This window comes from Canis aureus, chromosome 19 (genome assembly GCF_053574225.1).
Source record: "Canis aureus isolate CA01 chromosome 19, VMU_Caureus_v.1.0, whole genome shotgun sequence".
Classification (NCBI taxonomy): domain Eukaryota; kingdom Metazoa; phylum Chordata; class Mammalia; order Carnivora; family Canidae; genus Canis; species Canis aureus.
In genome coordinates, this window is record NC_135629.1 from 5440570 (window position 1) to 5504446 (window position 63877).

General features: G+C 48.8%; 3 long non-coding RNA genes across 5 annotated transcripts; 2 read left to right on the plus strand and 1 right to left on the minus strand.

The window, feature by feature from the left end:
- Positions 1-7787: 7787 nt before the first annotated feature.
- On the plus strand, positions 7788-14949 carry LOC144291159 (uncharacterized). The gene is made up of 2 exons (XR_013358497.1): positions 7788-7989; positions 13300-14949. It is a non-coding gene; the product is annotated as an uncharacterized LOC144291159 (long non-coding RNA).
- A 10390-nt stretch (positions 14950-25339) lies between these two features.
- LOC144289503 (uncharacterized) lies at positions 25340-34814 on the plus strand. Of its 3 annotated transcripts, XR_013357369.1 has the most exons (4): positions 25340-25564; positions 27254-32728; positions 33520-33644; positions 34506-34814. It is a non-coding gene; the product is annotated as an uncharacterized LOC144289503 (long non-coding RNA). The 3 variants fall into 3 exon arrangements; XR_013357368.1 differs by lacking the exon at positions 34506-34814 and having other exon boundaries at positions 25341-25564; positions 33520-34465; XR_013357370.1 differs by lacking the exon at positions 34506-34814 and having other exon boundaries at positions 25366-25564; positions 27254-30752; positions 33520-34465.
- On the minus strand, positions 33300-58819 carry LOC144289504 (uncharacterized). Its single transcript, XR_013357371.1, has 4 exons — positions 58360-58819; positions 58123-58265; positions 47732-47838; positions 33300-34008 (listed from the first exon to the last, which is right to left on the minus strand). It is a non-coding gene; the product is annotated as an uncharacterized LOC144289504 (long non-coding RNA).
- Between the last annotated feature and the right edge of the window lie 5058 nt (positions 58820-63877).

Genomic DNA, 63877 nt, shown 5'->3' on the forward strand with positions numbered 1-63877 from the left:
CTTTCTAATTGAATTATTTGTTTTCTTACTATTGTGCTTAGAGTATTTATATTTTCTAGATACAAATAAGTCTTTCTTGGAATAGAAGGTTGGCAAATACTTTCTCCTCCTCTGCAGTTTATCTTTCAATCTTCTTCATAGAGTCTTTGCAGAGCAAACACTTTTGATGAGGTCCAATTTATCTATTTTTCTTTTTATTGATCATGCCTTTGGCATCAGGTCTAGCCACCTTGCCTTTCACTTTAATGTGGCTTGTAGATAGTTCCCCATCAGCATGTAAAGAGCTTCCTCATTATGTTTTTGTGGCCACAGGTATGCCAACATACAAATAAAGCATAGCTTATTTCACCAGTGCCCTGTCAGGGGACCTAACTGTTCAAACTTGTGTTACTATAAACAGTGCTGCAGTATTTTAAATAACACTGAGCATATGCTATTCTCACGCTGTGGCTTCCATGTGCCTGTGGGATAAATTCCCAGAAGTGGAGTTGCTGGTCAGAGGACTCAGGCATTTGTAATATCGATAGTATCTTTTCCTGGCTTTCCCACTACAAAGTCTGAATGGTTAACTATTCCCCCCACCTCTTACCAACATGGGATTTTATCAGCTTGTTTGGTCTTTACCAATTGAAGATGTGAAGAATCATTTCTCCAGATGGTTCTAGTTTAGCTCTCTCTTTATGAGCTCTTGTTTTTCCTTCCTGTGAATGTCCAGTTCTTCTGGATGTGAATGTGTACTTTCCCTCTAGGCTCCTAGCTTGATTGATTAGAAGTTCACCCCTCACTTTCTGAATGGGGTGGGCTATCGGACACAAACTCTCTTCCAGACCAATCCTCACTTGCTGGTGGGGCTGAGAGCCGGGGTCATGCTTTGTTCCTTACCACTGCTGTGAATTTCCTCCTATCCCGAAGATGGGGATAAGAATAGCAACTACACATAGGACTGTTAACAAGATTTCTTGAGTAAATACGCACAAAAGCACTTAGAACAGTGCCTGGCACATAGTGAGTGCTATAGAAATATTTGCTCTGTAGTTAACTACAATTAATAATACTGGATTATGTATTTGAAAGTTGCTAAGAGTTGTCATCACAAAAAAACAAATTATAGCTATATGTGGTGATGGATATTGACAAGCCTTATCATGATGATCGCTTCCCAACATACTGAACCATGTTGTACACCTGGAACTAATACAATGTTCTATGTCAATTATATCTCAGGTTTTTTTTTTAAAAAGAGACATGTTAGCTCTTTTATCATCTGTAAGGAACATGACTTCAAACAGGCATCTTCCTACAGCTCCTGTCAAAGTGGTCATCCAGCCCTCTCTGGACTCTCCCAGTGTCTGGGGGATCCCGGCCTCCAAGACAGTTTTGCTCCAACCCAGAGGTTTGCAGACAGCCACCAGACGGCTCCACATTGCCGTGGGAGCCCCCGTGAAGGCGGCTTCCTAATACTGGCTGCAACCTGTTGCCCTTGACTCTCTGTCCCCGTGGGAGATCATGCTGCCATCTCCCTACTGCATGCCTGGTGCTGTGTCAGGGACAAGCCTTTCCAAAGCTTGACAAAGAACAGGGTAGGACAGGAAATTTTCTAGTCAAAATTAGGGAGGGAACTTCTTGGATATGGTTACTCAAGACCCAAGGAAGTCCCCAGGTATGAGGGTATTGGGCTGGGTGGCATCTCAGCAAGATCAGACCTTACTACTGTCCCTGAACTTCTTTTTTTTTCTTTCATGACTTTCTGGATCCCTCACCCTCATAGAGGTGAGGCAAGGGAGGCCCAGAGATGTCCAGTTAGGGAAGCAGGTCAGCATCTCCACCAAGAGCTTGGGCTTAGGCATCTTGATTTGAATCCTAGCTTTTGGCTGGGAGAATTGCTTAATCTCTTGAACCTGTTTCCCCATCTGTAAAATGGGGCTGACAAAAGTGTTTGCATCTAGAGTGGATATGAGTTAGGTGGGATGGCGGCTGTGAAATTCTAAGCCTGTGCCTGGCACAGCAAGCACTCACTTAGGGGTGGTGCTGGTAGTTGTTCCTATTGTTATTGATGACAGGGGTCTCAGGTCCTTTGTAGCTACCGTGCCCTCTACCTGAAGCACCCTCCTTACCCCTTCCACCCATCTAATCCCATTCATACTTCAGGCCTCGGCCTAACCAAGCACCCACCATGTGCTGGGTCCTAGGAACATGGTGGGGAGCAGCACCTTCCCTCCCTCCCAGCTGCTCCTTACAGGGGCCAGCCTGAGATAGAATCAGATGACTTGGGTTCTTGTTCTATCAACTTCCTGGGTGCCTCACGCAAGTCATTTCTCCCAGGCCTCAGATTACCCAACAAGGGGTCTAAGAAGAGCCCCACAACCTTTGCTCCCCACAGTCAGCATGCAGACTATGATGTGCACACAACCTGGAGATAGAACAAGTCTTCCTGGCATCTCCTCTCTGCTATACTCTCCCAAGGGAGTCATCAGGAACAACCCAGCTTCATTAACTCATGGGGGCATCTGCATCATTTCACTTGTGGGAAATTCCTCACTACCTCTTCACCAAGTAATGGATTTCATGGGAAGCTATGACGGTGGCCACATGTTTATCAAGGTGTGTTTTAGTTCCCAAGAGTCATGGGAAGGTCTCAAGTGTCTGAGAAGTCCTGCCTTGGGGGCTTTCTACCAGACAGTGAGAGGTTCAGGTTTATGTCTCTGCTTCACTATTACATGAGTTGATTCTCTTGTAGTTTGTTGTTTGTGACAGAAGACCTGGCTCAAAGGATGGGAGGAGGGCATGTATTGATTCCTATAACTGGTGAGTTCTGGGCTTTCAGGCATGACCTGAGCCAGGTACTCAAATGATGTCCCCAGGGGTGCCTGGGTGGCTCAGTTGGTTGAGCATCTGCCTTCAGCTCAAGTCATGATCTCAGGGTCCCGAGATCAAGCCTCACTTTGGGTTCCCTGCTGGGTGGGGAGCCTGCTTCTCCCTCTTTCTCTGCCACTCCTGCTTGTGCATTTCCTGCTCCCCTGCCAAAAAATTTTTTTAAAAAATTCAAATGATGCCTCCAGTTGACAAATGAAGAAGTTGAGGCCTACAGTTTGTTCGAATGCATTGCAAGGAAGTCCCCCCCTTTTTTTTTTTAAGGTTTTATTTATTTATTCATGAGAGATACAGAGAGAGGCAGAGACACAGGCAGAGGGAGAAGCAGGCTCCATGCAGGGAGCCCAATGCAGGACTAGGTCCTAGGACCCTGGATCATGCCTTGAGCCAAAGGCAGATGCTCAACCACTGAGCCACCCAGGCATCCCAAGGAAGTCCCTTCTCTTACCTCTGGTTTCCTGTGTGTTGCTTCATTCTCAGGCAGGCTTATTCTTGTTGATGGGAAAGTAATTGCCCGCAGCTTGACGAGCAGAGAGAGAGTGCCTATTTCCCCCAAGTGTTTCAGGAAAAGTGCCCCAGATGGCTGTCACTGACCATGCTTGGGACACCTGGCCATCCCTGAGCAATGGGCCAGAAGATCTGGGTTGGGAATGGTCACACATGTGGCATCTGCTCACCTCTAATGCAAAGCCCTCTAATGAGGGCTACCTTACTTGAGCCGCCCAGAGAGCTATGGTAGGGTCTAGACACACAGAAGATTGGCTTCAGAAGTCATAGTGGGGGGTGTCCCTGGAAGCTGGAATCCTTGGCCCAGCTGTCCTAGACAGAGAAGCCTAGGGATAGGGCAAGGAGAACTCTGCTGGCCCCATGGCTGAGTTGGGTAGAGGCAGGTGGAAGCGGGTGGTCTTCTTCATCTTCTCAGACACACCAACCTTGCACTATCCTCTCACATAAGTATACATAACCACACCAAGTGGAGTGCAGCCCCTGGCACAGAGCAGGCATTTTTAACCATCATTTACTAGACACCTACTATGTGCCAGGCACCAAATCAGCATTATTTGGAATCCTTGCAACAGCCCTGAGAGGGAGCTGGTGGGTATCCATTTGACAGATGGGGAAGTTGAGGCTCATAGAGCTGGTTTGCTGGAGGTACAGATTTGGTAGTGAGGAGTAGAGCCAGACATAAATAGATACATTGTATTATATTTGTTACATTTATTACAAATTGTAACTCAGTTTGGGCCAGGAAAAGAATTGAAGCAGCTTTATTTTTTTTTTTTAAAGATTTTATTTATTTATTCATGATAGTCACAGAGAGAGAGAGAGAGAGGCAGAGACACAGGCAGAGGGAGAAGCAGGCTCCATGCACCGGGAGCCCGATGTGGGACTCGATCCTGGGTCTCCAGGATCGCGCCCTGGGCCAAAGGCAGGCACCAAACCGCTGCGCCACCCAGGGATCCCTGAAGCAGCTTTAAAATGTAGAGAGGATTTGTAGAGGAGGGGGTGTGCCTGGTCAAGCTGGGCTCTGTGGGTAGGGGACTCCCGTGAAGTTTTAAGAAGGGCACAGTGCTTTAGCACAATCTGGAAGGATTTCCACTAGAAAAACTGTAGTGAGGAAATTGAAGAGTGTGCTAAGCTGAGGACACAGTGTGGACAAAGGCCCAGAGATGGGAAACTGTATGAATATGTAGGGAACTAGAAGCTGCTGGCTATTCTGGGGTAGAACATGAACAGTGGAAGGGAGAAGCTGATGCTTAGTAGAGGGAGGTACCAGGTCAGAGAGTCCCTGAGATTTAGATCCCCATGGAGGTGGCCTATGGTAGCAGAACCTGCCAACCAACAGGCCTGTGGCAGGAGCAGTGGGGCAGAGATCATTGCTAGGATAGGAAAGCTGAGGGACTGAGAGGCCCGGGACTCCAGAGCTTGCATGTGTGGGACTTCTGGGTCACCTTCCTGATCTGGATGGGACAGGGAGGTTCAGCGTTTCCCAGTGAGTGGCCCTTGGAGAATGCCACCGCCACTAACTGAGCATCCACTCTGTGCCTCAGTGCCCTCACTCAGTCCCCTGGCACTTTGAATACTCAGCAGAGACCCATAAAGGGACAGGTAAGTATCCACATTGTTTAGAGGGGAAGCTGAGGGTCAGAGAGGGAAAGCAACTTGCCCTAGGGTATGCAGCCGGAACAAGGCAGAGTAGGACTTGAACCCAGGACTTCCTGACTCTCCTCTGGGCCATCCATCACCTCTGAGCAAGCTTTAGACCATTGCACCTCTGGAAATATCTTGAGAGACTTTCATGGAAAATGTTTGCTCTATTGGCTTTAATTATTATTATTATTATTTTAAATTATTATTATTATTATCATCATCATCATCACATTGTTATTGTTGTTATTGTTGTTGTTATTGAACCAATAAATGCTCAGGGTAAAACATTAAAACAGTACAGAAGAACCCAAAATGGAAAGTAAAAATTTCTTACCTCTCTGGCCCCCATAGTAGACATTCTTGGTGCCCGGTTCAAATTCCCTCAGGGGCTCTGGGTCCCCTTCCCTGACTTCTGTGTGCCTTGCTTCTAGGCACTTTGCCTACACCCATGAATTTCTCCAAAGGACCATTCTTGAGTTTCTAGAGACACTTTGCCCATGTGTGCAGAGAGGCAGGAGTGCCTGGGAGCTCATGACCCCGACCCAACCCCATGAGGCCTTTAGCCAATGACTAGCTGACATAAGGTCAGAACAAACTGAGGTGATATCCAGTTGTGTAAATACATAATGGGATATCATATACAGCATGGGGAATATAATCAATAATATTATATTAACTTTGTAGAGTGACAGATGATAACCAGACTTGTGATGACCATTTGTAAGGTATATAAATATAAAATCGCTGTGTATGTTGAAAACAGTATAATATTGTGGGTCAATTACACCTCAATAAATTTTAAAAACAAAAAAGAATATTGACCAATTTCTAAAAAAACAAAAAACTCTGAGGAGTAACTTACACCAAAGCCCTCCTGCAGTATCATCCTGAGGCAGCCACTTTGCCTGGCTGCACCTGGCCTGGCTTCTTCTTCCCTGTCCTGTTTCTCCTCCTCCCACCAATTGCCCCCCAGGAGCACTGCCATACTGAGTTGCTCATACATAAATCCTGGTCCTGAGTAGGCTTTTGTAGAAGACAACTACATCAAGTTGCAAAAACTGCCCCAATTCTTCCCCTCTCCCTGTATCCATACCCTTGGCTCATCATTTGGCAGCCTTTGTCCATTTAGATGCTGGGCTTGGCCATGTGACTTGCTTTGGCCAAAGGAACATTAGCAATCAAAATGCAAGCAGAGGCTTGAAAGCATTTTTGCACAGTCAAGCTTGCCTACTCTTGTGCATCTGCTATTGCCATGACATGTCCACGCTAGTGGGCTGGAGGATGAGGCATGTGGCACCAAACTGAGCCACTCCAGTCATCCGAGCCAAGGCCACCCTACATCAGCCGGTAGCCAGCAGACCCCAAACATCTGAGGAAGCTCAGCCATGATCAGCAGAGTGGCCTCGACCTACATGCACCTAAAGTAGCTACCTCCAGGCTAGTGAGCAATTGTTGCTTATTGCTGTGTGCCACAGCTGGTTTGGGAGCTATTCGTCACATGGCATCATTGTGGCAATAGTTAACTAATACAACAACTTCACTTTCCACTCTCTTGGGCACCTTTTTGGTTGTTGGGTTACACACATGTGAAAGCACTATCACACTATCCTGGCTGCAGACCACTCTTCCACTTGATGCCATCTTAGCCAACCTCCTCTTGGCACACATGAGTCCCTCTGATTCCTTTTAAGGTCTGCATAGTCACCATTTATGTGTATGTTGCAGCTCAAACCCAGTCCTTTATTTATGGGCATTTAGGTCTTTACTGTATTTACAGTGAATAAATGCCTCTGCATTGAAATCCTTATTCATTCTCTTTGAGCACTTACATAAAGACTTCTGGAAGATAATTTCTCACTGTGAACTTGAAAATCAATGGATCTCTGTATTTCAAGGTTTGGTAGATACCACTTAATTTGAAAGGCCAGACTTTCAAAACCCTCAGCTACCCTCCAATATGGAATCCATCAAGGGAAAGGGACACAAAATGCTTTGGGGTTTAGGGGGTCAGGTGGAAGTACGATGCAAAAGATGAAGGTTCCAAGTGCTTATAGCCTCTTTCCATTGATCCACTCATTTCTTCATCCAATAAATATTTATTGAGTACCTACTATGTGCCCAGTATGGCTCTGGGCACTGGGAGAGAGCAATGAATAAAACAGATGAAGTCTCTGCCTTGATCAAGCTTACCTGCTACTAGAGATTATTCATACACAAAACAAACAAGTAAATTATTTTTCTTTTTTACAAACAACTAAATAAGTAAAACTTTGAGCATATGATGCTACAGAGAAAAAATAGACAGGGAAAAGGAATAGAGACCATTGAAGGGCAGATAAAAAGAAGAGTTGTAATCTTTAGAAATATGGCAAGGAGAATATATTTATTTGCTAGGCTCCTGTTACAAAGGACCATAGACTGGGTGGTTTCAACAACAGAAACTCATTTTCTCACAGTTCTGGAGACCATAAGTCTGAGATCAAGGTGTTGGTAGGGTTGGTTTCTTCTGAGGCTCCTCTCCTTGGCTGACAGATGGCCTTCTCTTTGTCTCCTCACATCTGTCCTCCCTCTGCACATGTCTGTGTCCTAGTCTCCTCTTCTTATGAAGGCACCAATCCTATTGGACTAGGGCGCAATGAAGTCAATGACCTCATTCTATCTTAACTACCTTTATAAAGACCATCTCTCCAATTGTGGTCACATTGTGAGGTACTGGGTGGTTATGACTCCAACATGAATTTTTGAGTGGTTGGGGGAGACACAATTCAGCCCATAACAGGGGGGGCTTCACTGAGCTGGGGGTAAGGAGTGATGATGGGACTGAGGGAATGAGACCTTCTTTTTGGATGAACATTCCAGACAGAAGAGCAGAAGCAAAAAGTATGAAGGAAGAACATGCCTGGTTGGTTTGAGAAAGAGAAAGGAGACCAGAACAGAAAGAAATGAGTGAGGGCAAGGGGGAAGGAGGTAAGCCCCAAGAGGTCCCAGACCTCGTAGATCATGCTAGGGACTCTGAAATTTACCCAAGGGAGGCTGGAGCCACAGGGGATTCAGAGCAGAGGAAGGGAAGTGACCAGCCTTGTGCTTTAACAGAATCCTTCTGGCTGCTGTGTGGAGGAGGAGCTGGGGGTGGTGGTGGTTGTCATTAACACTATTCAATGTTTTCAGTTCTTCTTATCACAATATTGTTCTCCCCTGACCCTTTAGAGTCAGGCATGGCATATGCCTTTGTGGTCAATGGAGCATGAACAGAGTGGTGTCATCACTTCTGGTGGAATAGTTGAGTACACTTAAGCCATGCTCTCTTTTTCCCCTTCTGTGGTGACTGGCAGTATTCTAAAGAGTCGGGTTCTAGACTGCCTACTCCACCAACCTGAATTCCAAATGGTAGATAAGGACATGAAAGAGAGCTTCTAATCAGAGGGACGTGCAGCAGGAGCAAGAAATAAACCTTTGTGTTTATACCACTGAGATAAGGGGATTGTTTGTTATCACTGCATAACATAGCCTGTCCTGCCTAATAGAGGAACAAGACAGAAATGAACACATAGTGAAGTGATTGAGTTGTCCATGTGAGAAATGATGAGGCTTCAGGCATAGTGGTATCAATGGGGATGGACTCTGGACATATTTTGAAGATGGAGCCAGTAGGATTTGCTGACAGATTGGATATGGATCATGAGAGAGAGAAGTCAAGGATGATTCCGAAGTTTATGCCCTGAGCAGTAGAAGAAAGTGGAGGAACCATTAACTAAAGTCACACAGACCATGGGAAGATGGATCCATGTGGACTTGAAGAGTTCTATGTAACTCAACCCTAGGGGAGTTGGGGGGAGGGGGCTATGTGTTGAAATGTGAGGTTGTCTGTGGGGACCTAGGATCCCTACTCCAACCTCTGAATACCAGGCTTCTGAGGAGCTGGAGTTGGTGCAAACCACTGGAAATGAGACCAACACACAGGAGTGGCTGGTATTATGATAAATTAATCATTGATGAGCAATTAGCCTGGCCCGAAAGGATGAGTGCTGCCTCAGTTGACCATGAGAAAGATGGCCACCATCTACAGCCCCATAATGCTTGACAGCATCAGGAACTGCCCACAAGTTTCGCACAGCCACAGGAGGTTATTATCAGCATTCCTAGAGGAGGAAAACACCGCAGCCCAAGTAGGAAATGACTTGACCACCTGGGAATGCAGCCTCAGGCTCCTGCCTCCACACCAGCTGTTCTCCCAGTACATCCTGTGGCCTGAGGGTCTCACGCTTGGTTTCCACAAAGCCCAACCCAGAGAAGCACTGGATATATCTCAGTTGTTGGTAGACTGGTGTGTGTGTGTGTGTGTGTGTGTGTGTGTGTGTGTGTGTGTGTGTGTCTTTTAATGCAGGGGTGCGTTTGCTTTAAACTAAAGCAGAATTGCTCTGGGTGGGACTGAGATGTGGCCTGCCTCACCTCCACCCCCACTCTGCTTTCTGCTGTGGCTGCTCCCAAGGGACCTAGGGGACAAGTTGAAGATTGTGGGCACACTGGAGAGTCCAAGGTAGAAGAATGTGAACTGGTATATCCCAAGGAAACCAAACCACCATGTCAGAGATATCTGCACCCCCATTTTCATTGCAGCATTATTTACAATGGGCAAGACAAGGAAAACAGCTTAAATGTCCATCAACAGATAGATGGTTAAAGAAAATATCACACACACACACACACACACTAATACCATTCAATAATAAAAAAAGAATGAAATCCTACCATTTGTGACAGCATGGATGCACCCTTAAGGGCATTATGCTAAAACAAATAGGTCAGACAAAAGGAGAAAAACAAATAGTGTGTGATCCCACTTATATGCAGAACCTAAAACAAAACAAAACAAAACAAAACAACAACAAAACAACCTCCCAAACCAAATTCATTGAAAAAGAGCTCATACTTGTGGTTGTGGTTACCAGAGGCAGGGACTGGGGAAGGAGGAATTGGATGAAGATGGTCTAAAGGTCCCAACTTCCAGTTATAAGATAAATAAGCACTAGGGGTGTAACAAACAGTGTAGTGATTATAGTTAACACTGCCATATGGTATACTTGAAAGTTGCTAAGAGAATAAATCCTAAAATTTCTCATCACAAGGAAAAAAAATGTTTTTTTCTTTTTGTAACTATATGAGGTGATAGATGTTAATTAAACTTATAGTGATCACTTTATAATACATGCAAGTCAAGCCATTATGCTGTACACCTTAAACATACAGTGCTCTGTGTTAACTATATCTAAAACGGGGCAGGAGGGAATGTAGATATTTTGGTCTGTCATAACCTTGCTAGGTGAGCTTGACAAATTCCTACCCCTGTCAGTTTGGGATTAGTTTTTTGTTTTGTTTTGTTTTGTTTTTCTGTGTAATGAAATGCTGGACCAGAATGGTCTCTGCCCACATGTATCTCCTTGTGTTTAAGTGAGAGAAAATGAACTCAAATTGGTTCCAATTGTTGAAAAGGAATTTATTGACCCTTCTGATTGAACAAAAAACCATCCAAGGATAGTTTGGATTTTAGGTCCAGCTGGTTCCAGGCAGTTAAAAAAAAAAAAAAATGTCACCAGAAGTCTCTCTCTCTTCCTTTATCAGCTCTTCTTTCTTAGGTAAAGGCTTTGTTCTTAAGCTCTCCCCTTAAGATGGCAAATTTAGCCCCAGCAGCTCCAGGCTAATATCCTACCTACCCTTATGCAGTCCTCAGGGTAAGTGACAGCTTTTTTCCTGAAGACTCAGCTAAATCCTCTTCCAGCCTACATAGCAGCTAGGTGAAAACCAGGAAAAAATAAAGAGGCACAGTCCTACACCAGGCAAAGGGCTTAACAAGCAGAACATAACAACAAATTTTGCCTTCTATTCACCTCAGCTAAGTGCACTTGCCCAGTGCACAACCTGGACCACTCTCCACAGCAGCCCTGGCACAAGCAAATGGTCTTGGAAGGCTCTCATTAGCTGGGCTTGGGTCACATGTCCATCCCTGAGCCAATCACTGTGGCTTGGAGGATGTGATATTCTGACTGGCTAGACCTAGGACTCAAGGCCCCTTTGAAGCTGGGAGTGAGAAAGATGGTTTGAAGCATGGCCTGAGAAAGAATCTGATTCCTGGGAGGAAAATAGGGGTGAGCAGAGGAGACTGTAGCCAGAAGAGGGTTTTGGGGAGGCAGAACTATCTGAGGTCCTCCAGTCTTTGAGAAGATGAGGCTGGAGCACTGGAAGGCATGTTGTAGTAAGGATTCTGTGGCCAGCCCCAAGAAGGGGCCTGGTGAAGGAGCAGGAACAGCTCAGTGAATGTTTGTTGACTGAAGCAGCAAGAGCAGAACTTACAGGAGCTGCCTGGGACCTGGCCATGCTGTCTCCCTCATCCTTGAATGTGAGCAACCTGGTTCCCCACTTTGATCCTCACTCAGCCCAGCTCTTCCCACCACAGACCCTAGTGGTTTCCCGTATAATTGCTTTTGTTTCTCTGGGTTCAGTGAAGCCTGGCCCTGCAGATGCTCCTTGCAGCTTCCCAGGCCCCCACCTCTCACATGCCTCCAACTCCCATCCACCTGGCCACCACCACACCCAAGTGGCTGAGCTAGGAGTTGGAGCCTGGGCTAAGTCCTGAGAGCTGTACTGGGGCAGGGGCACCATGAGTAGGCCCATGGAGTGGGAAGGCCATGGGGGCAGCTCCAGGGGAGAGGCTGTCAGGGCTGTTCAGAGAAGGGCTGCTGCCTGGGAGGGAGTTACCCCCCACCCACTATCACCAAGAAGTGTGGAAGTCAGGGAGTAGTGTGCTGCAGGTGTGATTTTGGAGAAGTCTGAGCTTGATCAGTGCATCACCTGGGGCACTGGTTTAAATGCAGATCCCTGGGCCCTGCCCCCAGAGATGCTGACTCATTGTGCCTGTGAGGAGCCTGGGGATCTGCATTTTAACCAGCAGCTTGGGGAATTCCCATGGGAACCACTGGCCCAGGAACATCTGGGAGTTTTTCCCAACTCTGAGGTTCTGGGAAACCATCTGTGCCTGGAGGTCAGGATTAGCCAAAGTTACCCAAGAGCTATTTGTCCTTCCCCTGAAGGTGGGGCTCCCCGGGAAATCATGAGGATGGCACACTGTGGGAAGGAAGGCTGTCTGAGCCTGGGGTGGAGTGAGGGTAGGTTCCCTTAATCCAAAGTTAGCAACTGGGGAGGGGTGGGGCCTGTTGGTGTGTGCGGGGGCACAGAGATTATCAGGCTACTCATGCCTCCTTCTTCGGACACACATTCTAAGTTCTAGGTGTGCGCAATGTAAAGGAAGATAGAGGTACAAGGTAGGAGGGAAGTCTTGAAATGGAGTTTGCAGGCTGAGCACCTGCATGGTTGAGAGCAGGGAGGGGTGGGCAGGCACTCAGGGTGGGGGATGGAAGTAGCACCCAGTGCATGTGACAGGGGCGGGAAGGGCAGGTGTGTTTTGAACAGGGAATGGCATGATACAAGATGCGGTTTGGAAGTGGCACAGATATGGAAGGGGGCAGGATGCAGAGCGTCCATGAGGGGCTGACTGTGTCTGAAGGCTGAAAGGCAGGCAGGAATGCCAGAAATGGCTGGCAGGTAACATTCTGGGCGCTTTCTGTATTGGTTAAGACTCAGCTGGAACAGAGGCCTGAGACTCTCGCTCTTAGATGCAGACCCTTATATTAACTGCAGGTCAACAAATATTTACTAAGCATCTGCCATGTTGAGACTGTCCATGCCTTTACCCAATATGGCTAGGGATGGACTTTCAGGCAGCCTGACAAGCCATGTAGGAAATATTTTTGTCCAGAGGACTTATTCTTGCCTTCTGACTCCACCTGGACCCTGAGAGCTTATGAGCTATCCTTAGGGACCTCAGACCACTCCGCCCTTGGAACTAGGAGACAATCCAGATGTGCGAATGAATTGCTTCATAGGGAAATGTCAGGAGAGCTGAATACATCCAGCTTAGCCATTGAGGCATGCTATCACAGGCAGGCCTTGCTTTAGAGAGGGCATTACCCACAGAGTGGCAGTCTGCAGGGGCCTTGCCAGCAGAGCACTTTAGAGAGATCATCGATCTTGCCCCTTATTTAGCAGAGAAAAGGGGGACCAGGGAGGCCAGGAGACTGTCTGAGATCACACATCAGTAGCTGGCAAACCCTGAACTGGAACCAGGGCCTTTGTACTCTGAACCAGTGACTGCAATGGGCAGCAGATGCACAACATGGAACAGGATTTTCTAATTGGTCCCACTGTCTTCAACCTTTATAACAGGTGCCCAGCGAGCCTTCATCGGGTGTTCACTGCTGCCTCCAGAGATGGGAACCATGTGCCACTCCTGCTTGACACCAAAAGCACTGCTTCCAAATGTCTACCCAGGGGTGGAGCCATGGAAATTCTGGATTTTAAGAAATCTTTCGCTGCTCACTTTCACCTCAACCTTTTTCCCCTCACCCCAAATCTATATAAAAGTTTAGGTATCCTATATCCTTGTGGAAGAGATACACATCTTGCTCCAGCCCAGGTCACCCTCAGGACACGAGAGGCAGTGGGTTAGCCCTGACCAGGTGGGGCCACCACAGGCCAGGAAGCAGGAAGGAAGGCAAGGGGAGACAATGGAGGTCTGCTCTGGTAGTGACAATCAGGGCCAGGCACTTTCCCTCACATTCCCTTGGATAGTAATGATAATAGTTACTCCCCAAGCCCCTTGGAATTGGATGCAAAATCGGATGGGCTTGTGTGCAGGGTTTAGGGGTGGTGGCTCTAAGATTTTATTTTATGTTTTTAAAGATTTATTTACTTATTAGAGAGAGAGAGAGAGAGGCAGAAACACAGGAGGAGGGAGAAGCAGGCTCCATGCTGGGAGCCCGATGCAGGACTCGATCCCGGGACTCCAGGATCGTGCCCTGGGTCAAAGGCAGGCGCTAAACCGCTGAGCCACCCAGGGATCCCCCAGGGGTCTAAGATTTTAGTTTTTAACTTCAGATTCTTAAAATACTCTGTGATTCTCAAAGGAAGAGAGTCACCGATTTGCTTGTTCGTGTGTGCTATAGGCTGAGCACTTTTCATGCTCTGTACGGTGCTGTGGGCTAGAGCACCTCTTAGGGCCAGCCTACTGAGCCAATATGAGTTGGCCAAGTCTTCACTGTGTAACCTTGGGCATGTGGTGTTGCCCCGAAAATGCTCCAAAAGGGCTAGCCATTAGTATCATCTCATTCCTGCATGAGAGCCTGATGCCCAAGGTGCTATGGGCTGTAAGAAACAGAGCATCCGTCTAGGAGTTGCTTAAATGAGAAGTTCAGCGGTCACTTCAGAGTGACCTCTGCATTTCAAGGATGTATGTCCTCAAGGACCTGGTTTCCTTCCATCTTTGTGCTCTGCCTTCTTATTAGCAAGCTGGCAGACATATTGAGGGAGGGCCCAACAGGTACCACGGGCACCAGGTGATCCATGCAAGATTCCTGTGCTCATGGTCAGAGAGCAGAGGTGCCAGGAGCATTTGAGAAAGTAGAATAGAATGAATCATTGCTCCCACTCCTTCAGCACCTATGCATGGGTCTCATCTACAATAGAGTACACTTTCCTGCCCCTGACTTTGGACTTGACCATGTGACTTACTCTCTCACCTATAGAACGGAACAGAAATAATAATGTGCCAGTTCTGGGTATGGACCATAAGGGACCTTGTGTGCTTTCTTTCACCTGCCTGCTTATGCCTTTGCTACCACCATGAGAACAATTCCAGCTAGCCCACTAGTCCAGGGAGAATGAGAGGCACAAGAGGCAGAGCTGTCCCAGCTGCCCCATATAACCACAGTGTTAGCAGAGCCACCCTAGCCACTGTGGCAGGTCACCCTGCAGAACCCAGCCTAGTCTGAACCACTAGACCCACCTATCCGTGAGAATAAATGGCTATTGTTTCAAGCCACTGAGTTTTCAGATGGTTTGTTACATGGCATTATTCTGGCATCACTGACTTATAGATCCTCCCTAGATAGATTACTGTTCAGAGATCCTAGCAATCCCATTAACTGTCTGCTTAGCTCCTCTTTACCTAAACCCCCTTACTATTGTGAACCCTTCTCCTGCCCAGTGGAGTCTTGGGGGAAGAAAGAGCCCACCACCCACCTTAAAAGCCAAAAAAGCAGGACACTCCTTTTCTTTCCTTCCTGGCAGCCAGATCACAGGCCCATGGGACTATGAGTAATTTGTGACAGGTGCAAAAGTTTAGGGGTAGTGGAGTAATTATTCATGGAGGTGGTGGTGGCCACCATGGTCCAGCAGTGGCAAAGATCCAGTTGTCACCAGTGTTCCCAGCTCATGCCCTCAGAGGTGTCCCTTCCACCTTCACTCTCCTGGCTCTTACCTGTGTTTCTGAGCCTCATCCTCCTGCCTTCCTGAAGATTCCACGAGCCATCTGACCCCCTGCCGATGAATTCTTTTTCCTCCTAGAATGACCAGGCTTGGCCTCATTGCATGCATGCCTAAGCCCTACGGGTGTACACGGAAAATGGGTTACTCAACCTCTCCATGCCTTGGTTTCCTCACATGAGATGCAGGAATGATAATAATAGTACCTCCTTCAGAGGACTGAACCCAAACACTGTGCAGAGAACTTAGGACGTAGCAGGGACTTATATGCTAGCTGTCATTATCACACATACTCTAGCTTCCAGAGAGCTCAAGGGAAAAGTAAAATAAGGATTCTTGAAGCCACATATGTCTTTGTGTCCTCTAAAGTTATCTCAGGGGCACCTGGCGGGCTCAGTCCTTGAAGCATGTGACTCTTGATCCCAGGGTCATGAGTTCGAGCCCCACCTTGAGTGTAGAGATTACTAAAAAAACAAAAACAAAAACAAAAACAGAACACTAAAGGGCCACACCCACCTGTCAAGGGGTCCTGGAAGCAATGGTGATGACGATGATCGTGATGCTAGCTAACACCTGTATAGTGTGTTTTTACTGCCAGGCCCTGTTCTAAGTGCTTTATAAATTTTATCTCATCTAATTCTCCTAACCACACCATGAAGAAGAAACTGTCATTTCCCCATGTTATAGATGAGAAAACTAAGTAGGGCACAGAGAGGTGATGTGACCCACCCAAGGTCACATGAATCATAAGCTATGGCACAGCAGTCTGTCTCTAGAGTTTATGGTGGCAAAATAAAGCTGTGGAGACCAGAGTAGGCACTCAGTGGTGGTTGTTTGTGTGCAGAGCAGCTGAGACAGAGGGCCCCTTCCCTTGTGCTGGTCTGCCTCATGCCCACTAGGAGCAGAAGGCCTGGCAACTCTGGCTGAGTCATTGGCCTTGGGGACTGGGAGATTTGGACTCGTGGTCAGAGCTAGCCAAGAGAGCCAGTCCTTGGCACAAGGATGTAGTTTCTGCAGAGACTGTTCCTACACTACATGGTTGCTGCAGGTGTAGGGGCCTGGCCTCACTCCAGAGGCAGAAATACAGCCTCTCCACCCTCAGCCTACAAGGGAAGGCACCTATCTGCCCCTGAGCCCCTGGGCCTGGTTATGCTGACATCTGCCATCTAAACACGGGGCTTTGTGCCAGCTAGCAGCTGGCAGCCAGATATGACCACTGGGGCTGAGGTCGCTTGCCTGGGGCCTCACAGCTCCTCAATGGGTATAGGCAGGATTTGAACCCATCTCTGCCAAGTCCAAAGCTTCTGTGACTGTAACCAAAAGGAGCATGTGGCATCTGTTAGGCTCATGTCCGGCCAACAGTGGCTTGTTTTTCTGTCTTTTTATAACAAACAATAAAAACAAAACAAAACAAAACATCAATCACTGACATTTATGGAGTGTTAGTTACTAGAGCCAAGCTCTCACATGGATGACATCATATCATCCCCTCAGTTGCCCTCAAAAGGCCAGACCACTTTCAACCCTGTTTTCAGAGGACAAAACTGAGGCACAGGGAGGTGACGAGACATAGTAGCCATTTGTTTTCCTTGCCTGCCTAGCATTCGCTGTCTCTCTTCCTGGAAGGAGCATCCCAATTTCCCTTTGGGGAACTTTCCTACTCTCGGTTTTGACAGTCAGGCCAAGACTGTAAATCAGGGTGCCCTGCGCTCCTCAGACTAAGGGTGTGCACATGACGCCGGTCTAGCCAGTGGGGTACTCTCCCCTGGGACTTGACTCTTGAATCCTGGGACATGTCTTTGCCTTGAACACTGTATCTCCTGGTTCTTGTTCTTCTTCTCCCCTCATCTGAGCCCTGCTGATGTGGAGACTTTGATCCCAAGAGTGACCTCTTATCTTCCCAGTAAGGGCCCCCATATCTTTGGCAAAAGTCAGCTGAGCTCTTTTCTATTGCTTCGAAGCCAGAGTCCTCGCCAATACGAGGGAGCTCCTGAAGTTCACCACAGGCCACGAAGGGTTCAAACCATTCTTGGGCACTGCCTGGCGTTGGACCTCTCAGGTGAAAGAGGAACACACCATTCTGGGGCCCAGGGACCCTGCCAAAAGTGGCTGTGAAATTTCCATTCTCTGCCACAGCAAAGCCACACTATTTTTTTTTTTTTTTTTTTTACCGCACTATTTTTGTAAAAGGGTAACATCTTAAACTATACAGAAGTTGATTTTCACTGTCCTTAATCTTCCGGTTTCACAAACTCCACAAGACAGATCCTGGTACCCCAAAAGGTATATGCGCCCCAGTTTGAGACACTCACCTGAAGGACATTTGGCTCCTTTGTTGCACCCCAGGCATTTGCTCAGAACCCCTTCCCCCTGTTCCAGAGTCATTTGGCAGAGTCTGGGCCCCCAGGACCCCTCCGGGCTTCAGGGAGGGTGAGGTCCAGACTGATAGCACTTCTCAGAATCTGGGAGATCTACTTGCCCAGTCTTCCCTGGCTCTGGGCGTTCTCACCCTGACTCCACAGTTTTGTCATGTCCATGTCCCCTCTTCTTCTATCATTTTCTTAATATTTTGTATTAAATTGACACATATTCATTCTTTATGAGACCATTAAAAAGTATAGAAGACTTCATTCATATCCCTGCTGGAAAGGACAGTGGTATTGCTGTGCATACACAGAGTACAACAATGCCTAGAAAACAAAGTGCATGACAGTTCAACCCACACTGGTGGCTGCCCCAAGGGCCAGGTCAGCCAGAGCTTTGCCAGGGAGCCCCTCAGGGGGTAGCCAGGTGTTAAAGATGCCCTGCTGGGACATCTCCCACTGCATCCTCCCACTGCCCATCCTGCCTTCCTCCCTGGTCATGATCTGAAAGAGGAGTCCAAACGGAATCAGAAAATAATCACTTTCTCCATTTGTGAGCTAATGTTACTTAAGGCCAGGTCGTGTGTCCCATCCTTCATATTTCAGAAAACCCTGGTCCTCATGCTACACGTGAGAACAGAGAGGCAGAGTCTTGTCCAAGGCCATACATGTATCAGAAGAAGAGACTAGAAGGGGACAATCCCACCTACATCCTAGTTTTCTCTTCTTTCTTTCTTTCTTTCTTTCTTTCTTTCTTTCTTTCTTTCTTTCTTTCTTTTTTTCTTTCTTCTTTCTTTCTATCTTTCTTTCAGATTTTATTCATTTATTCATGAGAGAGACAGAGAGAGGCAGAGACACAGGAAGAGGGAGAAGCAGGCTCCATGCAGGGAGCCTTATGCGGCACTCGATCTTGGAACTCCAGGATTACACCCCGAGCTGAAGGCAGATGCTCAACCGCTGAGCCACCCAGGTGTCTCCATCCTAGTTCTTTCTGTGGCACCTTGCTCTTTCCCTTTAAAGCACTGCAGATGCTCCTGGCAACTCCAGTAGGCACTCCCCTTCCATCTGTTGGTTTGGGGCCCTCCTCCTCACCCCCACACCTCCACTGCACCCACAGCACCAGTTGGTGTGGGTTCTACAAAGGCAAGCTCATTTAAATGTCAGCTGGAGCAACATGGAGCTAGAAAGGCAAACAGGTGACAAAAATAGAAGTGACAATCACAGTATCCTAGACTGTCAGCCGACGTTTCCAGGCCCTCTTAACCCTTCCAGGGGCAAGTAAGCCCTTGAAGAATCGAGATAACTATAGACTCCCGTCCAGGGAACATTCATGCACACACATAATTTTGCACACAGTTTTGGAGGGGGTCATGGGCCAATCCCATCTTGACATGATTCCAAGAAAGAATTTGTTTGCAAAAAAGTGACCTGATGCCAAGAATTTGGAAACAACTGGTCTCAGTGATTTTTCAGACAGCTCCCAGTTAATGAGCCGTGAAGAAAGGCTCAAGTCCACTCCAGAAACGGGTTCAGGGTCCAGCTTTTGTAACCAGAAACCTCACCCCCTAACTTATCTCTTTGGGAGGGAGAGCCTTGGGTTTTATCTTAAAGGTGGGGGCACTTCTGTAGCGTTAGTAAAACTCTGCCACTTTGAAAGGGATCCAAGGTGAAATGTCGGCAGGGGAGGGGACGCTGGTCTCCGTTCCCAGCCTCCACAGCCAGGCCCCTGCCCCTGCCTGCAGTCCCAGGACACCATCTGCAAGGAACACAAAAGCAGCCACGCCCTCTGGCTTACGCAACTCTGAGGTCCTGGCCGAGGTCCTGAGTGGCCTTAATGCATGTGCCTTGCCTTTGTTGCCTCAGTTCCCCATCTTCACAAAAGGAGAGAGTGGATGGTTGGGACCAGGACCATCCCCACACTATAGGGTCTTGGCACGGCTCCACTTGAAATCCCCGTTCTCATGGTGGCTTTGCTTCTTCACAAGAATATAGGTAAACAATGTCCCCCCTGAGAAGAAGTAGTAGGGACAGAAGCTCAACATAGGGGCTAGAGAGAGAGATTCCTGGGACAGGAAGGATGGATGATTAACGAGAAGGGAAGGAGGAATTGTTGAGAAATGTGTGCAGGGAGAGGAGTAGAGTACGGATGGGGTCTAGCCCCGCACTAGCAGTCTGAAGACTGGAGGGATGGGTGCCTAGGGGGGTGTCACATGATCGGGAAGAGGCAATCTCCACCTATATAACTGGGGGCTACCATGAAATCCAATCAGATGGCATGGCCTCGGGCAGCTGGCACAGGGCAGGTGAGGCTGAGAAGCCAGCTCCTGTGGCAAGGTGGACCAAAAGGCATGTTGCGCCTGGCTAGGTCCTCGCCATGGCCCCTTTGCCCCCTTGGGTTTCCTGCACCATATTTGCTGTAGAATACACTCTCTGGCTAGGATATTTGGGCTCCAACATGCCACCAAGCACAGGATTCAAGGAGGACAGATGGCGCATGCTTGGCTGCCTCGATTTTCACACCATGATGTGGGGCTACTCATCTCCAGTAAAGCTGGCAGTCAGAGAGGGATGATGGGTATGGAGTGTCCATCCGCAGTCAAGGAGTAGCCATGTGCTTTTCCTCAGGGCAGCCGGCAGACCCAGTAGATGACCTCCTTGAACCACCACTCAGAGTTTGCAATTCAAATGCTGTGGCATCTGAAAAAGAGGGAACACTACTGGCTGGTGGTTGCATATTCAGCCCCAGGACCATTCCTCCCATTGTCGAGGGGCAGAACAGCAGAGTGACCCTGAGCATGGACTTGGAGCCAAATCTGGTTCCTCAAATCTTGGTTCTTCCCAACTGTAAACCTCCAAATCTCAGTCTCCTCGTCTATAAAGGGATTCTTATACATCATTGGCAAATAGCATATCTTCTGCTCTCTTCTTCTGCACTGATGACAGACACTGCTAATCAATCAAGACCTCTGTCTTTTCCTTTTGCACCGCAGAAAACATTGTGAATTAACCAAGGTATTGCTTCCCACTGAGTCTCAGAATCCTTCTGTGTTAAAAAAAAAAAAAAAAAAGAATCCTTCTGTGTGTCCAGAGCTCCAGGCAGCCACTCCCAAGAGATCAGATTTGGTATTTGAGATGAAGCCTTTTTGCCAGGTCTGTTACAATGCCTGTAGAGCACAATTCCTAGCATATGGCTGACCATGTATAAAGTCAGTTACCATTCGGTCTGTGCCCAGTGCAAGAATTTTCATCCATTATCTCCAATTTCTGCTTACCTCCAGTGATAGGGAACTCGCTATTTCTTCCAGCTGGCCATTCTATTGCTGGACAGTTCTGATGATTAGAAAGCCCTCAAATTTCCCTCCCCGAGCCTCCCTTTTCTCTCAAACACTCTGTAATTCTATGATAAAAATGCTCCCTTTTTTCCTGGATTAGCTGTCATTAGGGATTGAGGTGATTTATTTTTAGGTGATAAATTTAAACCACCTGATGAGTAATACCTTCTCTCAGTTTGCATGTATTTGATCCCAGACTAGCTAAGCAGCTTCAGTGTTTGATGGACACGTCGGGGGAGTATGTGAGTGTATGTGTGTGTGTGTGAAAGTGTGGGTGAGGGAGAGATTGGGAGAGAGAATGAGAAAGGGAGAGGGAGAAAGAGGATGTATTTTAAAGCCTCATAATACACCAGGTCAATGTCACTCCTTATATAAGCCTAATAGCTTCTCTGAGGATTGGGGCTGCATTCAGGGCCCCATCATTAGCTGATTAAGGCTGATTATTCAAAGGGGAGGGACAGTGAAGAGGAAAATGAAGTTACATAACTCTCCATTTATTTGGATTTAATCCATGCTTCTAAATTTAGGAGCTGGAAAACTTCAAAGATGAGCCCCCGTCATTCAGAGGTGGTGCTGGACACACAGGGGAAATGTGTCCAGTGAGTGCTACAGGGTTGAGGCGGGAGGTTTTTGCCGGGGGACAGGGCAGGAGCCTTGTGTCACTGCACCAAGAGACCTTGTGTGGGGAGCCAGTGCTGCCCAGGACATTTCACACCCTGGAGCATGTGTAGAGGCAATGGAGACGGGGAGGAGGGAGTGGTGGCCGGGGATGAACAGCACAGTGATGAGGCAGTGAACTGGAACCCATTGTCCTGATGGGCTAGGAAGTTTCTAGGAAAAGCCAGACAGTCATGGTCTGGTCACCCCTGGGGTACAGCTGGGGTTCACGTGTGATCACTTCCAAATAGATCTCCTTTCTGCTGGGGCTCATAGCTTCACCAACCCAAGTATTTTAATCAGGGCACAGAAAATCACTGTGTCATTCAGGCTGTACCCTGCATGAGGGCAGGGCATCCTAGTGAGCACCTCTCACATAAAGAGAGCACAGATTCACATGTGGATGAGGATAGTTGTTTACAGATGGCTTCACAGGATGCTCTAACAGAATTGTTATTACAATACTTTTCTGGAAGCCAGAAGTTAACAAGTGTCTTGAGCAAAGGGAGCCTTTTTCTGATTGGCGCAAAGGCAGTGTTCGGGCTAGCAGCAACTTGGCACTGGCTGGACCTGACTCTGGGTTCGAGTCACAATGATCCTGTTCAGAAAGAAGCAACTGCAGAGCTGTGACTACTCACTCAAGGTCTCGGAGACATTTCCCAGGCCATTGCAAAGAGGTGATAACACTCCATAATAGCACAAGAGATAAGGTACAGATAAAACACTTTATTAACTTTAAAGAATCCGCACCCATTTTAGGAAGTGCTATGAAGTCATGTTATAGTTGAACATGAGCCATGCTTGGGCTCATCCACTTTCTAGCTCTGTGATGTGGGATGAAGCACTTCACCTTCCTGGGCTTCAGTTGGATCAGCTATAAAATGGAAATCAGGCATCTCCACCACCATTTAAGAATCAAATGGAAAATGGCTATGAAAAGCTATGTCCCAGGGCCTAGCTCGCAGTGAAGGCTTTATATGGCTTGATTTCTAGCTCAACAGTACTTTAAAGCATCAAGGCCACTTGAGCCCTAGGATTTGGTATTTCCTTTGAAATCCTACCTATGTAAAATAAAATTCAATATCCTCATTTTTAAATTCTTGCATGTCTGATACTCCACCCATCAGTCTCAACTTGGCCCCTGCCACTCTCCCCCAGCTCACTCCACTCCTTGGTGTTCCTTGGACATACCAGGCCTATACTTACCTCAGGGCTTTGCACTTGCTGTCCCTCTTCCCAGAATGCTCTTCCCTCATTTTCCCATGACTTGATCCATCTAGCTGGCCAGGTCTCTGCACAAATGTCACCTCCCAAGGTAAGTAGGCCATGGAGCTTTCTACCACTTCACTTTGGCTTAATTTTCTGCACTGCCATTTATTAATTTCTCTCACTTTCTTTTATTGCTTACTTATTTTCTGTCTCCACCACCGAAATTTAAGTTGCACAAGAGCAGAGATTTCTGTCTGTCTTGTTCCCTTCTCTATTCCAAACCACAGGTGTCCAATAAATGTTTGTTGATTCCTGGACAATGTTTGCAATGAGTATAAAGAGAGGTCAGCTCCTCCCAAGCAGACCACGCCCATCTCCACCTCACCCTCTCTTCTCCACGGCTCCCTGGCTCTCCACAGGACCCCTTCTCATTAGACCACTTGTGTCTCTCCTCTTCCACTTAGTGATTTCCTGTGCTCTTTCTTGATTCCCTGACTTGTTCTATAGAGAGCTTAAAACATCTTGTTCTTTTTTTTTTTTTTTTAATTCTATTCATACATTCATGAGAGACACACAGAGAGAGGCAGAGACACAGGCAGAGGGAGAAGCAGGCTCTCTGTGGGGAACCCGATGCAGGACTTGATCCCAGGGCCCCGGGGATGACAACCCAAGCCAAAGGCAGACACTCAACCACAGAGCCACCCAGGCATCCCAGTGAGTAACATTAGAATGGCTGTGGGCATTTTGGGGATTCAGCTTAGGAAAAACTAGGCTGGAGATACAGTAGAGTTTACTGAGATAAGTGTATGTGGCTGAAAGTCATTTCATAAAGTCATTTCATATATGGCTAAGTCATTGCCAGCCATTGGGTGTAGAAGACCCATGCCCACAGCTGTATGGCAGTCATATGAATATGCTTTATTGTCACCCAGCACAGAGAGTACACAGAAAGTGAAGAAAAATTTGGCCTGGAATGTGAAAAGCCAGAGCTATTCTGTAGAAACTTCTTCCTCCCATCAGACATGTGAAATTGTGAATGGAGGGTTTGCTTCTCAGTGCTGTGTCCTGGATGCCTGATCCAAACCAAAGTTCTCTCCTGCAGGAATAGACCGGATAATGCAGCATATACAATCAAAACCACAATCCTTTTTTTTTGGTTCTTCTTTGGCAAAGATCATGCAAAATGCAATTTATCAGAATTTCTGTTTACAGGGCACAAACTTACAGCTATACTAAAAATAACCAATGCATCCATAATGGATCACATAGGAAAAAGTTTGATGGAGGTCATTCCAAATTTAACAAATTGTGCTAAGATGTAAGTATGTTTATATAAAACATTTCCAAGTACATGTTGTGACACTGAAACATTCCTGAACAGTCTATAGTAATAAAAACTTCATTCAACAGTCCATGTTAGAGGAAAGAGTGAATTATCTTTTGAGTCCCTGAAAGCAACACGAGAAAACTGTCATCATATAAAGGTGACCAATGAAATGTTGGGGGGGGGGATTATAAAGGTATGTCAGAAAGTTAATTAATAAAAATATTGTGTGGTTTTTCTGGAGTTTGTAATGTTTATGCAGTTGTTAGCTTTCTGATACTTTTTAAAAGACTTTTTTATTTATTCATGAGAGACACAGAGAGAGAGAGAGAGAGGCAGAGACCCAGGCAGAGGGAGAAGCAGGCTCCATGCAGGGAGCCCGACGTGGGAGTGGATCCCGGGACCCCGGGCGCCCCTGATGCGTATTTTCTAGGACTCCTTTGTTCATCCTAACCTCCCCTTTTGTACCCCATTTTCTATTGAAACTACAGGCCTCGGACTCCACGTCTAAGCTGCGGCACTGTCTGCAGGCCGGGCTAGGTTCCCGACGCAGCCCGCAACCCGAGGTCATCCAGTCCCGGCGTTTCTCGGCCCCCGGTGGCCCAGGAGGGAGCCCCAAGCCGCCGAGGCAGGGGCGCGGGCGGCGGCCCGGCGGGAGGTGCCCGCGGGGGGCGGGGGCAGGGGCCGGCGAGGCCGGCTGGCCGGAGCCGCACATCCCCGGGGCCGCCGCCCACGCGGGGCCCGGAGCCGCCCGGGAAGCGCGCCCGGGGCTCGGCGCCAGCGGCCCGCCGCGGCCTGCCCGACCCTCCGCGAGCCTCCGGCGCGGGCGGCCGGCGTGGGCGGACACGTGCGGCCCCGCGTGCGCCCCGCCCGCCCCCCCCGCCGCCGGGGGCGCCCGACCGACCGGCAGGTGGCAGGTGGCGGGGGCGGGGGCGCGAGGAGGCGCGGGGGCGCGGAGCCGTCCTTCCTGAGGCTGCGGCCGGGCGGGCGGGCGCGCTCCGTGGGCTTTCCCGGCGCCGAGCGGACGGCGGCACCGACGGCAGAACCGCCGTGACCACAGGCCAGCCTCGGCCGGGCGGCTCCGGGCCCCGCGCTGCTCCCGCGCTGCGCGCTCGTGACCCCGCCGCAAGCCACCCGCCAGCCCGGCGTTGGGGCCCCAGTTCACGGCGAGGAAGCGGAGGGGAAGACAGGCGCCGTAGGCTGCTGTCCCCGCCCTGGTAACTCAGAGCAGCGGCTTAGCGGCAGGGGCGACGGCCGTCGGAGGGCCTGCCCTGGGCAAGCAGGTGACACAGGGTCGCACTACATCCCTGTAACCTACCCCCCCCCCCCCCGTTTGCAAAGGAAGACCGGGTCTCAGGGAAGCGAAGTTACTTGGCCACGGAGACGCAGCTGGTCAAGTGGCAGAGCTGGCATTGGAACCACGACTGTGGGAACAAACTCAGCGCTGGTCACTGCTGACCATTCCTGAAGGGGCCTCTCACCTGGAATTTGACATCCCCTCGCCTGGTCCTTGCCTCTAAACTGCGTAGGGCACTTAGGGTCTGTGACCACAGGGTGATGCTTCTGAGGCTCCAGCAGAAAAGCGGCTGCTTGCCCCAGGGGCATTCAGCTGTGCCGAGGAAGAACCAGACCGAAAGCAGGGCTCAGACTCGGCCAGGTACCGCGTGCTGTTTTGAGCCTGTTTCCTATCTCTGAACTCAGGTGAAGGAGCCCAGAAAAGCCACTTCTTGTAGATGGCCTTCTCTTGTAGATTTCAGGCTGGCCCCCCCCTGCCAGAAGACACCTGTCTTCCTTTCCCACCAGGTGCCTGGCGGTCTTGCCCTCTCCCCTCCATCTGCCTGCCCTACCCCGCACAAACTCTGGAGTCCGGAGCACCTCTGAGGGGTGGGCACTGTGCCCACTAGGCCCCAGCCCACTCTGGGAAACGTCGCCTCCTGTGCCATGCAGAGCCCTGGCCCCAGGCCCAGCCTAGAGAGCCCCTGAAGCCAGTCAGAAACCTGGATCATGGGAATCTGATGAGGCAGGTAGGGTAGGGACCACACAAGGTCACACGGCAACCAAGAGGCTGAGGCCATTGTCTTCCCTGGAAGGAACTAGATGTGGGGTTTCTGGCCTCCCCATTCCTGAAGCTGGCTGTGAGGCCTAGCAGTATTGCCCAGCTTCTGGCTGCTGGGACATAAATTAAAGACCAACCCCCAGGTCGGGGACTGGCCCTAGGGCTGACTCCTCTGTACATGGAGATCTTCCTCCTCTCACCATGGCCTTGACCTGTGAGGCTTCTTTCCTTGCCGAGGCTGTAAGACAGTGAGATCTTCTTCCTAGGTGAGAGGAGTGTGTCAAAAACTCTTGAATGTGGAAGAGGAAGTGTGGTGAGTGAGGGAGGCTAGGGCATGCAAGAAAGGCCCTGAACATTATTGGTAGTAGTGGCCAACTGCCGGGCACCCAGCTGGCCAGGCACAGAAAGACCTGGAACTCAGATTCAGGCCTCTGGCCCCTGCTGCAGGGCTCTCCCTGCACCGTCTGGTCCACACAATGAAGATCTCTCTCAGGCCTGGGGGATTTTCTGTGTGATAGACACATGTGCCCTCTGTGGACTATAATAATTGTTGTTGTTGTTGTTGTTGTTTTAAGTAAATGATTTTTTTTTTTTAGAGCAATTTTAGGTTCAGTTAAATTGAGAGGAACATAGAGATTTCCCATCCTCCCTGGCCCCACCCATGCGCAGCCTCCTTCAACAGATTGGTACCTTTGTTGTAGAGCCTGGACCTACACCAACACATCATTATCACCCAGAGTCCCTAGTTTATTTGAAGGTTCACTCTAGGTGGTGTACATTCTGTGGATTTGGATAAATGTACAAGACGTGTATGTACCATTGTAGTAGCATACAGAGTAGTTTCACTGCCCTAAAAATCCTCTGTGCCCCGCCTTTTCTTTTCTTTTTCTTTTTCTAACTATTTCTGTATTTACAGAATGCAAATGACTTCACTTGGGTTTCTGCCAACTTTACAATCCTGCATGGAGTTCTCTTCTTTATGATGCCCTCCCATTCCTGGGATCACCAATGCTGAGGACACAGGCTGTGTTTCCTTCTGTGCATCTTATGTCTGTGTAAACATAACCACTGTGAGATGATGAGGGCTGAGCATATGAGTGGTCCCAGGAGCCAGTTCCAGAAGCCAGCGTTGACTGCATCACCTCGTGTGTGCCTGACCTCACTGTACAATTTCATCCTTACAGCCGCCCTCACGATCGGTATCTCCAATTCACGGATGAGAACACTGAGGCTCACAGGTCCCAAGGGCAGTAAGTGTCAGAGCTGGGATTTGACTGAGCTGACATCTCTGCACTTTGAAAAGCAGACAGCATCTTGGTCTGTGAGAATTCCTCTCTTGCATCTGGGGGACGGAGATGCTGAGCCAGCATGGAAAGAGCCTGAAGATACAAGTTTGCCTCACGACTGAGCCCCTAAATGTGAAGTGTGAGGCCTCAGCAGCCTAATATGTGGCCCCTTCTTTTCTTTGGCATGGTTTTTAGAAGACTCAGGAGCCTGAGCTGGGGAAGGAAGGGAGGGTGAGCCCAGCTCATGTCCACAGGACACATGTCAGCAGAAAATACACACCTAGTCAGAGGAATGCACTTTCACATTCTACACACACATATGCACATGAACCCTCATGATGTTCAAAGCTGTCTCCTCACCATTATCCCATTTAGGACTCCAATCAGGGCTGCCTCCTATGGTTGCTCATGCCGTGCACTGCACAATTGTAAGAGCCGCCAGTCACATGGACTGTGATGTGAGCAGCACCCCCTGGAGTAGCCTAACACAGTGGCCCTGTTCACAGTAACCTGGGAGGGAGCCAAGGAGACTTGGCCCATTTTGTAGCTAGTAGAAACTGAAGCTCAGAGACAGCCAGTGACTTACCCATGGGTCAAAGAATGAGTCAGTGGTTGGAACAAATTCTATGTCATCCTTTGTCTCCCTCCCCCAGGCATTTCACAAAGAATTCCTCTTTCTTTCTAAAACTTTGATTTACTTTCAAAAACAAATCATTTTGAACTTCTATCTATTTTTGAAGAGGAGCCATACTCATGTGATACAGAATTGTAAGGGTACGAAAGGATATAAAGAGAAAGCTGTTCCCCATCCACCCCGACCCCCAAACAGCCCCTGCTGCTGTCCTGTGCCCCCTTCCAGAGACAGTCTGTACACCTGTCACACCAGAGGGCGCGTACAGTGCCTGCACACGTTGCTGTTTTCACATTACGTGTCCTGCAGTGTATCAGAACATTTCAGGCTATGGGATTCTTCGTTTTACCCGTGAACAAAATTCCATCAAGTGGAGGCCTTAATTGCTGCCTAAGCAGGACCCACTGGTGTTCATTCACATAGGGCGTTTCCAATCTCTCCTGCAAGCAAAGGATTGCCAGATACTCCCCCTCCTCGAGCACAGAGTATCATTTCGTAAATCTGAAAACACACCTCAAGGATACATTCTTCATTTCTTTAAAATCAAAATGTTTCATTTTTGAAACAAACATAAAACACCATGAAAGGGCATATCAGAAAATATAAGAGGAGATCCATATCGCTCACCCCTACTTCCTAGAAGTGACCAATAATTCATATTATTTCATGTCTTGCACCTGTGGCTTAATATATATGATTGGTTGCAAAACCAGCCACAACACTTCACACCTCTTTGGGTGCACTGTCCCTTGTGACTTTGTAGCTCGTCCCACTAAGAGTCAGAGTCTGTTTCTCCCTACATTAAATCTGAGCTTGGCCCTATTCCTGGCTTTGGCCATTAGAATGTGGAAGTGATGGTGTGCCAGTTCCAGGCCTAGGTCTCAAGAAGCTTTACATGCTTCTGCTAACTCTTTTGGAAACTTGCTGCCCCATGGGAATAAACCATGGCTAGCCTGCTGGAAGATGAGAGATACATGGAACAGGGGAGACTCATCCCAGTTGCCCCAGTCAAAGTTCCAGAGAGCAGCTCCTTGAAATCTAATCTGATGTCCCAACTCCAACCCTTACCCCCTACCCCATGCCAGCTTCCCCAGCAAAATCAGAGCCCTCCATCCAACCAGAGGCAGAGTATAGCCACCTAGGTATCTCTACAGAGGTGGGAGGTGGGGGGTGGGCAAGGCTTGGAGGAAGCCATATGCATGCTCATTTTGTATGCCAGAGAGCAGAGGTCTTTCCAAATGTGTCTTTGGGAGAAAAATTGTAAAATGGTCACCAATGACTGTCCCTCTTACCTCCTGCCTGTTCTAGTTGGTCTTTCATTCACTCAACACACTTTTGTTGAGCACCCACTACATACCAGGTCTAGGTGTCAGGGATATAGCCATGAGCAACACTGACATTCTCTGCAAGTTACATGCTAAATGGATGAGACAGACAATATGCATTTAAGCTCATGATTATATGTCAGTAAGTAATAAGTGTTCAGAAAGAAATAAAGCAGGGTAAAGAGACAGCAGTGATGGGATAGCCAAGGAATGCCCATCAGGGAAGGGATGTGTGAGCAGACACTGGAACAATAACAAGGAGTGAGCCCGGCAGACATTCTAGGCCAAGGGTGTAACAGCGTGTGCAAAGGCCTGGAGGTCCCTTTGTTCCTAAGATCCTGAGCTCAAGGTTGGAGTGAGTGTGCAGAAATGCTGGAGGAACAGCCAGGAGGCAGGTGTGGCTGGAGCAGAGTTAGCATGGGGTGTGGGGAGTGGGGAACAAGGATAGAGGTGTCTCCTGTCACTCCACTCCCTCTTCCAATCCTCAACACCCCCCTCCCACCATCTGCAAACTGACCTCTCCATCCTTTTTCCTCTTGTCCAAGGCTGATCCCTCCCCCCAAGCTCTGGATCCCATTTAGCCCTTTATGCCTCCTCAGATGCCTCCTGCCTCCCTCCAGCCTGAGATTCTTAGCACACATCATTCCCTCTCGCTCCAAGTCCTCCCCACCCCTTTTCGCCTGGCTGTGCATCTTTTCAGGTCCAGGCAGGCCTCACATTTCCTGAAGGCTTCTCTGGTGCCCCAGGCTGGGTTGGAGGCCCTGTGGGCTCCCTCACTTGCCTGAGCTTCCACCCTGTGGATCTGACTCACTGGCAAGGTCATGAGCTCCCAGGGCCTAGCAAATGTCTGATTCCCCTTTGCATCCCCAGGCCTGAGCTCTGGGTTTGGCCAGGTATGTGATGACATTCCTATGGCTTCAGGCTAAGACATCTGGCTCCCCAGATGTGTCTTCTGCACCATCTCCCCTGCTTGTCCCTGTAGCCTGGGACAGTTGAGTCTCCGCCACCAAGACCTATTTGCTGCTCACTAAGCCGATCTGGTGTTTCCTGTCCACCCCCACCATAATAAGCCACTCCCATTCCTGTCTCCTTAGCCCAAATCTCCTCCATCAAAACCAGCTGGAGCCTGTTTTGATTGGAGCAGCACAAAGCACACGAGAAACAGCCAGACAGGTACGTTGTATGATGTCTGCCTGGCCCTCAGCTTCCTCACCCATTGGCTGGGGATGCAGTGGTACCCAAAGCATAGGGCAGGGGTGGGGAGTGGATGGTGTGTGCTTACCCGGTCTCTTCCCCTTGGCCCTGGAATCCCTGAGGTGCTAGAGTTATCTCTGTAACCCCCCTCAGTGTCCAGAATATAACAGCTTCTCAGCAAATATATACGAAATATATAAAGATGCCATACTTTATGGTTTCCATTGCACAAACATTATTGTGTTCTGTCCTTGCAGCAATTCTTACCAGCATCCCGTCATTTCATATGAGCACACTGTGGCTCCTGAGCCAGGAAGACGGAGTCAGGAGGGCCTTGGCCATCAGCTTTGGCAAGACTCCTACCAGACATTCAGAGAAGTTGTGGGATCCGCCCAAGGCCAGCCCTTGAATCCTGATCCTTAGATTCCAGATCCTAAGCTCAAAACCCTTGCACATTCTTAAGTCCTCCCTATGACACTCTGAAGTGAGCAATGATATCACGCCCATTTTATAGCCCAGAAAACTGAGGCCCAGCTTGTGAATGACAGAGGCAGAACTTGACCCCAAGTCTGGGGACTATCTCTGTGTTCCTCACACATCTCCATACGTAAGCCGATTGATAATAAGGAGAGATGTTTTCTTTCCCTCTCTTTTGGCCTTTTTCCCATTTTTGAGGATTTAGGGTAGCAGCTGTCCTGGAAAGAACAGGACATGCAGTGCCCAGCCAGGCACCAGCTGGCTGGAGGTGGGAGGCAGGAGCTGTGAATTAATTGGTCAGCCCCTTTGAGTTGGGAGCAAGCCTCTGAGTGCATCTCCATTGTTTTGCGGCTTAGAGACCTGGGGAGGTGGAGTGCCTCACCTCCCAGCGGCCACACGTTGACCTTGGAGCTGGGGTGTAACTTCAGGCACTGTTGACAAATGGAAAGTAGCTGGAGTCCTGGGGCGGGGATACTGCCCTGTTTGTGTTTTGTCATCTGTCTTTGGTGTCCCAGGCTTTAGGGCTGGGTTAGGACTGTAAAAGCAGGGATGGTCTTAACGTTTGGTTATTACTTGGCATGAAGAGGTAGGATGTGGGCATCCTGCAGCATTTAGCTGACATCCATATCCAATGGTAAAATCATGTCTCCTGCCTGGGACTGCTACACGGACATGCAATTAGTACCTGGCAACACACACACACACACACACACACACACACACACACGGGTCTGCGGAGCCCCAAAGCTGAGGAAATCCTGCAGGTTTTGAAGCATTTAGTCAACACCTACTGTATACCAGGCACGCACTGACCACAACACTGGCTAGGAGTGCTGCGGATGACCTTGGTGCACCCTTAGCCTCCTGAAGCCTTGGTTGCCTCAGCTGGAAGGAGGAGATAATGATAATACTGGCCTCATGATCCTGTAGACAATGAGGGGGATAAACACCACAGCCTCGAGAGGGTCCATCCCAGCTGCCAAAGTGCTGGTCAGGAACTGAAGCACAAACGGCTCTGTGAAAATTAAATAATTTGGCTCCTCCAAATCTTAGGAGATTTTTTTTTTTATCAATTTCATGTCATGGACTGGATGGAATTGGAACTAAAATCCACATGACTTTTGAATGAAATACACATGGGAAAGAGAGAAGAAGAAAACTCATGCTGACTACTCATAATAGCCAAGATAGGAAAACAGCCTAGGTGTCCAGCATCGATAGATGAATGGATAAAGAAGATGTGGTGCTCACGTACAACGGAATAGTATTCAGCCATGAGGAAGAAGGCAAGCCTGCCATTTGCTGTGGCTTGGATGAAACTTGAGAGCATGATGCTAAGCGAGGTAACTCAGAGAAAAACAAATACTATATGGTCTCACCTGTAGGCGGAATCTGAAAAAGTCAAACTCAGAGAAACGGAGTAGAGTCGTGGTCGCCAGGCATCAGGAGTGTGGAAAATGGGGAGCTCTTGGTCAAAGGTACAAACTTCCAGTCCTAAGATGAATAAGTTCTGGGGATCTAATGTACAGCATGCTGTTAATGCTGTTATAGCTAATGATACTGTATTGCATGCTTAAATATTCTCATCCCTGAGCACCTTAAACTTACACAATGTGTAATTGTGTGTCACGTGCCAATTTTATCTTAACCTGGAGGATAAAAGTGAAGGGAAAAAAGGGACGCATGCTGAAATATGTAGTAAACCATCAAGGAAATGATAAGCCAAGATCGAAAGAGTAAACAAAATATTTCCTCCTAGGGACACCTGGGTGGATCAGCCATTGAGCGCTGCCTTTGGCTCAGATCTTGATCCTGGGATCCAGGATCGAGCCCCGCTTTGAACTCCCTGCATGAAGCCTCCTTCTCCCTCTGCCAGTGTCTCTGCCTCTCTCTCTCTCTCTTTCTCTGTGTGTGTGTGTGTCTCATGAGTAAATATTTAGTTTTTTAAAAATTTTTATTTATTTATGATAGTCACAGAGAGAGAGAGAGAGAAAGAAGAGAGAGGCAGAGACACAGGCAGAGGGAGAAGCAGGCTCCATGCACCGGGAGCCCAATGTGGGATTCGATCCCGGGTCTCCAGGATCGCGCCCTGGGCCAAAGGCAGGAGCTAAACCACTGCGCCACCCAGGGATCCCTGTCTCATGAATAAATAAAATCTTAAAAAAATATATTTCCTCCTCGCTGGGACTTGCCCTTTGACTTTCTTAAAGGTATCTTTTGATGTTGTTAATTTCAATCAAGTACAACATCTGTATTTCTTCTTTCCCAGGTAGGGCGCCTTGTCTTCTGTTGAAATCCTTGCCTCCCGAAGGCCATAAAGACTGCCTTGAATGCTCTACACTGCAGTCTATCATCCACCTTGGATCATGTCTATGCATGGAGCATCAAGTCAAGGTTTGCGATTTTCCATATGATGTCCAGTCATTCCAGCATGATGTGTTGAAAGTCATTCCTTTCCCCCACTGAACTGCTGTGGTGCTTTGGAATATGGAACACTGCATAGCAACAAACACAAGAAGCTGCTGCCTCCTATGACAGCATGGGTAAAGTCTGTAGATTTTACGGTAAACGAGAGAAGCCAGACACAAAGGAATGTGCAGCACGATTCCATTTATAGGATGTTCCAAAGAGGCCTCTGCAGTGACAGGGTGATAGTGGATGCCTTGGGGTGGGGTGTCACCTGGGAGGGGGCACAAGGGATCCTTCTGGGGTGTGGAAGTGTTCTTTATCTCCACCTTGGGTGGTGCTCCACAGGTGTCTGCAAATGAAAACAAAAATCGATGAGCTGTACCATTAGGAACATTCTTTTAAATTAGTGTGCAAACAGCCACTGTTTGTATGCTATATGCTGATTAAAAAAAAAAAGTTCTTAGAGCACCCAGGAGGAAAAGATGCATTCAGGCAGCGGGTGTTCACTGTGGAAGCTGTGAAGAGACTTTTCAGAGCTGGAGAAATAAAAAGAGAAGCAGCCCCTGGAAGCTGGCCTGACTTCTAGCTGTTTATGTCCCCCCATGGGACATAAACAGGCTCACAAAACACCAACCTCACCCGAGGTCCCTCTGGGACAGTGAGAGGGTGAGACACAGCAAGGCCACTTCACAATTGTTTCTCAGCATGGACAAAACGAGGTCCCCATGCTACCCACAAAACCCCAAGCTCCCTCTCTCATTGAGCCTCTTATTAAGCTAAAATAAATATGTCTCTACCAATTATCACCTATCAGCATTATCATCGTTTTGGTCTCCCACTCTGTAGATGACACTGATTGAGGATCCTCGGTCGCACAATTGCTTCTGCTTTCTGGCAGCATCCAATCTGGTGAGCCCCTCCTACCTGTGTTCCTTCCCTAAATCACCCAGCTGAAGCCCAAATCCTATAATGAGTTCTTTTCAGCACTCTCTACAGAGAACTCAGAATCCCCATGAGCAGCAAGGCCACACTATTTAACTACTGGTGGCTCCAGGTGATCTGGCTGCAGGGCATCTATTGGACATTTGCCCAAAGTCCTGCAGAATAATCAGGTGTTTGCCATGCAGAGAAGGGAAAAGTGATCCAAGTAAAAGGCATAGATGAGCTAACACTTTTGCAGGAGGTGGAGGGACCCTGTTTGTGGATAGTGCTGGGGTGGGGGACATACAGTGGAGGTGGGTTGGGGCCAGAGCATGAGTGTTGAATGCTAAGCTATAGAATGATGCTGAGACCAGGGTGAAGGGCACAAGACCTGACCCTGGAAGAGTGAGCACCTCCTTCAGCTTTGCACCCGAGGCACCTCACTCCCCTCACACTAATTCCAACCCTACCGGAGTTTCTGGAATTGCCTCTAATTCAGAGCCAGCCCCAGCCTTGACTCAGTCTAGGGGGGACACCAGTCCCCATCAGTCTGGGGACACCCTAGACTCAGGCCAAGACTCAGGCCATGGGGACACCAGTGGGCAGAGCTGTCCCCAGTGCCATCTGTATGGCCAACCCTTTCTCCTGCTAACTATAGTAACTGTTTCTAGGCTTCAACTTGTGCCACACTCAGCTACCCCAGCTCCTGGCATGAGACTCAGTGTGGATTCATGGGCAAGGGGCCACCGACCTCCCACCCCTGATTGCCAACCCCCCAGGGCTTTTTGGCCTCTGTCCACTGCCCTCCATCCCTCCTGTAGACCCCTGCCTGTCAAAGACCTGGCCTCTCTCGTCAGCCCAGGACTCAATTTGGGTCCTCTCTGACCCCTGGCCCCTGTGTCCTTTGGTGCTTGGCCACACCTGCCTGGCTCTCTTCGATCCCTGGGGCCTCTATGTGGCTGACTCCTGACTGGTAAGCTTTGAATGCTGGAGGTCAGGTAGGCTCTGTTCTCAGCCTTACATTTTCCTTGAGTGACCTTACCTCCTCTGCTGGTTCCTATGACCCTAAGACCCCTAGATCTCTTTCCCAGTCCCCAGACCACTGAATCCTACCACAAGATAGATGCTTTCATTTGGGGCCCCAGAGTTCCAAACACCCATCTCAGGCTGGGTTCTCTGTGTCAGAGACTCATGCTCCAGGGATGTGATAGGAACAACTCCTGGGAGAATCTGATGAGGGCACAGAGGAAGCAGGATCTGGAAGGGGAGAGGATGCTGAGTGAGGACCCCACAGATGGCAGCTCCATCCTGGTTCCCCAGTTACTCTGGAGGCTAAGTCACACTGCAAGCCTGCCACTCCTGGAGGCAAGGTGTTTGGGCTTGCATACTCCTGTGCCCATGATCAAGGGTGGGCTTACCCACCCATTCCCAGCCACAGCAGCATCCAGAAGGAGCCTGCCTAGGAAGAGATGCAGGAGCAGGATGGGCCAGGATGCAAATACCATCCAAACAGGTAGAGGGTACAAAAACATGGGAAGAGACTGCACCCATCATCCCCTCCAATTGCTCCCCCGTCAAGATTTGTCACCTCCACAAGTAGTAAACTCTGGGGCCCAGGCCCAAAAGCAGAAACCACCAGTCCAGGTGGTTCAAGTGGCCCAGTCCAGGTCAGTTCAAGCATCTGGGCCAGCTCTCCCTCTGTTACTTGTGCTGGGAGGTGGCACAGGGAAGCCCAACCAGGCCTTGACCCAGGAACCCCTGGTCTATTAGGAGTCCCTGATACCAAGAAATGACAGAGGAAAAGAGATGTCATTATTCCTCTACCATTCCTCCACGAGGAAGTGGGACTTGGGCTGGGGCGTGAGGACAGGCTGCTTAGACTTGGGGCAGGGAGACAGGTCTGGGGTGAGAAAGATGTCACAGAATGAGGAGGCATTGATCTAGAGGTGAAAGGGATGATTCAGGCAGGAGATGGGGGGCAGGATGCAGCCTGGTTTACATGGGAAACAACACTGGTTTCACCAAGAATTCCCACAACTTTATCTGCATGCCACCTGCACGGTTTTCGACCTAATGATTTTCTATAAAGAACTCTCATTTAAAAGAAAAAAAACTTGAATGAGTTTCTTTCAAAAGGACACTTCATATTACTACCTCAAGTAGAAAGTGAATATCACTTGCCTAGAAAAAGAGAGAGGGGATTGTCCAGAAGGCCGTTGGACACATGGGTCTGGAGCCTGAGGGTGGGGGATCTGGACAGGAGGTGCACATTTGGGGTGACCAGCATACGGACTCTGTGCCCCAGGGCACCCCCAACAAGCCGGGGAGTGTGGGAAGGTGTGGGAAGCCGAGGGGGTAGGGCCGCCAAGGAGGGGGTCTGCTCGCTGGGAGCCCGGAGCACCTGGAGAAAAACATACAGCCCACTGGGGATTATGGAAGCTCAAATACCAGATCCCTCCTTTAGGAACACAGCCTCAGCATTTTGCTATAAAATGCTTTTCCTACCTCTCCCATAAATGTAAAATGTTCTTTGAAAAAAAAAAGTATTTATTTATTTTTTTTTAACGAGAACAACAAATGATTGATATTCTTCCAAGGGATTAAAAAACTAAAAACCAGCTTTTACTTGATGCAGCCGTCGATACCTTCAACACATCCCTTTCCAAAAATAACAATAACAAAACAAAATGCAAACAGGGCATGTTGGACACCAGAGTAGGAAAGTTTCCAGAAAAATTAAAAAAATATATATTTGTCTAAGGTTTTAACAACCAAACTGACAACCCCCTGCCCTTGGCTTCCACGCTGTAATCAGAGCTGAACAATGGAGTGAAGACAAGCCTGTTTTCCCCGGGGTGCGGCCCATGTCAGCAGATGCATCAGTGGGGAGCTTTGTGCTCTCCAGCTGATGTGCAAAGCAGCTCTGCTAGCTGGTTTCCTGGTTTGAGTTTGGGGCATCTGTGCCGCCCCCCTCAGCAGCCGGCTTCCTCTTCCAGGACACTGGGCCCTTCCCTGCACGGTCTGCTGGTTCCCTACCTCTGAGCCTTAGCAGTTACTGTTTCTCTCCATCCGGTACATTCTTAATGCCACTCCTCCTCAATCTCTGCATGTTCAAATTCTCACCATCTCCTAACACCAAGGCGAGCACAGCATCCAACAGACCTGCCACAACCCTGGTTTATACCACGTGATTATTAACAGTGTCTCCTTTCACTTTCAAAAACTAGGGATCCTGGTTCATAGGACAGATTCTATAATCACCTGACAGGAAGCCCAACTCAAATGCGTCCTCTAGGAAGCCACCCCTGATTTCCAGAGCCATGTCTTCTTTATCCTGAACTTGCACAGCCCCGAGTCCTCTTCCTGAATACATCATACACACTGTAATGGGCACTCTCCTCTGCATGCAGGCCTTTCTCCTCTACTAAGCAGATACAGTCTCTTCATTAAAAACATTTATAGACATAGTATTGTGGGTTAGACTGCATCCCCCCAAAAAGATATATGCCCATTCTCACCCCTGGTACCTGTGACTGTGACCTTATTTGGAAATAGTTTTTGTAGAATGACCCAGGTTAAGATGAGGTCATTTGGGTGGGCCCCAATACAGTATGACTATGTCCTTGTAAAAAAGAGAAATTTGAACACAGAGACACGGAGAGAACTCTACCGTGTGACCAGAGTGACACGTCCGCAAGCCAGGGATGCCAACAGCTGCCAGCAAACACCAGAAGCTGGAAGGGGCAAGGAAGAATCCTCCCCTGGAGCTGTCAGAGGAAGCAGGACCCTTCTGACACTCAGCTCTGGGACCTCTAGCTTCCTGACCTATGAGACAGTAAGTTTCTGTTCTTTTTTTTTTTTAAATTTTTTTAAAGGCTTTATTTATTCATAGAGACAGAGAGAGAGAGAGAGAAAGAGACACAGGCAGAGGTAGAAGCAGGCTCCACGCAGAGAGCCTGACATAGGACTCGATCCAGGGTCTCCAGGATCACATCCTGGGCCGCAGGCGGCGCTAAACCGCTGCGCCACTGGGGCTGCCCGTAAGTGTCTGTTCTTAAAAGCCACTCTGTTTTGGGTACTTTGTTACAGCAGCCTTAAGAAATGGAGAAAGACAGTAACTACTCTTTTAAATGACTGCTTCATTGGCATATAATAAATATATAAATAAATACTATAAGATTCACCCCCTCCCTTTTTTTTTTTAAGATTTTGTTTATTTATTCATGAGAGACACAGAGAGAGTACCGTCTACACCTTGCTCCTTTGGCTCTGCCTATCCTGGACATTTCATGCAGTTTGTGGCATTTTGTGACTGGCTTCTTTCACTGGGCATGTTTTCAGGGTACATCCATGTTGTAGCATGTAACAGTAGTTTACTCCTTTTTATGACTAAATAGTATTCCATTGTGTGCCTAGACCACATTTTATTTACCACTTCATCAGTTGATGGACGTTTGGGTTGTTTCCACATTCTGGCTCTTATGAATAAGGCTGCTGTGACTATCCATGTACAAGTTTTTGCATGGACATGAATTTTTTATTCTCTTGGATAGAGATACTTAGAAAAGATTTATTTACCTATGAGAGAGAGAGAGAGAGAGAGAGAGAGAGAGTGCAAGCACAGGGAAGGGCAGAGGGCAAGAGAAACTTTAACAGACTCCACAGTGAGTGCAGAGCCCGCCTCCGGGCTCAATCCCATGACCCTGAGCCAAAACCAAGAATGGGTTGCTCTACTGACTGTGCCACTCAGGGGCCCTGGTTGGGAGACTTATGGAAAGGTAATGCCTGCACATTAAGGCAGAAAGAAAGAAAAGAAAGAAGAAAAAGAAGAAAAAGAAAGAAAAAGAAAGAAAGAAGAAAGAAGAAAGAGAAAGAAAAGAAAGAAAGAAAGAAGAAAGAAAGAAAGAAAGAAAGAAAGAAAGAAAGAGAAAAAGAAAAAGAGAAAAATGTACAATTAAAAGCTAGATTCTTTCTCTCCTCAGGTAGAGTTTTGCTCCCCAGAGACCACCTATTCGTTTCATTCCTGTCCTTCCAGAAATGTAATCTGCCCACACACACTCAGATAAGTGAATATCCATTTTCTCCAACAAGAATACCAGCTTGCAAGTGTTGTGTCCCTTGGTCTTCTAACACAGCAACATCTCTGGCTCCTTCTGCATCGGTGCATAGGGCCACACTGCCTTCTTTCAGTGACTGCCTTGCTCAATTGTTTGAATGTGCCTTCCATTTTCAAGTTACTTGACAGACATTTAGGCCGCTCCTAAATTTTTGTCACTGCAAATTCACTGCCCTGAACATGCTTGTGTACCCGTGCAAACATCCCTCAGAGACGAACTAGAAGGCCCAGGGGTGGACTTGCTGGGACACAGAATGTGAAGCTGCCTGGTTTTGAGTAAGGAGACAGCCCTGAGTTTCTTGATATCATGGCTGAATCCTACTCACCTTAGTGCCCCAGAAAGACCTGTGCATAGCACAGACAGGTGCCTGGTGGGGAGATGGGTGGAGCTTGCCCTCCTCTATTTCATCTCTTGAATTTGTGTGTTTTGAGCCTCACAAGGCTGGGGGCGCGGCTCTACGCGCGCTGCCCCTGACCTGCTGATTCACCAGCCTGTTAGTGACCTCATGGAGATGTTACAGCCCAGGTATGGAAACTAGATCCTTTGCCAGCACCTTTCCATAAATGTTAAGAACCAAGCTCAATTATTCTCTTAACAAATAGTAATTGTCAACTTTAAAACTAGCCAGATTAACAAAAATAACCTTTCTGAATTATGGACTCGGTATGATGGTATGAAAGTCTTTTTTTTTTTTTTCTTTCATCTTGCTGACGCAAAAACAGGCTTTGAAAACAAACTTCATTGACTTTGCACTCGTTTTCCAACTGGACAAAGATTTTCTGGCCAATCAATTTTATTGTACAGTGTGCCTTAACAAGTTTGAGAATCAGGTGAGGGCAACTCTATCCCAGCCCTGACACCAAATTAGACGGGTGACCTTGAGCATGTTTGTTATCTTCACTAGGTAGCAGTTTGCTTAACAGCAAAGGGAGGGGTGAGATAAGATTGAGAGCCCAAGATCTTCAGCTTCTAGATGAAACTAATCTCTGTTCGTGATGGTGCCTACGTGCCTGTTGGTAGACAGGAGTTCTCTCTTCTGGTCTGAAACTCTAACCTCCAGCAAGGAGTGAATGTCAGATTTACCGTCTACACCTTGCTCAAGCTTGAAGTGCAAAGGGTTAATGTCACATTTCACCATCTAGACAGCCCTTTCAGGACCCCATTTGCCTAGATAAACTCAGAACCAATATTATTAGCCTGTGCAGGTACCTTTGGCAAAAGTTTCCGGGTGGAGATGGGGATCTGGGAGTGGCCTGGGGATTACAGATGAATTAGCATTTCTTTCCCTGGCTCATTACCGGTAGATAAAGGCGCCTCCTGCAGCTCCCAGCAGGTTGGGAGCAGGAAGTTGGGTGGTTTAGGCAGCAGGAATCTGGCTTCACAAAGGCCCCTGAAAGCCATTGTTCCAGGGCTTAACCGGGCCCTTCTGTTGGCAGCTCCCTCAGGTCTCGACTGGAGCCAAGGTCTTCACCCAGACACTGATAAACAACACAGTCGGTGCCAGAATAAGCTTCATACACTCCCCTGCCAGCCAGTCACTCCCCTGCTCAAGAACCCTCAATTACTCCCTGTTGCCCACCCACTCTCTTGCTTGGCACTCCGAGCTGACCACAGTCCAGACCAATTACCTGGCTAATCCTAATGCCCACTGCTTCTCAGTGCTTTATTTTAACCAATGTCTGTCCAGCATCTAGTCTGAGCCAGCCACCGTGCCATGTGCTATGTGAGTATCATCTTGTTTCATCTTGATGAACATTCTTAAAGAAGTTCTCATCCCCATTGCGTAGATGATGAAACTGAGCCCAGGGCAGCTCAAACAGCCTGCCTAGTGCCTCATAGCCAGGAAGGCAATGCATCCCCAGTTGAGATCTCCCTTGCTGCCTGAGATTGGGGCCAGGTACCGATAACCACTGTGAGCAAGGCAGAAATGGAAGGATGCTGATGGGGTGACGCTGAGTGACGAGAAAGAGCAAGCAAGGTGACAAGGGGAGCAGAACATTTCAGACAGAACAGCACGGACAAAGGCCTTCCCTGGGCCTCTGCTGCTTATCTGTCAAAATGTGCATGTGTGTTTGTTTGGAAGGTTTTACTTTCCGGTTTTCTAGTATACTTGCACCCTGAAACACCTGAAATTTCTCTGAATCTCCCCCTAAAATCAGGGAGTGAGTGGTGGGTGCCTCTTTAAATGTTGTGCCCTCGGTGCTTTGCTTGTCTCACCCCTAGACCTGTCAGGCTGCAGGCTGCAATCACCCTGCAACTTGATTCAGGAAATAAATAAACAAATTGGCTGAGATTGGTGAGCTGGGGGTGGGGAACACTGGAACGGGCTCTTGTGGCAAAAGTCAGTTGGACTTGAGCAAAGGCTGCTCCTTTTAGAGAGGGCATGGTCTCTACTCTGCCTTAATTATAAATCAGGTCGGTCTTAATCATTTTTATCCCGTGCAAGGCCCAGGTAGCAATCTGAGTGTGCAACTCCCAGGCAGCATGTTTCACAAGGCAAGTGAGGACCCATTATTCAATTTTTATGCTACTTAACACATCTTTGGCAACCACGTTACATCTCATTTGCTGATTTTCATTCTTCCTTGCTTTCTTGCTCTATCATCTCCTATTCTTTCCCTGCACCCTCTCTCTTCTCACTCCCCACTCATCTCCCTCTCACCCCTGGCTACTTCTCTATCATGGCATGTCTAAATCTATTTTGACATAAGAAGTCTACCAGGGATCAGGAGGGGCTTCAGTGAGATGGTAGCCCTTGAGCAGAGCTTTGGGGGGTAAACGTGAGTCTGTCAAGGAGAAGGAAGGAAGGAGCAAAAGACTTGCCTGCTTAAATACAAGGGCTGGATTCATACAGTTTGAGTTTGAATCCTGGCTTCTCTGCTCTCAAGCTCTGTGATCCGTGCGAAATTATATCACATCATCAACCTCAGTTACTTCATCAGTATGATGGGAATTTCTCTAGCACCTACTAGTGGGCAGGGCTCAGCCTTCAATGAGAAAATTTCTTGGTACAGTCCTGGTGCCTGGTTTACAGAAGGCACTCGATAGATATTTGTTGAATGAATGAACAGAAATTCCAGGCAGAAGGGACGGCATGAAGAAAGGTCTGGAGATGAGACCAAGCACAGCATGTCTGGGAAAACATCTCCCTGCCAGAATCGGTGGCAGAGCCTGGTCTTACTGGCTCCTGAGAGCCAATTGTGCACATCTCTTTCCAATTCTGCATTCAGTGATGTCACCCCGGTAGCTTGGAATCCACGACCGTGGAAGACTTTGCACTGTGGAAATTGGCAAACACTGTAGGTCAGAGCTTTCCTTCCCCCTCTGCTGAGCCAGTTTACCAGTACACCACCCCCTGTAAGCTGGGAAGACAGGCTAGGGTTAGATTTCAAGGGGCCTTGGATTTCAAGGGCCTGGTGACGTTCTGTCCACTTTGTTTGTTGTAGGACTTCAGAGAAACAGTTTGACCTTACTTGACCCGAGAAACATGTGTTTTTCAAAACCAAAGAAGCCCAAAGTTTGAGTTCCTAAAAAAAAATCCCAAACATATAACCATTTTATATTCACATAACTCTCAAAAAAAATCCTCAGTTTAATTTTTTTTAAAAAAATGTATTTCTACTGATTAGCAAAATGTGAATTAGAAAATCACTTAATTCCCAAGCTGAAAAATCAGATTTTTAACTGGGAGAAATGGGTATGAGAGGCCCAGTGTGAGAGGGTGGCAACAGCCAGGCCATATAGGATTTTGTGGGAAAGGATGTTGACTTTGATCCTGATAGCAGTGGGAAATCATTGGAAGGTTTGAAGCAAATTAATGATATGATCAGATTCTGGTCTTAGAAAAGATCCTTGTTGCCCCTCTGTGGAGAGCCTGAAGGGGGCCAACATGGATTCAAGGACACAAAGCAAGAGATGATGGGTGTGGATAAGCATTTTTCTGGAGAGACTAGACCACTATTCACCTTACTTCCTTTTTATCCAGAACACTCGGCTGGACTACATTCCCAGCTTCCTCTGAAGTTACAAGGGGTCGTGTGATTCAGTTCTAGCCAATAGAATGTGTTGGAGGAAATGATGTAAGCCCGGCCATAAGCATTGTCCAGGTTTTTTCTCTTGCCCTCACACTTATGCCAAGGATCCAATGGAGGACTCCAAGGCCTAGGGATAGCAGAGTCACAAGCTGGAAGGAGCCTGGGTCGATGAATGGCTGTGTGGAGCAGAGCCCCACCATCTCCCTGCATTGGACTGTGCTGAGAGGAACAAAGCTTCCTTGTGTTGAACTATGACACCTAAGGCTGCTTATTATGGCAGCTGACCTGACCTACTAGGAGGGATGGAAGCAGAGACAAATGTACACACCTGACAGCTTCTTGGGGTAAAATTGTGGGACTTGTGATTGGTGGAAATGGAATGAGGGAAGAAAAGGCATTGCAGGCCACATTTCTTGCTAAATGGAGGTGTCTTTAACTAAGAGAACACTGTGGGGAGACCATGAGGTGCATCTGAGACACCAGAGTGGATATATCAAGAGACTCTTCTTTTGGCCTCGGCAAGCCAAAGCAGTCTGGTAGCTCCTCTGGGAGCACATCATGGTGACAGGGGCCACCTGTCATCACTCATGTGGGGAGACACAGGAAACCTCTGTCTGTCTATGAAACCATCATGCTGCCTTTGGCCAAAGCCTACCCATGAGGTTAGTGGAAATACTAACAACCTCTTCTCACCCCAGCATACACCCCACCATGTCCATACTGGACTCTTAGCTACAGCGAAGCTAATGTTGGGACATAATTTATTCTTTTTCTTTCCTTTCAATAAATGTTTCCTGAGTACCTACTATAATAATAATGTTAAAACTATCATTCATTGAGCATTTAGTAGGTTCCAGATCTTATGCCAAGTGCTTTACTATATGACTTTGTTTAATCTTCAATCAACAAAGATGAGAATTATTAGTGGTCCTGTTTGACAGTTGGGAACATTGAGGTTCAGAGAAATCACAGATTTGATTTGAAATCATCAAATTCCAGAGACCATGATTGCTAGCATGGGGCCATCCTTGCCCCGGACACTGAGATTGATGCAATCTCCCAGAGCTGAGTGCGGCCCCATCTCCCGGGTTCTCCTAGCAATGGCCCCTTCAGTCCCTCACCGTTCTTGTTCCTCTCAATTGGGCAGTGACTGCTTTCTGCCACCCAACACATTGACATGTCCTGGATCCCTCTTCCTTTGTCTTCAGGAAGCTTATGCCCAGGACACCATATTTCATTTCTCTCCCCCAGGGGGACTGTCTTGTGCCAGGTCATGGGGCCTAGATTACTGATCCAGCCACTGTTGGCATCATAACAAGATCATGTCACCCAAATTATGGCCCCTGATGAACACAGATTCCCAGTCCCTGTTCTCAGGAGGGGGCCACGGGCCTAGGATCTAGAGCAGTTCCTGAGCTAGTTTAGAAACCCATTTGAACCAGCTTAGCTCAAAAGTAGGACTTAAGGCATCACAGAATCCAAGGGCAAGTTGAACCGAAACCTAGCATCAGGCATCCAGATGCCACTACAACACTCTCTGCATCTCTCATTTGCTTCTTGAGGACTGTCACAGGGCAAAAGTGGGTGGTTGCCCACCTAGCATCCCTTCTCATTTTAAAGAGCCTTGATTTGAGGGCACCTGGGTGGCTCAGTCAGTTAAGCATCCGACTCTTGATTTCAGCTCAGGTCATGATCTCAGAGTCATGAAACCGAGCTCCACGTCTGGCTCCACGCTGAGCATGGAACCTGCTTGGGATTCTCTCTCTTTCCTCTGCTTCTCCCTGCTCACATACACTCTCTCTCTAAAAAATAAAATAAAATAAACTTCTTTAAGAAAAACAAAAGTAAAAAATAAAAGATCCCTAATTTTGCTCAGCAATGTACTCAGCTAAATATTTTTCCCCAGCTTCCTTTATGGTAGCCATGAAGCCATGAGATATAGTTTTGGTCAATGAGATGTAAACAGATATCTGCTGTGGGTTCTGTAAAGGTTTGGGGTTTTTTGGGTTTTTTGTTTGTTGGTTTGTTTTACAAAAGGCATCAAACACAGTTGGCCTAGCCCTTCTCCCCTTCATCCTTCCATGAATGCTGATATGATGGCTCCATCCTGTTCCACAGGAGCAACTGTTTTATAGCCATGAGGGAAAAGCAATAAAATCACAAAATTCTTGCTCTGACATCACTGATTGACTGGACCAATGCTCATGATCACCTCCTTCTAGATTTCTTATCATATAAGAGAAAAATAATTTTATTTATTAAGACATTGATGGCCAGATTCATTCTGACTTGCTAGCTAGGGATCCCTGGGGTTTAGCCCCTGCCTTTGGCCCAGGGCGCGATCCTGGAGACCCGGGATTGAATCCCACGTTGGGCTCCCGGTGCATGGAGCCTGCTTTTCCCTCTGCCTATGTCTCTGCCTCTCTCTCTCTGTGTGTGTGTGTGTGTGGGTGGGTGTGTGTGTGTGTGTGTGTGACTATCATGAATAAATAAAAATTAAAAAAAAAAAAAAAACTGACTTGCTAGCTAAAGCTGTCCTGATGGAGACAATTGCTGTCACTACCACTGTGGCTTCATAAATGGAAACATAATTGCCCCTGGCCCCTGAGTTTCACATTTTACAGTCTGAACTCAAACTTCTGAGTCCCAAGTTTGAAAAAACATTCCTAGATGAGGACTCATTGGCCCAGTTTAGATTGCTTCTGCCTGGGCCAATCACCAGTGGCCATGGCCAAGGGGGGCAGGCTGTGACTGGTCCGGTTGGTGCCAACCCCTAGACCAATCAGCCACAGCCACTACAGAAGTGGGAGGGGTTCCATTTGAACATGACACTAAGAAAGGCTCTGGGCAGCTTAACCTAGCAGTGTCTGTTCTGGTCACCCAGCCAAGGGGACTGACTGGGTCATCCCCACTTGCCCTTCCAGCTCTCATCTATTCCACCATGTTTCTTCTTATGCATTGCTGTGTGTCCTGCATGGTGCTGGGCCAGGGCAGCATGGAAACCAGGTCCACTGTCTGGCCCGCTGCCACAGCTAGACCCCAACGGCTGCCTGTTTTTATGCAGTCTTTGGATTCAGTTTATGGGGTTCAGACATGGGCTCTGCTTCTCACTGGCCGATGACAACCAGTTTCCTCATCTGTGACAGGTAGGGACACCCTGCTAACCCGAGTCCTCTCCTGGCTTCAATGGACTTCAGAGTCAGCAGACCGGATTCTGTTCCCCAGCCTGCCCTGTCCTATGTGACCTCAGGACAGCCGCCTTGCTTCTCTGTGTGTGATCTCCTTGTCTGGAGACTGAGGCCATAATCCTCACCTCCCGGGTTGTTAGGGTAAGAAGACTCATGAGACAACTCTGGTCACACAGGAGGTGCTCAGTAAATCCTAAAAATAAAAATTTAATGGCCCCATGGGAATGTATGAGGAGTCATAGGCAGAGTTTCCTGCAACCAGTTGCCCAGGAGGACATTGGGCCCTGGGTGGGAGCCAACCCCCCCCCCCCCCCCCCCCCAGCCAGGGGATGCTGCTGGAGCGGTCAGACAGGACAAGCACAAGGGCTCCGACCCTGCCTCAGGCCCACTGAAGCTCATGGGACTGGTTGGCAGATGTGGGTCAGTGGTGCATGCCAGTCCTCGGGGTGAGGGCAGCAAAAGCTGTTCCTGTCCATCTGAGGGCTGGCAGCCACCAGGGCCACATCCACATGGGAGAGAGAAACCAAGGACAGGACTTGGGTCCTTTGGTGACAGCTGCTGGCCGCAGAAGACAGGCTGACCTTCTCTTTGTCCCCCAGGAGCTGGGCGGCCTAGGGGGGTGGACGGTGTCTCCCATCCAGGCCTTCAGGCAACCTTCCCCACACACTTTGAAGTGCCTCCCCAACAGCAGGCTGGGGGCTACGTGGAGACCAAAGCTTCCCGTCCATGCCAGGGGCCCACCACCACCTCCCTGGACTGGGTGCTAGGCTGGGGCTGCTGAGAAGGGTTCGCTCTGCCCTCGGGATACTCACTGACTGACGGGGACTAGACACCACGGGTTGAATTGGAACGGCTTTCCTCATCAAGGATCTGCTGCGTGTAGCACATTCGGGAAATGCCGTCATTTCTCACCATGACCCTAGAAAAGAGGAACTGTCATTATCCCCATTTTGCAGAGAAGGAAACTGAGGCTGATAAAGATGAGCTAGCTTGCCCAGGGTCACACTTGTCAGGGAGTGGAAACCGGGATTCCAGACTAAGCCTGTCCAACCCTAAAGAGTGTTCTCTTTCTTCTGTGTGACAGTATCTGGGAAGCAGGCAAAGAGTCAAAATGGCATCATGGGGTGGGTCATGGGAAGCAGGTTGGGCATCAGAGAACTGTCCCTTGTGGTCCCCAAATCCCTGCAGCCTGGTGTAGCTGCCTGCTTGAACAGGTGCACCTTTCTTCTTCTCCTCAGCTAAGTTTTCAGCCACCTCCTGACCTCCATTTAAATGCTGCCTCCTCTGGGAAGCCCTCCCTTGATTTCCCCTAGGTTGTGGCTCCTTTTCTCAGCTCCCACAGACCCCCGTGCCAGGACCCATCTGTCTGCCTCAGGAGGATCTAAACTCCAGAGGGCAAGACTATTTCTGCCAAATCCCCCCCACAACATCTTCAGGGTGTAGCAGGATGCTTGGCACATAGTAGGCCTTCAATGAATATACGTGAAATAAATGACTTTGACCAATAAGAGTGCAGACCCTTGTTGGGGGGGAATGTGGGGAGACTCGGGAGGGAAAGAGACTGCATCCCCGGACAAAGGGGAACAGAACAGAACAGACCTCGGGAATCCCAGGGGGCCCCAGGGACCGCCACTCAGAACTCTGTCCCTCCACCCAGGGTGAGATGTGTCCCCAGAGCCCAGCCCATTGAATTTTTTCCTGCCGACTCACTCTGTGATTCATTCTCAGCCCCTGGCACGCCTGGGTCTACCCAGAAGCCACAGGCCCCGGTGCTAAGTTTAGTGACTGCAAAATGTCCCCGTGAAATTCCAGGCAGAGCCAGGGGGCTGGTGGCACATTCCACAGGCTTCCTCGGGCCCTTCTGCACAGCTCTGGGTCCTGAAGGGGTGTGTTTCCAGTGAACAGCCTGGAAGGGCTGAGTCCTCCTCTCAGGGCCTTGACCAGAGGCCACAGAGCTCAAGGACAAAGATGTTGTTTAACGTCAGAAGAGTTTGGTGTGGAGGGATGGGAGCCTGGGGAGCTTTTCCATGACATATGGCAAGGGAGAGAGGCTTGTTGAGATTCAGGGCAAGCCCCTCTCCCTGTGAATCCTATTGGCGTCTTGCACAGTCCATGCTTTCTTGCGGAGGGCTGGGGTCTGCCCCCCTGTGCTACTTAAGAGGTAGAAGCATCCCAGCTCTACTCTTTGGACCTCAGACCCACCTGTCTCCTGGTCTCTCCCTGCTATGCAGCCCCCTCCACATTTTTCTTGTCTGTCCTGCCCCTCTCCCAGAGATGGACAAAAGACCCCCAAATAGGATTGGATAGAGGAGAGGGTATGAGACAGATGGGAGAAGGACCTTTGTCGAGTCTCCACGGTTTCCTCCTGTCCTCTGTACACAGTAATAACTATATGAAAACCATGAAGGCAGTGAAGGGGGTCTTAAGTTACCTTAAATTATTGACCCAGATTGAGCTTGTGGCCCACTAAGACCATCAGAACTTGCTCACATGAACATGTTACCTGGGAAGGTGTCCCCCCGTCTGCATTTGGGCAACTGGTTTCTATCAACTCCTCCTCCACTTGGGTCTTTCCAAATAGAAGAAACCACATCTGCATCACCGTAACTCAGAAGCTCCAGTCTTATGGCTAGACTGTCAGACCAATGAGGCAGGAAGAAACTGTCAGATCACTGCATTCTCCCAAGCACCAAGCACAATAATGCTCTCTGAGGCCCTGATGTGGAGGCCCTTTTCTAAATGTGAAATATATATACATCCATATCTACAAAAGAGAATCATAGCAGTTTAAAGAATAATAATTTTAAAATAATAAACGAAGGCATTAAGTCAACCCAATGGGGAAAGAAAAATACTTTTAACAAATGGAAAAAATAGGATATAGAGGGAAAAGATCTCTTTATACACAAAAGTCAATTTTCACAGGGAGCAGGAAGAAACTTGGGGGGGATACATCTAAGGCCTCGATGATAGTGATGGTTTCATGGGTGTATTCTTACTCCCAAACTTGTAGAGTTGTTTACATTAAATATTTATAGCTTTTTACATCTTGAAAACAAATCAATCTGGGATCCCTGGGTGGCTCAGTGGCTGAGCACCTGCCTTTGGCTCAGGTCATGATCCCAGAGTCCTGGGATCAAGTCTCGCATCAGGGTCCCCGTGAGGAGCCTCCTTCTCTCTCTGCCTGTGTCTCTGCCTCTCTCTCTGTGTCCCTCATGAATAAATAAATAAAATCTTTTAAAAAAAAAACACACACAATTTGAAATGGATCATACACTTAAATGTAAAAAGCAGAACCAAAATTCCAGAGGACACATAACAAATATCTTTGCTCCACTAGGGAGGCAAAGCTCTAACCTAAAACAAAAAATTTAAAAAATTGGATCTCATCCAAATTCAAATTTTCTGCTCATTAAAAGACACCATTAACAAAACTAATAGGCAAGACAAAGACTGGGAAAAAATTGTCAGTGTGTGTAAATGCATATAGGCGTGTGTGTGTGTGACCCGACAAAGGACTTATTCCCAGAACATATAAATAACTATGAATCAAAAGTAATCAAATGCATAATCCAACTATAAAAAAAAACAGCAGAAGACTTGCCCGTATACTACAAAAGGAGCTATACAAATAGCCAGTAAGGGAAATGGTGCTCTATACCAAGAATCTACAAAATATCAGAGTTCAAGTTAAAACTAGATACCAGGGATCCCTGGGTGGCTCAGAGGTTGAGCGTATGCCTTTAGCGCAGGTCGTGATCCCGGGATCGAGTCTTGCATTGGGCTCCCCGCAGGGAGCCTGCTTCTCCCTCTATGTGTGTATCTGCCTCTCTCTCTTTGTGTCTCTCATGAATAAATAAATAAAATGGTTTTTAAAAAATTAAAACAAGATACCATTGTAATGCCCACCAGAATAGCTAAATGTCTATAAAGCTTACAACTGAGTATTGTGCTGTGCACACGGAGCAATTGGAGCTTTCCTGCTCTGCTCTGGGATGGCCAGGTACTTTGGGAAACAGCTGGGAAGTTTCCTATAAAGTCGGGCAGGGGGAATCCCTGGGTGGCGCAGCGGTTTGGCGCCTGCCTTTGGCCCAGGGCGCGATCCTGGAGACCCGGGATCGAATCCCACGTCGGGCTCCCGGTGCATGGAGCCTGCTTCTCCCTCTGCCTGTGTCTCTGCCTCTCTCTCTCTCTCTCTCTCTCTCTGTGACTATCATTAAAAAAATAAATAAATAAATAAAGTCGGGCAGGTAAGGAGCTTTTCAAGTTACCTTAAGGAAGCACACATCCACGACTGATGACTCAATCGTTCTCCTCCTAGATATTTACCCAGAGAAATGGAAACATGCACTTGCACAGACACTTGTGTGATAATGTTCGTAGCAGCTTTGTTCGTGTCAATAAAGACCGAAGCAAGCCAGAGTCTATCACCAGAGAAGTGGATAAATAAACTGTGGAACACCCACACAATGGAATACTACTCAGCAACAAAAACACACTGACAACTGATAATGTGGATGAATCTCCAACATCGTGTGCTGAGGGGAAAGAGCCAGGCCCAAAAGAGTGCATCTTGCACAAATCCATGTATGTAGGGCAGCCCTGGTGGCTCAGTGGTTTAGTGCTGCTCCAGGGTGTGATCCTGGAGACCTGGGATCAAGTCCCACATCGGGCTCTCTACATGGAGCCTGCTTCTCCCTCTGCCTGTGTCTCTGCCTCTCTCCGTGTGTCTCTCATGAATAAATAAAATCTAAAAAAAAAAAAAAAGCCATGTATGTGAAACCCTAGGATAAGCAAAGCTAACCTGCGGTGAACAGTATCAGGGCAGCAGTTGTCTCCAGGCAGCAAGGGGTGACTGCAAACGGGTACAAGGAAGTTTCCGTGGATGCCGGAAACTTTCCATATCTTGCTCAAGTGATAGTCATGACAGTGGATACAAGTGTGAAAATGCATTGAGATGAGCACTTAAGATGTGTGCTATTTATTCTCTCCTGATTATATTTGCCTTCAGCAAAATATGTCTTTAAAAAAAAAACCACCAGTCATTTCTTTCTTTTTTAAAAGAGAAAGGCAGGAGAGGGAGATAAGGGGAGAGAGAATCTCAAGCAGACTCCCTGCTTAACACAGAGCAGGACTTAATGCAGGTTCAATCTCACGACCCTGAGATCATGACCTGAGCTGAAATCAAGAGTTGTACACTCAGCAGACTAAGCCACCCAGGTGCTCCAAAATACGTCTTTTAAAATTAAAAAAATTTTGAAATAACTCATATCATCAATAATAATTTTAAATAATAATAATAATGTAGCAAACTGTGCATTTCCACTACCCAGCTTAAGAAATATAGCATCATCACCCTCTTAGAATCTTTACATTTTCCTCCCTCCCTCAGAGGTGAGCACCAGCTGGAATTCTGTATTCACATTCTGTGTTCTGTGTTCAGATTATTCCTTTCCTTTTCCTCTTAATTGTAACATGTCTGCCCAGTTCCTTTGCTTATTGTTTAGTGTGTCTGCTTAGGGACGCCATACAAATGGAATTGTTCTGTCTATATTTTTCTGACACTTGCTCTTTTCACTCACATTGTGTCTCTGACATTCATTCCCATTGTATGAAGTTATAGCTCATTTATTACCGTTGCTGTATAATATTCCAGTGTAGAGATACAATACAATTGGTTTATCATTCTTCTGTTGATGGACATTGGGTTACTTCTAGCTTCGGGCAAATAGTACTTGTGGGTGTCTTCTGGTACACATGAGCACAGGTTCCTTTAGGGTATAAACCCAGGGCAGGAGTTGCTGGGTTATGGCAAATGCATGTCTTCAGTTTATAAAATGATTCCAACTTCACTAGAAATTACTGGATAGTTTCCAAAGTGACACAACACAACACAACTCTTTGTGAGTTACACTGTCACCACAAAGTATAAAAATTCCAGTTGCTCCACATCCTCACCAAACCTTGGATTATAGGACTTTTAAATATTTGGAGACAAGAATAGGAATCACAAGCTCAGGTGCCTAGAGTAACCAGCGACTGGCCTGGGGGCACAGCATGGAAGGTGGAGATTACAGCAAACTGGAACACATGCATCCTATCTGAAAGAGGTGGCTTTGGCTCTGCTTCCTGACTGTGGTTGGGTGAGAATGCAGAACCCAGGGCTGCCAGAGTTCTGGAATATTCCAAAGAAGCCAGAAATCCAGATTTTTACATGAAATCTGATTTTGAAATCAGCAACTATTTCAGATTTGCTTAAAACACTGTCTTGTACCAAGTACATTGGTGTGCCAAACTGTAACTATTCTAATAGATAGAGTGCCTTAAAATTCAATTCCACTTAATTTATAACTATTGGAATTTATTGGAACTTTGGCAAATGATCTCAGCTCTCCACAGTTTATGGGCTTGTGTGCTCTGTAGACTGCCATTCCTTATTGGTGGGAGCTCATCATCCTTCTGATTTATTATTCAGAAAGCTCAAATTTCCGGAAGTCCACTGTCTCAAAGGAACAAGGGTAATGAGGTGCTATTCCAATCTTCTGTTAAGTCGAACCTTATTCATTTTAAACTACTGGAAGAAATCATCCTCTTCTTTATGCTACAACCCTCCTGTAACCTGTGCTCTACTCAGCAGCCAGACGGATTCTTTCAGAATATAAATCAGATGATGTGGCTTCCCTTGCCTGAGTCCTTCAATCCACACCTGTCATCCTCGTAGACAGTCCAAACTCTTGACCAAGAGCCCCTCGTCGCATCTTTGCCACATACTCTGCTTCCCACCCCACCCCCAACCCATCCATCTCCCCAAGCTCAGTCTCAACTCAGGGTTTTTGCACATGCTGAACCCATTCATTATCTCCCCTGCCTCTGATTTTCCATGGATGGTTCATTCTTAGCCTCCAGGTCTGGCAATAATGTCACCTTCCCACAAAGATCTCCTCTGACCACTTACCTAAATAGCAGATCACTCCCTCTGATGCCCTCCCTACGACCCCCTTTGGATGTCCTTTGTACTCCACCATCTGCAATCATCTGACACATTTGTGTTCGTATTGCTAACTACCTACCCTAGCATGGGATCAGCTTCTGTTCCCTGCCCCCGGTGTGGGGCCTGGCATACAAGCAGCTTTTGAATGGACAGATGTGTCTGAAGCACCTACTGTGTGCAGTACCTGTGTACTGGGGGCAATAGTAGGGTGAGATATAGCATCACCCTGGCCCAGACCTTGGGGAGACAGGACTGAGAGGAGGTTGAATCATCCATAAAGAGCCACAGTGTAAGGCAGAAAATGCCATACATCGTGCAAGGCAAGGGTGCAGGCCAGGTGTCCTGATACGGCCGAGCTGGCTGTTTGCAGCTTGCATCTATTTCAACTGGTTGCCATGAGCCCCGACAGTTGTGAAATATTCTTTTTCTTCCTAGAAAGAGGTAGAGGTGAGAGCAAAGTCTAGCAGACAACTTTGGGTCACAGGGTCAGAATCCCAGGCCCAGTCTTGGGAAGTCTCAGTGTGGACAAGGGATGGAAACCCCCATTCCCAGAGTCAGGGAGAAGTCAGCACTATCCTATGCGTGAAAGAGGTCGGTCAATGCTATGACTCATTGGTAGCAGGTCCTGCCGGGGGCTCCAAGGCCAAGAGGCTGGAGTCTAGTCTGGGGACATGGTGGGGTAGAGGGTGGTGGATGCCTTCCTGGCAGATAGAAGGGAGTCAGCAGGGGCCAGGTAAGCAGGTGGGGGATGGGGGACTGAGATGCAGGAAGGCACCAGGGTACCCAGGCCTCATGATGTCCCCATCTGCCCTCTGACAGCACTGGGATTTAATTTCAATGCCCTCCTCCCAACACTCGGGGGACCTCCACTCTGAGCCTGAGATGTCGCCACACCTGTCAGCTTTCCTGTGGGAGATAAGAGTGCTCATCCCAGTGTATCAAGGACCTCTCTGCAGGCTCAGTGACCTCTAAGGGCCACTCTGTGGGCAGTGGGCTGTGTGGGGGAACATGCTTAGGAAGGCAGTGAAGGGACCACATTTATGAAGCACCAGCTGTATCCCAACCCATGAGGAAACCAGAGAGGTTAAGGGAGTTGCTGAGGGTCGCCCAGCAACAAATACAGAGACTTGAACTCAGTTCTTCCCATCCCAGGTCCCGGGATCATGATACAAAGTGCTAATTGTAGGCCTGGTACTGTGTGGAAATCTATTGTGTAGACGCTAGCACATCCAATCCCCACAACAACCCCGTGAGGCAAGTAGAGGGACTATCTCAATTTTTCGGAAGAGCAGTCTGAATGTCAGAGAAGTTAAGAAACGTGATCAATGGCTGAATCAGAATGATAATGATGTTTGTAGTGATAGCAGTAGTAGCCAACACTTACACGGTGATTACTCTGTGCCCAGTACTGGCCTAAGTGCTTTGCTTATGCAGCTAACTTTTTTTTCTTTTAGATTTGATTGATTGATTGAGAGAGGGGGGGAGACTGCGAGAGCACAGGCTGAGGAGAAGGGAGGGGAGGGGTAGAGGGAGAGGGAGAAGCAGACTCCCTGTAAGCGGAGAGCTGAGTGGGGGGCTCCATCCCACAACCCTGAGATCACGACCAGAGCTGAAACCCAGAGTCAGATGCTTAACCAGCTGAGCCGCCCTGCTAACCTTTTTAATTCTGGAGTGAGCAGGGGCCAGGTCAGATTTACTCCAGGAGTATATCTGGAGCCACCCTTCCAGATATATGCTGTTCTCCACACTAGCCCATTGTACAGATCAGGAGACCAAGGGAAAAGTGGTTAAGTCTGAGCCTAGGTCTGCCTGACTCCTGAGACAGGACCATAACATGCCTGCTGGTGGCGCGGCCCCCCACGTTCTGAAGTGACCGGTTCAGACTCGTTCTGCTGTCCTGGAAGGCAGCACCAAGGCCTCTCACCTTGAGAGGTGACTTGAGAGGTGACTCTCGCCTCGGGCAGATGTGTGTGTGTGTGCACAAACCAAGAAGGTCAAGGATGCTGTGGGATGGGGACCGCATGGAGGTGCCTCTCGCCTTCCATGCTGTGCAAGGGCAAGTGTCCATGTTACATGACCCACAGGATCCCCCAGCTGGTGGCTCCTGCACACCCGGTGGGTAGGTGGGCACCGGCAGGGGTACAGGGGGATGGTTTGGCCCAGAATGTATCAGCTACCCCAATTCTGGAGGCTTCTCAGGGCCCAGTCCTGCCCTGCCCTTGGCTTTGGAAGGCAGCAACCTCCCCTGAGCCAGGGCTGGGCACACCAAGGAGCTGCCTGGCAGCCAGCAAAGCGGAAAACATTGCTCTAATTAGTCTAATATGTGCGCTATGTGAAGTGTGCTTCTGGGACGGCCCCAAAATGTTGCAGGTTCCTGAACCACAGTGGGCCAGCTGGGCCTGGCTGCTCGGTGGGAAGCCTGAGGCCTGCCGGGCTGGAGACTGCTGTGGGGCGTCCGTCCGTCCTTCTTTCTTCCCTTAGACATGGACTGAGCACCTATTGATTGCCAGGTTCACCCTGCCTTGGGTCCTGAATGTTGGTGTTCGTATCTTAGTTCCATTCCTTAAAGTTCCTGGGGTGGGCACGGCCTGCTGTCTTCCAATGTAGTGACGTGGAGAGAAGGGCTCTGACAGCTCTGGTTTCGAATTCAGAGACTGCCATTTGCTCACTGTGTAACCTCAGGTCAGTTGCTCCCTACTCTGCAAAATGGGCTGACAACGCAGCCTGTGCAGGGTGTGGCCATCAGGGCCCCCCTCAAGGGAGGTTAAAGTCTCACCTCCTTCAGGAAGCCTTCCAACTTAGGGATCCTAAATCCCAAATAGCTTCTTCCTGCTGGACTCTGGCAGTGCCTGCCCTGAACACACAGTGGGACCGTCAGGGCACATGTTTGCCCAGGGGAACTGAGACCCTCTCTGGGGAGTCACCTGAGACAACACAGTGAGCCAATGGCAGAGTCAGTGCTAGATCTGAGGCCTCAGGACTCCCTCTCCAGTGCTCTTCTTAAAATAGGGCTTTCCGGAGGCAGCGCAGCTGGTGGTGAAGAGCATGGCTTGGAAGTTTGATTAGCCTGAGTCTGAATTCCCAACTTTCCTGCTTCTCAGCTAGGGGACTGGGGGGCAGCTAATTTCATCTCACAGGACCTCAGTCTCTGCATCTATAAATGGAGGTAAAAATAATATAGTGGTTAGAGTGCTTGTTGCAGCAGGCCCTTGGGGGAAGCCAAGGGTGTGAGATCCACTGCCCCCACCCCCCCGCACCCCGGGTCTTGGCTGTGAATAGATACTCCCCACCCTGGGAAGCCAGAGGTGAGGTCAGCCATGGTGAGCATGAGAAAGAAGGCGGGCCCTGGAGACACCCTGGGTCAAAGCCTGGCTTTATTCCTTCTCAGCTGTGTGACTTTGTGCAAATTCCTGAACCCCTCTGGGCCTCAGTTCCCCATCTGCTAAAACAAAGTTAGTATAGAAATTCTCCTCGTTGAGAGTGGGGTGAGTTAATATTCGTGAAATGCTTAGAACAGTTACCTGGAGGCAAGGCTTACAGGTGAAATAAAATACAAATGTCCACCTTGTGTCCTTCTCCCTGACCAGGTCCCTGTGGGAGGTCTAATGCCTTCCTTCCTAGAGGGTTCATGAGGAAGTGGCACACCCACGGGATGGGGCATCTGGGACGCTGGCCCCTGACCCAGCCCCCTCAGCTGTCTCTCGGGCAGAGAGTAAGCTCTGGGCTGGGCAGGGGGTGTCCTGGCTGCAGTCCCTGGGTGAGCAAAGATTAGAACACTCATATCTACTCATGATCTTTCTAAAAAATCCATTTGAGTATGTGTTTTCTATATTTTTTAAGATTTTATTTATTTATTCATGAGAGACACACAGAGAGAGGCAGAGACACAGGCAGAGGGAGAAGCAGGCTCCCTGCAGGGAGCCCCGTGTGGGACTCACGCCCTGGGCCTAAGGCAGAGGCTCAACCGCTGAGCCACCCTGGCGCCCCGAGTATGTCTTTCCGGGATACATCACGTGCTAGTTGAGGAACGCACCTATGCTGCATAAACACATATCCATCTGTAGGGGCTGTGTGTTCATTCAAGCTGGGAGACCCTTGACCTAAATTAATAGCAATCATCGCTAGGAGCCAGACACTCTCGAAGCACCTCAAGTACATCCTTTCATTCAGTCCTCTAGTGACCTAGAGGGTGGGTGCTGGCATTGTACCTACCTTCCAGGTGAGGCGAGCAAGAAAACGAGGTGACTCTCCCAGATCCTGAAGCTGGAGACAGCGCAAGGTCCACACCCCTGCAGGCCATGCCCCAGAGTCTGGGCCCACTGGGCGGTAGTGCTGCTGATTTTAACCTAAAAGGTCTAAAATGAAAGAAAGGATCGCCGGCATGAAGATTACTTTTCTTCCCGCATTCCCCAAAATGCACACATGCACACCACCACCACCACCACCTACTTGTACTCCTTCTGGCTTGTTAGAGAAATTGATGCTCCTACTAGGCCCCAGTTCCTGTAAACACAGACTCCTGCTCCCGCTGCAATGTCTCCAGTTACACCCCCTTCTCTCGATTCACACGGTTTGTCCACTGCCCACCCTGAGATGGGGAGGGATTTTTGCTCGTTGCAGGAGAACTAGCAGAGAGCACAGATGATGCCGGCACGCAGGACATCTGTTTGTCTATCTGTGGGAGGCAGCGCACCCATGTCTCTGCTCCCTGGCATTGGCTAGTGGAGCCCGTCTGACTCCTCTCCGCAGTAGCATGCAGGAGGTGCCCGTAAACACTTCCTGTGAGAAGCAATGAAGGGGCCAGTCCTGTGAGGGCCCTCCTCTGTGAAAATAAAAAAAGTCCAGTCCAGTCCAGAAAGCCGGCCAGGTGCCAGTTTGGGTCCCGCTACTGGCTAAGCTCAGAATCCAGCTCCGCAGAAGATTCTGAGGATGTAAGGGGGAAGCGAGGGGACCATGAGAGGCCAGTGCCTCTCACCACTCAACCTCATTTTACGGAAGGCTGAGGCCCAGAGAGACGCTGTGAGTTGGAGAGAGTCTCTGACAAGGCCAGGGCATGGCCTGGGTCATTGGATGAACGAGCGTGAGCGGATCACAGCCTGCCCCTTGCCAAGGACCAAACCCAACCATGTGGACCCCTCCCCAGAGTTTATAGGACCTGGCAGGAGGAGGTCACTTGCTTTGGCCCTCAGAAGGGGCCTGGAAACAAGCTGAGGATGGGTCTTACTTCTCTCACCCCTGCTCGGTGGGGGTGGCAAGGGTGGTAGTGTCCTCCCTACAGTCCCAAGGAGGAGGCCGGGCCAGGCGGTTCAGATGAGGTGCTGGAGGCAGATACACCTGCCTCAGCCCCGGCTCTACCCCTCCGATGTGGCCTTGGGCAGATGAGCGCCTCTCTCCGAGCCTCAGTTTATCCATCTGTACGACAGGAATGAGAACAAAGTGACAGTCCCACTAATAACAACAATGACCATCCCTCACCTGGGAAACATCGGGAGATGGTGGCATTAGTATTAGCGCTGTGGTTATCATCATGACTCGGTTTACTGCCCAAACACGGCGGGCTGCAGAGGGCACGGAAATGCCCCCGAGGCGGAGGCGGAGGCGGAGGCGTCGGGCAAGGAGCTGTGGCCTGGACACGGGATCTCTCTCTCTCTCTCTCTCTCTGTCTCTCTGTCTCTGAGCTTGTAATTGTCTCGAGCGCAGTGCCGCAGATAAAAACATTTGTGCCTTTGGGCTGCGGGGCCCCTCTGTCGCCGGCCTGTGCAGTGCTTGTTCCCTTTCCTCCTCTCCGCCCCGGCTTGTCTTCTCCGGTGGACGCCACCATCCTCCGGTGCGCAAGGCCTGCTCCTTTGTGCACCTTCCTGCAAAGGGCACACGCGTCTAGTTTCCAGGACCCACGTTCGCAGGAAATCAATCACACGGAGAAAGGCAGAAAGGACGCCTGCAGAGCTTTGTGAATTTTCACAACCTGAACACTCTCGTGTCACCCAATGTCGCAGCGGCTCCCAGGAGCCCCCGCAGTCGCCCCAAAGAAGGGCTGCTTTCCTGACTTCTAACACCATAGAATCGACTCGGCTGTGTTTGAACTTTATACCCACGGGATCACGCACCGCGTCCCCCCTGTGTCTGGCTCCTTTTGCCCAACAGATCCGCGCAGGTGGGTGCAGGGCTCCTTCCAGATTGTTCCCTCGGCTGTCGCTATTCCCTCGCGTGAAGCCGCTACGGAGCACCTGCCTTCTGTGTCGCTGGCCGCGTGCAGTGTTCCCAGCCGACGGCTGTTCCAAACGGTGCTGCGCGCCTCTGAACAAGGTTTTCGGTGACCATAGCGCGGACCTCTGGGACCTCTGTCGGGAAACTCGCTCCGGGTGGGGTCGCCGGGCCCCACCCGCGGCGCGCACGCTCAGCTTTGCTAGTTCCGCTGCTGCTCCCGCCGGCGGCTCCACCCCCTGCAACCTGCTGCTGATGCCCTCATCTAGCCATTATCATGGGCGCACCCGGAGTCCTAATTTCTCTAAACGACAGTGTTTCCTTTTACCCTCTCCCCACCACCCCCGTGGCCCCCGCGACTCTCCTAAGAGCTGGAAGCAACAGCCGAACCCTTTATATCCACCAGGCTTCAGAGCTTACTCCTGTTACCTCACTTAATCACACTGCCCAGGGGGGAAGTACCATCTTTCAGATGATGAAACTGAGGCACGGAGAGGGAAAGAACCCCCCACCCAAGACACAGCTGACCGTCTCAGTTAGCAGGAGGAGAAGGGGTCAAGCTGAAAAGCTTCAGCATGACTCAGGGGTGCTACAGCTCGACCTCTCCTTTGCCTAAAATTGTGACTGAGGGGCAGGCAGGGGCCCCTGTGCCTGTCCTCATTGCCCTGATTCTGGGAAAATCCTAGTCTTTCCCTGGCCTCTGTCTTCCTATCTTTAAAATGAAAGCATCCAGCCCCAGGCACAAAGAAGCACATGTTTGCTGCATTAAATGACATTTGCCATCTCACGTCCAGACCCCACAGCAGGCCAGGTGGTCTTCACGTGATATCTCAGGTGCCTCTCATACCATCCCTTCAAACTGTGTATGGAAATCTCCCTGTCAAAGCCAAGGACATTGAGATTCAGGGAGGTGGACACACTTGGGCAGAGTCAGACAGCAGGTGACAATGCTGGGAGTTTGACGTGACCCATTGGCATGCCGGACCCCTCAGGGATCCCCTATGTGGGACTTTGTAGAATCTACAGGACTCCTTAGGTGTTGGGATGTATTTTTTAATTGTTGAAGAAAGATATTATTCATTTTTTATCCCAAATTAAGAGGGAGCAAAACGTTAGCTACAGAGTTACTATATGTTCGAGCAATTCCGTTCCTAGGAACAGAATACTCAAGAGAATTGAAGATATACATCCACATATTAGTATTCATAGCAGCATTATATTAATAGCTAAAAAAGTAGTTACAAAGCCAAATGTCCATCAATTGATTAATGAATAAACAAAATGCAATATAGCTACACGATGGAATGTTACTGAGTAACAAAAAGGAATACGGTGCTGACACAGGTCGAAGTGTGGAGGGACCTCGAACAGATGATGTCACGTGAAAGAAGCCAGTCACAAAAGGCCACAGATTGTATGAGTCCACTTATATGAAAAACACAGACTAGGTTAGTCAGAGAGAGTAGGGTAGTGATCGCCTAGAGCTGAGGATGGAGAGGTTGTGATGGGGAGTGAATGCTAATAGATTCGGGGTTTCTTTTGGTGTGATGTATTAGGTGGTGGTAATAGTTGCACAATTCTGTAACTATGCTAAAAAGCACTGAATTGCACATTTCAAATGGGTGAATTTTATGGCATATGATTATATCTCAATAAAACAGGTTTTTTTAAGATTTTATTTATTTATTCATGAGAGACACGGGGCGGGGGGGGGGGCAGAAACATAGACAGAGGGAGACTCAGGCTCCATGCAGGGAGCCCAATATGGGACTCGATCCCAGAACTCCAGGATCACGCCCCAGGCCAAAGGCAGGCACCAAACCGCTGAGCCACCCAGGTAGCCCAACAGTTTTTTGTTTTTTTTTAACTGAAAGTGAGTGGCTGACCATGAAGCATGCTGGACAGAGCACCCTTGGGGGGCTTTCTGCAAGCCTGTTACTGCCCTCGCCCCCACAGTCTGCCTCTTGAATTGGGCAATGTGCCCCTTGCCACCCTGTACTGCCAACTGTTTTTAGTGCATAACAAAGGGTCATCGGAATGAATTTGATGTCCAGGCTTCGCTCACAGTGGCCTCGTTTGCAGGAAAAATTCTTGGCCCTCTCCCTCGCTGTTTGTCTTTCTAGGCCCCCAGCACCATCTCTTCTGGTTCATTAATTCTTTTATTTATTCATCAGGCATTTATTGAGCATCTACTGTGTACTAGGTTCTGAGACCATGAGACCTCTGGAAGTAAATGTGTTGTCAAGGAAACAGACCCAGGAGGAGAAACCTGGGATCTGATATGATACAGATGGCCATGTAGTTGATGATGATGATTTATTTATTTATTTATTTATTTATTTATTTATTTATTTATAGATTTTATTTATTTATTCATGAGAGACAGAGAGAAAGAGAGAGGCAGAGACACAGGCAGAGGGAGAAGCAGGCTCCATGCAGGGAGCCTGACATGGGACTCAGTCCCGGGTCTCCAGATCACGCCCAGGGCTGAAGGTGGCGCTAAACCGCTGAGCCACCTGGGCTGTCCTCGATGATTATTCATTGAGTACCTACTACACACTGGACCTGTGTTAGGGGCTGGGATCATAATGGTGTGAGGGCAGCAGCATGGCCATGACTTGGGTGCCCAGACTACAGCTGCATTGCCCAGGTTCAGGTCCTGGCTGTGTCAGTGATCAGTTACGCGACCCTCTCTCTCTCTGTAAAATTAGGATGGAAACAGAATCTATGGTCTAGGCTACAGTGAAAATTAAACGACTCAGTATATGCAAAGTGCCTGGACCAGTGCCTAGTCCCTACTAAGGACTAGGTACACGTTGACCATCATCACAATTGTCATTGTAGTTCTGCTAGATGTGGACATCCTGGGGGATGCAGTCGGGATTCCAGCCTGTCAGGTGATGGTGGACAGAGGGTGTAACAAGCAGAGGGGATGGCTTGCCCAGGGGCCTTGGGCAGAGCGACTGTAGGGGTGCAATGCACAGAAGAGGTGGTGAGGATGAGAGATGAGATAGATTCTGTGAGCCTGGGAACCTCTGGTTCTCTCTGCAATGGCCCCACAACTACTCTGGTGCGATGGGGGGCTTTCTCTCCAGGTCCCCAAGCAACCTCACAGCCTTGAAGTCAGGGGAGGCTTCTGAAGCCAGCCCAGGGGGAAGGGGTCAGTGTACGTGGGTGGCGAGAGGCGGAGGACAGAGCTGTATGCCACCTGCCAAGGGTCTAGGTGGGCAGGAGGAATTGGCTTCATGGATTCCCTCAGTCCGTCATCACTACCTCTATGAAGTGGGCATATCATTATCCCCATTTTACAGATGAGAACTCTAGGGCGTGGAGAAAAGAAGCACCTGGCCAAGATCACCCAGCCAGTGAGCAGAGGTGCTGAGGTTCAAACCCACCTCTATTTCCCTGAACCCCACATCCTTAGCCACCAAACCAGGGAGGACGGTGGTGGCTACAGACGCTGGGGCCTTAGGTTAGGGTCAGAGTCAAGTCTTGCATTACACTGGGGTTAGACTTCCCATGAGTCCCAAGCAGCCCCTGCCTCTCCCTAATGGAAGCAGCAACTGCACACTCACCTACCAGGTGGCCCAAGGAGCATTTGGAAGTGCCGAGCGCCTTCCAAGTGTCCGGGACAGACACACTCTGTCTAGGTGACTACAAGCAAAGCCTTCTTGCTCTCTGGGCCTCAGGTCACAGATGAGGAAACGTGATTTCTAAGTCCCTTTCATCTGGAGATTCCTGAAAATGTTCACTTGGGCTTCAG